General features: G+C 31.4%; 9 protein-coding genes across 19 annotated transcripts; 2 read left to right on the top strand and 7 right to left on the bottom strand.

Annotated features, from left to right (window-relative positions):
* The first annotated feature begins 12,315 nt into the window (after window positions 1–12,315).
* On the top strand, window positions 12,316–15,026 carry LOC105253663 (motile sperm domain-containing protein 1). Of its 5 annotated transcripts, XM_011261827.2 has the most exons (6): window positions 12,734–12,972; window positions 13,259–13,435; window positions 13,511–13,674; window positions 13,749–13,908; window positions 14,606–14,749; window positions 14,826–15,026. In XM_011261827.2, exons 2-6 carry the CDS (start codon window positions 13,291–13,293, stop codon window positions 14,855–14,857), a joined length of 645 nt encoding a protein of 214 aa, XP_011260129.1. In that variant the 5' UTR covers window positions 12,734–12,972; window positions 13,259–13,290; the 3' UTR covers window positions 14,858–15,026. The 5 variants fall into 5 exon arrangements, with proteins under 5 accessions (XP_025265206.1, XP_025265205.1, XP_025265204.1 ...); XM_025409421.1 differs by lacking the exon at window positions 12,734–12,972 and adding an exon at window positions 12,316–12,463 and having other exon boundaries at window positions 14,606–15,026; XM_025409420.1 differs by lacking the exon at window positions 12,734–12,972 and adding an exon at window positions 12,336–12,480 and having other exon boundaries at window positions 14,606–15,026.
* A 706-nt stretch (window positions 15,027–15,732) lies between these two features.
* LOC105253664 (eukaryotic translation initiation factor 4E type 2) lies at window positions 15,733–18,013 on the bottom strand. 2 transcript variants are annotated; one of them, XM_011261829.3, is made up of 6 exons: window positions 17,524–18,013; window positions 16,855–16,936; window positions 16,527–16,772; window positions 16,309–16,461; window positions 16,017–16,224; window positions 15,733–15,914 (listed from the first exon to the last, which is right to left on the bottom strand). In XM_011261829.3, the coding sequence occupies exons 1-5, from the start codon at window positions 17,541–17,543 to the stop codon at window positions 16,069–16,071; spliced, it is 657 nt and encodes a 218-aa protein (XP_011260131.1). In that variant the 5' UTR covers window positions 17,544–18,013; the 3' UTR covers window positions 15,733–15,914; window positions 16,017–16,068. The 2 variants fall into 2 exon arrangements, with proteins under 2 accessions (XP_011260131.1, XP_011260130.1); XM_011261828.3 differs by having other exon boundaries at window positions 16,855–16,945; window positions 17,524–18,012.
* Window positions 18,014–19,080: 1,067 nt separating this feature from the next.
* LOC112638204 lies at window positions 19,081–21,383 on the bottom strand. The gene is made up of 4 exons (XM_025409422.1): window positions 21,165–21,383; window positions 20,363–20,562; window positions 19,720–19,913; window positions 19,081–19,395 (listed from the first exon to the last, which is right to left on the bottom strand). Exons 2-4 carry the CDS (start codon window positions 20,557–20,559, stop codon window positions 19,226–19,228), a joined length of 561 nt encoding a protein of 186 aa, XP_025265207.1. The 5' UTR covers window positions 20,560–20,562; window positions 21,165–21,383; the 3' UTR covers window positions 19,081–19,225.
* A 3,860-nt stretch (window positions 21,384–25,243) lies between these two features.
* Window positions 25,244–34,102, bottom strand: LOC105253667. Of its 2 annotated transcripts, none has more exons than XM_025409425.1 (19): window positions 33,331–34,102; window positions 33,144–33,257; window positions 32,912–33,061; window positions 31,767–31,927; window positions 31,613–31,688; window positions 31,007–31,189; window positions 30,715–30,928; window positions 30,212–30,308; window positions 29,850–30,061; window positions 29,569–29,767; window positions 28,255–28,500; window positions 28,058–28,177; window positions 27,834–27,976; window positions 27,562–27,748; window positions 27,379–27,466; window positions 27,169–27,288; window positions 26,929–27,093; window positions 26,743–26,844; window positions 25,244–25,526 (listed from the first exon to the last, which is right to left on the bottom strand). In XM_025409425.1, exons 1-19 carry the CDS (start codon window positions 33,958–33,960, stop codon window positions 25,359–25,361), a joined length of 3,375 nt encoding a protein of 1,124 aa, XP_025265210.1. In that variant the 5' UTR covers window positions 33,961–34,102; the 3' UTR covers window positions 25,244–25,358. The 2 variants fall into 2 exon arrangements, with proteins under 2 accessions (XP_025265210.1, XP_025265209.1); XM_025409424.1 differs by having other exon boundaries at window positions 30,709–30,928.
* Window positions 34,103–36,485: 2,383 nt separating this feature from the next.
* LOC105253662 (60S ribosomal protein L7) lies at window positions 36,486–38,719 on the bottom strand. Its single transcript, XM_011261826.3, has 6 exons — window positions 38,556–38,719; window positions 37,965–38,079; window positions 37,696–37,871; window positions 37,323–37,570; window positions 36,887–36,984; window positions 36,486–36,636 (listed from the first exon to the last, which is right to left on the bottom strand). The coding sequence occupies exons 1-6, from the start codon at window positions 38,564–38,566 to the stop codon at window positions 36,526–36,528; spliced, it is 759 nt and encodes a 252-aa protein (XP_011260128.1). The 5' UTR covers window positions 38,567–38,719; the 3' UTR covers window positions 36,486–36,525.
* Window positions 38,720–39,945: 1,226 nt separating this feature from the next.
* LOC105253665 (programmed cell death 6-interacting protein) lies at window positions 39,946–50,787 on the top strand. Its single transcript, XM_025409423.1, has 15 exons — window positions 39,946–40,235; window positions 40,861–40,976; window positions 41,257–41,384; window positions 41,467–41,745; window positions 41,820–41,921; window positions 41,988–42,210; window positions 42,297–42,420; window positions 43,479–43,656; window positions 45,156–45,317; window positions 45,416–45,559; window positions 45,635–45,850; window positions 49,711–49,860; window positions 49,943–50,087; window positions 50,166–50,348; window positions 50,424–50,787. The coding sequence occupies exons 1-15, from the start codon at window positions 40,030–40,032 to the stop codon at window positions 50,546–50,548; spliced, it is 2,481 nt and encodes an 826-aa protein (XP_025265208.1). The 5' UTR covers window positions 39,946–40,029; the 3' UTR covers window positions 50,549–50,787.
* A 384-nt stretch (window positions 50,788–51,171) lies between these two features.
* On the bottom strand, window positions 51,172–56,384 carry LOC105253661 (peptidyl-prolyl cis-trans isomerase cyp11). Of its 5 annotated transcripts, none has more exons than XM_011261821.3 (9): window positions 56,166–56,384; window positions 55,167–55,471; window positions 54,975–55,062; window positions 54,186–54,215; window positions 53,932–54,077; window positions 53,426–53,519; window positions 53,024–53,276; window positions 52,758–52,853; window positions 51,172–52,678 (listed from the first exon to the last, which is right to left on the bottom strand). In XM_011261821.3, exons 2-9 carry the CDS (start codon window positions 55,447–55,449, stop codon window positions 51,995–51,997), a joined length of 1,674 nt encoding a protein of 557 aa, XP_011260123.1. In that variant the 5' UTR covers window positions 55,450–55,471; window positions 56,166–56,384; the 3' UTR covers window positions 51,172–51,994. The 5 variants fall into 5 exon arrangements, with proteins under 5 accessions (XP_011260123.1, XP_011260126.1, XP_011260124.1 ...); XM_011261824.3 differs by having other exon boundaries at window positions 55,167–55,316; window positions 56,294–56,379; XM_011261822.3 differs by having other exon boundaries at window positions 56,294–56,373.
* Window positions 56,385–61,928: 5,544 nt separating this feature from the next.
* Window positions 61,929–67,441, bottom strand: LOC112638206. Its single transcript, XM_025409427.1, has 10 exons — window positions 67,348–67,441; window positions 67,126–67,274; window positions 66,551–66,735; window positions 66,319–66,468; window positions 65,474–65,593; window positions 64,779–64,943; window positions 64,640–64,690; window positions 63,875–64,021; window positions 62,222–62,434; window positions 61,929–62,045 (listed from the first exon to the last, which is right to left on the bottom strand). The coding sequence occupies exons 3-9, from the start codon at window positions 66,732–66,734 to the stop codon at window positions 62,364–62,366; spliced, it is 888 nt and encodes a 295-aa protein (XP_025265212.1). The 5' UTR covers window position 66,735; window positions 67,126–67,274; window positions 67,348–67,441; the 3' UTR covers window positions 61,929–62,045; window positions 62,222–62,363.
* A 1,274-nt stretch (window positions 67,442–68,715) lies between these two features.
* On the bottom strand, window positions 68,716–69,932 carry LOC105248831. Its single transcript, XM_011253841.2, has 2 exons — window positions 69,225–69,932; window positions 68,716–68,851 (listed from the first exon to the last, which is right to left on the bottom strand). The coding sequence occupies exon 1, from the start codon at window positions 69,812–69,814 to the stop codon at window positions 69,227–69,229; it is 588 nt and encodes a 195-aa protein (XP_011252143.1). The 5' UTR covers window positions 69,815–69,932; the 3' UTR covers window positions 68,716–68,851; window positions 69,225–69,226.
* Window positions 69,933–70,944: the final 1,012 nt, after the last annotated feature.

A 70,944-nucleotide genomic window follows, 5' to 3' on the forward strand; every position in this document is an offset into this window, starting at 1 on the left:
AACGACATGATTGAATTTGCAGATTGGAAAAAGATTTAAGAAAAGAAGAAAGAAGAAAAGATGAGGACAAAAGTGAGATGAGTGTAGAAGAAGAAGCAACTGATGAAGAAAATGAAAGAAAAGAGAAGGAAAAGAAGAAGAAAAGAGGAGGAACAACATTAAAGGAGAGAAATAAAAAGTATGTATTTTTAAATATATACAGAAAGTTTTAAAATTATTTCTATTTTGTACATTTAATTTAATTTTTTAATTGCTACGTTTTCTATGTATATTAGTTATTATTCAACAAGAGCGAAAAGAGGAGGATGGAGAGGAGGATGGAGAGGAAACTGGAGAAGAGACGGTACAGGAGACTGGAGAGGAGGATGGAGAGGTGGAAGATGGAGAGGAGGAAGAGGAGGATGAAGAGGAGGATGGAGAGGAGGAAGAGGAGGATGGAGAGGACGAGGATCTGAATCTGGATCTGGGCCAGTTTTTATTTTTAATTATTGTTGAGGAAATATAAAAAAATTTTTTTTAAATATATATAATAATAAATAATAATATATATGTATTAAAAAATAATAATATTAATAAAATAACATATGACATCTGACATGAAGATTTTAATATTAATTTTTTTTATTATAATAAATAATATCTTTCCTCTCTTTCCTATATTCTTCCCTATTCCTATTTCTCTTGCTTGCCATTTTTCAAGGATCATTATGTCTAAATATTTCTACGTTACCTACATGGTATCGACATATTACCCACACGTCACCTACATGTCAAAATTCTCATGCAGCGCCTCACTGCTATAAATCGGTAAACTATAAGGCGTGAAAAATGGCCTCGTAAGCGAGAAATGACAGCCCAATTTACGTTGCGTCCCATTTCATAATTATTTGCTTTGTGCTAGTGTTGTGGTGTGCAATGTATTAAGAAAACTTGTAAAAATGGATGGATACTAAGCTGTATAAGGAACAAACTTTAGAAAGTAACATTTTCCTCTCCTTTCGACAGCTGTCAAATCGCGTGTTTTTTCGCATTTTCAAGGCTTCATTTTGGACTCAATTTACGGCTATTTATAAAGTGGAAAAGGAAAAGATTAGTATCCGTCCATTTTTACAGGTGTGCTGAAGAGATTGGTAGTCTTATTTCATTCAAATATGTTTTTATTTAGATGTCAGTCGCAATATAAATCTGGGTGTCCTTTCTCACTTATGACGTCACGATTTCAAGATGGCCGCGGTGACTACTCCGGAGCCTTAACATCTCAAACCATCTCTATTCATTTCGCCAATTTTGATTTGACTATAATTTCAGTTTATAGTAGGGATGGGCGATGTTTAAAAAAAGCATCGACATTCAAATAATCGATTTTCAAAAATAACGGTTTTTTAAAAATCGATTATGTCTAAAAAAATCGATAATAATCGATTATTTCGTATTTTTTAATATTAAATTAATAGCATTTTCGAATATTACGAGCAGTGTAATATAGGTTAATCGCTTTGAAGGAAGAGATATATATATAAATATATATATATATATATATATATATATATATATATATATATAGGTAGGTAGGTTACTAAATATCATTAACCAATCACAGCTATTTCTTTGAAGAATGTTGAAACTGTTCCAGAATACGTTGCAAATGTACATACCGTTTCCAAACCATTGTGATTCAATTAGCGAGAAGCTAAAGGTCTTGGCACACGAAAATACGTAAGCAGTAAAACGTAGTTAGTAACCAAATTGACCAATCACGATCAGGCAGTAAGGTAGCCTTTTTAAAACGTAAGGACGTAAGGACGTAGGCCTGTTCTACAATAAGGGCCCTAGCACACGAAAATACGTAAGCAGTAATGCGGGGTCTACAATGCGAGTTGTAGAGTCGTAAGTCGTAAGAAATTGACCAATCACAGTTGATTATTCTTTTGAACTTTAACTGGGATTGGTCAATTTCTTATGACTTACGACTCTACGACTCGCATTGTAGACCCCACATAAGAAAATTAACAAATCGGAATTCTTCTTTACGTCCTTACGTCCTTACGTTTTAAAATGGCTATCTTACTGCCTGATCGTGATTGGTCAATTTGCTTAGGGCCGTGGCACACAAAAATACGTAAACAGTAAGACGTGAGCAGTAAGGAAATCGATCAATCACGATCGAGCAGTAAGCCAGCCATATTAAGACGTAAGGCCAGTGGCCTTACAAAAGTACGTAAGCAGTAAAACGTAGGCAGTAAGAAAATCAACAAATCGGAATTTTTACGTCTTAATATGGCTGCCTTACTGCTCGATCGTGATTGGTCGATTTCCTTACTGCTCACGTCTTACTACTTACGTATTTTTGTGTGTCACGGCCCTAAGAATTCCGATTTGTTGATTTTCTGACTGCCTACGTTTTACTGCTACAAAATTTTATTACATAATGTACACTTAAGTACAAAATTTTTGTACATAATGTACAACGCGCACATGTATTATTTTCTTTTTTAAAATAATCTCAAACAACGCTTTTTTTTCCTTTTTATTCTCCATCATTTTATAATATTCACCTTTTTTCTTCGCAATATATATATTGGTAATTTGCGAAGTAAGGAGCAAGCAGACAGGTGCACTTAGCTGTTTCCAATTTTCAACTTTTTTTCTAAAAGAAGATAAAAAAAATTTTATACACACACACACATATATATATATATATATATATATATATATATCAATCTCATAAATAATATGTATCAAACAATATTCGTTATATGTAACATAGAAACAAAATCAGCGTATATTTCATGAGCAAAGAAAATGAATAAAAGTGAACAAACAAAATGAATAAAAATAAACGAACGAAATTGTATGCATTGAAATTTTTTTAATTGTTAAAATATGTTTATATATTACATATGTCTTAGTTTCGAGAATGTTTAATCAGAAGATATAAAAAAGTTTGTTATACAATTTTCATTTATGAAACCGTCTCGTACGCACGAATGTGCTCACAATGCAAGAAATACATATAAATATTAAGCTTGCATACATATACAATGCAAGAAATACATATAAATATTAAGCTGCGAACATAGTAATATTAGAATATTAATTTAAAATAAAACTCTCGAATTAATAAGCAGGCGTAGATAATATTATCAAAATAAGTCTGAATTTTTAATTTTATTTAATATTTATGCATATAGTTAAAAAAATAAAGTGGATTTAAAGTTGGATTACCTTCGATTTTAATGTTCTTTTGCGTTTATTCATATATGGCTGCATATGGCTGCATATGGCTGCATATGGCGTCGATGAAAGAGGACCAATATATAAGATAATACCAGAAATTATCTACTTTTAAGGTTGATATTACATTTGTCGTATGACGAATTTTTCAAGTGTATTGATTGGCTATTGGATAAAAAATTTCTCAAGTCCATAGAAAGCAGCCAATCAATACGCTGAGAAAATATGTCGTACGACAAACGTAATACCGGCCTAAAAGCATATAATGGTGCCGTCACATGCGGCGAAACTTGCGTAAGCGCAGAGAGAAGAATGAGAGGTGTCATGGCCCGCTCTTAGGTGATCCCTGAAAGCGATACGCCCTCTGTGGACCTAAAAAAACGTGGACATGAACTACGAAGCTAATGTCCACGAATTTTCTCAGAGGGTATTATCCTCGAACCTACCTTACGAAAAGTTGTTAGTAAAATCTAGTGATAAATTTAGTACCATCGAGAAAAACAAATATCGATATAACAATTAATCGAACATAAAAACATCGGATAAATAATCGATTCCTTAATAAAAAAAGCATCGATATTCAAATAATCGAGTGATTTTTGCCCATCCCTAGTTTATAGATACCCCCTGGGCTCTCTTTCCATGGAGAAATATGATGCTTTGTTCTCCTACTGTCGATCCTTTTCATACGTTATTTTATTGAGTGATTTCAACGCACACCACAGCAAATGGATTAGGGGACCCTCAGATGGTGAGGGCGAATTATTGTTTTCTTCGGCAGTGGAGGCTTCCTTCACTTGCCTGAACGACGGCTCGCCCACTTTTATGACGCGACCAGGACAAAGATCATCAACTCTTGATTTAACCTTTATTTCGTCTTCTATTATAGATCTCTGCGACTGGGCTGTTCTTGGCGATACTTATTTTAGCGATCACTTTCCGACTGCCACTCTTTTTAATCGCCCTCCGGACAGGAGACCTTTTTTTCGCACAGAATCAGGCACTCTAAGCAATTAGATGAGCGATTTGTCGAGAACCTCTGTTCTTCGGTGGATGCGCTCAGGCGAATTCTGGATGACTCGACTTTGGACCCGTCAACACAATATCCCCACAAATATACTGTTTTTACAGACCATCTTCTTTCCCAGTGGCCTTCCTCTTCCGTGGAATCGCCCTCCGCTCGAAGAAGGGGAAAAAGATTGTCCTCCCCAGTGCCTTGGTGGAATGAAACATGCCAGTTAGCCATTGACTCCAGACGTTCTTTTCTCTTGCTCTTTAAAAACCAGCCTTCTTTTCAGAATTATCTCGCATTCAAAAAACAGGAAGCCATTACTAAGAAGGTGTTGAGGGCGGAAAAGAAAAGGGGCTGGAGGGAATTCTGCAGTAGACTCAACTCCAAAACTTCTATTTCTTACTTATGGAAATTCATCAAACGATTTAGATCTCGTCACTTTGAGTCCTGTGTCTTGCCTTCCTCTAATTCCGCTCACTCATCGGCTGTCCAAAACACTATACTCTCTCTGCCCTCCGTCCGTTTTTGGCCGGGCTTATTCCTCTCTCGATGACCTTCCGCTTAATTACTCTTATAACATGTTCGACGATCCTTTTACTATTCAAGAATTAACCTCATCCATACGTAATTTAAAAATTAATTCATCTCCTGGATACGACAAAATTGATAATAAAATAATTTCTCTTCTACCGATGGAATATCTCCAATTTTTACTTGACATTTTTAATTCAATTTTCGATACAGGCTCCTTTCCGGATGCCTGGCGCCACTCTCTTGTATTCTTAATACCTAAATCATCGCCTGGCAAATTCCGACCTATTTCTTTAATCTCGTGTCTCCTCAAAGTCTTTGAGAGGATTATCTTGTACCGGCTCGGTTGGTGGGTAGAGTCGTCTCTTATTCTCCCACCCTTTCAATATGGATTTCGAAAAAGAGCCTCATGCCTTGACATCCTTGGTATACTATGCACGGAAATTCACCAGGGATTCATTCTGAAACAGGCGACGAGTGTATTATTTCTCGATGTACAGGGCGCATTTGATAATGTTAACCCCTCTATTCTGACTTCCCATCTTATCGACATGGGCCTTCCGCCTAAATTTTGCTGGTTTATTTATCAGTTGACTAGTCTCAGAGAGTTGCAATTCGTTGTTAACGGAAGTCTAACGGAGCGTCTTCTTTCATATAGGGGATTCCGCAGGGATCGATCTTGAGCCCAATTGTCTTTAATCTCTATTTATCAAACTGTGGAACCGTCCTGACTCGGAGATGTCATATGGTCCAGTTCGCGGACGACATCGCTCTGTTCGCCCGCTCTGATGAGGTCGCGTCCTCTTTGTCGGCTTTGGAGTGGTCTGCGACGGCGCTCTCGCTTTTTTTATCCGAGAGAGGCCTGAAGGTTTCTCCCTCTAAATCTTCTCTCGTGATTTTCACAAATAAGAGAAGCATCCCGGCGGGCAGCTCTGTCCGCCTGGATGAATTTGATGTTTACGCGGTACCTTCTGTTAGATTTTTGGGGGTTCTGCTTGACGCGCGCCTCACGGGGGCCTTGAATGCTAAGCAAATCATTAATAAATGTAATAAACTCTCTAACGTTATCAAATTCTTGAGAGGAGTTTGGTGGGGATCCGACCCAAGAACGCTATTAGGCATATACAAGGCTTTAATCAGAGGATCTTCGGACTATGCCTCCTTCCTTTTTCCATATCACAAGACTCTAGAGAAACTTCGAAAGAGTATCTCGTAGGGCCTTAAGATATTGTATCGGCCTTAGAAACTCTACTCCTTGTAACATCGTATATGCCGAGTCGGGAGTTGGACCAATCCGATTTAGATCCGATTACTTAGCGCGGAAACTTTTGATCAAGTCTTTCACCGTTAAATATCTTGATCAATAAACTCCAAGACCTGCATTTCCATCACTTCGGATCTGGCTTTCGTACTAACCTTCTCAATAGATTTCCTTTGTACCGAGCCTTTCGGTCTGTGAAGGATTATAGATCTAAGATCGCGTCCTTTACAAGGATTCCGTTGTATCTGTTTTTCTATGAGACTTCAACTTTTATCCCAGAAGTCGACTATACTCCACCTTTTGTCGTGGAGAACATCGCTTCTGCTCCAATTCCTCAGCTTGTTTTTCAATCGCATTATTCGTGTATTATCGAGGACAGATGCACTTTCTTCACAGATACATCCAAATCCAATGCGCTCCCGCACTTAGGCGCTGCTTTTTATTCCCCTGATATGCATATACAGCGAAAATATAAGCTAAATGGCTGCTTTTCAATTTTTTCAGCAGAATGTATTGCCATTATGTACACTTTGGATTGCATCTTGGAAAGAGACATTAAAAAGTCTGTGATATTCACCGACGCCCGCAGTGTTGTGGAGACTCTGTCCAATAATTTGCTGGACAGAGATCTTTCATACCTCATCTTTGCACTGAAAAACAAATTGAGATCAGCCTTCTTGCAGAATTTAGATGTCATCATTATCTGGGTTCCATCTCATTCTGGAATCCTAGGAAACGAAATAGCGGACTTCCTGACTGGCGAAGCTGCTCGAAAAGGTGAGGGAATAGACTATCTCCCTCCCCATACAGACCTTTACTCAATTCTTAAGGAAGACTACTTTTCGGAAACCGAAAAGTATTTGCTTGCTCAGTCAGAAAATAGAGGCACGCAGTATTTTACTCTGTATCCAACGTTTCCGAGAAGACCCTGGTTTCATAAGCTGGATCTTAGTAGAATGGAAATTACCACTATCAGCAGAATCAGATCTAACCATTATAATTTAAATTACAGCCTCCATAGATGTGGCCTCTTCCGGCATCCTCGGTGTTTATGTGGATCGTTTCGCCAAGATATTAACCACGTTTTATGGTCCTGTCCACTGTATGAGTGTCATCACGCCCGTCTGCTACAGTCTCTTGGGAAGGTCCTGGGTTCGCCTCCTCCTTTTGATGTATTTACAATACTAAAAAATCCCACCCTAGAAGTCATCACTCCTATCTTGTCCTTTATCCGCAAAATTGGCCTGTCTATATAGTGTCCACGACTGATTTTTGACTGATGGAATTCTATATACTGCCTTTTGGAATTTTGAAATCAGCATAGTCATCTGGCAGCATGGGCAAGGATCATTATGCCCAGTGCCACTAACTGAAGAAGAAGAAGATTATTCTTTTATCGCAGAAAGAATACTCGACTATGATTTGTCAGTTTTCTTACGATCTTATGATTACGACTAAAATTTTTGTACGTGCAAAGACCTTAAGGAACAATTTCGGTTATGCATGTTCTAGATATTCGTCGGACGAAACCTCCTGCCATTTCAATAATTGCGTTAACAGCAATATTTGCAAATATAAATTATATAAAATTCAATAAAAGTGCACAAACTTAAAAAAGGCGAATTTAAAATAAAACCAATCTTTAGAAATTATATTAACACAAGGTTAGAACACTACATCTTCTTAATATTCACTTTCTATTTCATCGTTTTCATTTTCAAAATTATTAATAGTCAAGTGTAATAGATTTTGTTTTACAAATTCATCATTAATATTATCAATTATAATATTATTAATTAGAATATTGAAATCAGTAAAAGCATCAAAATCCATGTTGTCATAATACTGTAATATGCGATTGGTTGGAAGAAAAAAAAAAAGGGGAAGTGCCTCAAATCCGTTCGTGTCACCGAACGTTGGTGTACATGAACTCATCTGCTGTAACCGCCATCTTACTTGTGACTAATGGTGCGGTCCCATGATACGGAACGTATGCGCAATGCGGAATTGGCGGAACGCTCGTGATTGGTTTAACCTGTTTTACGTCTGTTCCGCCGATTTCTATCCGCAAGTTTCTATTTTATACACATTTTGTGCAGAACTTCGAAATTGTGTGTATGATGAAAAATGTCGAAACAGCAGATATCCGTAAGAATATTATTAAAAAATATTTTAAATAAGAGTGTTACAAGGAATGGTCCAACTAATGCTAATAATGCGTCAAATAATTGAGGTGCCATTCTAAAATAATCCATATATTTTTCTGTGTCTTCATCAGCATTTCCTTTACAAGATTCTCACTTGCTCCTTGTTGGAATCTTCTTTCTAAGCTGAATATAGGTCGCATCCAATATTTTCGTCGTTTTTTAATATTTTCATTTCTTTTTACAATTATATACAATGAATATAATTTTATAATCTTACGGCGTAATTCATTCTTTTTAAATATACACTAACTTTGTTTTAATTTACTTAACAATCCATAAATAATAATAAACAATTTTTCAGAATCCATATTCAATATTAAGTTGTTGTCAGTTTTGAAAGTTATATATGAAATTCATGAATTTTTTGACATATATGTGTGAATCCGATCCGCATAAATTTGTATTTCCTATGTCCCATGCAGCGGAAAATACGGAAGCGTAATTTGCGCGAGCCAATAATGTACGTTGTTCCGATATAGACAACAAAAAAATCTATGGGAAAGAATCTTGTGATTGGCCAACACCAATTGCGCTTCCGCGTTTTCCGCTCCATGGGACATAAGAAAATATATTTCAACGGAACGTAATTGACGGAATGTCTGTGATTGAACGAACTTCGTTCCGCCAATTCCGCATTGCGCATACGTTCCGTATCATGGGACCGCACCATAAGTGCTTTCTGGAGTACATTGGAGCATGCGACGCGAACAAACCTAGGAAGTACTATGTAGTACTATACTTAGGGCCTATCCAGATAAACTTGCATATGCATAACATAAGACCATATGGACCAATGAGCATCGAGTATTATGTTATGTAAGTCACTATGGCGATTTAAGGCCGCAGCACACACTTTTGCATAAGCACATAACCATAAGCATAAGGAAATTGATTGGTTCCCAAATATATGCATAAGAAAATGAACCAATCAATTTGCTTATGCTTATGATTATGCGCTTATGCAAAAGTGTGTGCTGCGGCCTTATATACTTGGTCCATATGGTCTTATGTTATGCATATGCACCTATGCAAGTTTGTCTGGTTAGATCCTTAGGGCCTCCGCACAAGGTGTTCTGTATCGCATTACATTACGTTAGATCGTAAATTTAACTCCGTACGTAAACTTTGGGAGTTTACGACAATTAATCGGATCTTTGATCAGACTTTGAACAGTAGTACCAGAGAGAAACCTGAGAGCGGCCACCTCGCTTTAATGGGCACATTGTCCTAATGCGCCGCCTGACAAAGTGGACGTCAACTACATCCATTACAGTCGATAATAATACATGGTTCGTATCTGAGCTATGGTTCATGTCCGAGCTATGGTTCATATCCGAACTATTCACATGAGATGGACATGAAAGTTAGACAAGAGCCGATAATTTATCGTTCTGCTTTTGTCTCACCAATGATGGCAAATCACGCGGCGGTAGGCATGAGGCGAACGGTGATTTTCTATCGTAAAGCTCATGTCTCCTTCCATCGCTTGTCGGCCCCGTCTCATATTTCACGCGCTACATTTTACATAATTCGGATAGGATTTCGAGACGACTTCGAGCGCCCAATATATAGAGACAAATTTATTTATTTATTATAAAGACATTTATTAAAAATGTTTTTTAATAAAACCTTTTCTTTTTATTTAAAATAATTATATCTGTATTTCATAAATGCTTACAACTCTCATATTATTATAGTAATATTTTATTTTATATATTTTTTAAATAATTAATTAATTAAAAAAATATACATATCAATGCGAATGATATCTTACTTTGATGCATTTGCGTGTTAGTGTTAGACATGAAAAACATAATATAATATAACATCTAGTGTATCGAATGATGTGAATAATTTTCTTGTAAAAAAATAAAGTTTTAATAAGATTGCTCACACATATAGCAGCACAATACAGCATCCAATGCGCTAGATATTGTATTACATTATGTTTTTCATGTTTTTATGATAAATATCATCCTGGCTCACGTCTTGATGAGATCGATAATTCGGATGATTAATTTTATGTAATCATTTTTTATGTAATTATATTTAATTTTGAAAATAATAACAAAAAGATAGATAAATCAGTTTGTGAAACTAATTCTTTGTATGATGATATACAAAATAACTTTACATTAACAATAAACAGATTCTTTAATCTTTTATTAATATATAAAAGAATTACGTTTCACTGTCGTTTCACGGCTATTTGATGCTATGAAACAAGTAATGCGCGACAACACGCTGGAAATAATCAATCAGCGAGCTTTACAAGTGACGTTCGATTCTGCGGTACTTCATTATCTGTGCATAACAGATCTCTTCTATTGTTTTAAATTTATATTTTTTTAACGATCTGTAAGATCTGTGTATTTTGCAACACGTATTATCGTTTCTTTTATATAACACGACACATTATCTGTAAATATTTCTGCGTGTACACGTACGTGCGTGTATGCTTTTATTGTGTTGGTTGTGTAATTTTTTTATTTTTTTATCAAGTGTTGTATTTCTCTTTTATTTCTATTTTTAAGTTTTTTTAATTTTATTTTTATATTTTTTTGTTTTGCATATAAACAATCACTATGTCGAGTCAGTGCCCTATAGATAGTTATTATGATAAGTGCGTGTACAGAAATAAAGTAAAGAATGTAAGAATGGGAGATTTTCGCATAGGAAACGGCTATTCCGATTTCCAATGCAGAAGGATACAAGATGCAATACATGGATAGGCAATACAAGTATGTTTTTGTGCAATAATTGTCATTATTTTATTAATTTTTTGCCTTTTCTGCTCCCAAATTCAATACATATTATTTGTTATTTTATTATTTCATAAAATAAAAATAAAAAAAACGACAGCAGGGAGATTCAAACTCGGGTCAGCGCCGTGACAAGCAGTCATCTTACTTGCACTGCTACGCGCTATTATGAAGTAGCACTTTATCGAATTGATTATAACCAACACGCCTGACATAAAAAATTTTTTTTTACCAAACATTCGGTATACCAATTGCTATGGCAGCTTGAAGTAAGCATGTAATCGTAATTTTCATAATGTGTTGTATTTTTGTTACAGGACATACAAAGTTGGAAAACTTGTCTGCCAATACCCTTAAAAAATTAGGATTATGTGAAGATCATTTCGTTATTACATCATAACGAAGAACGTGAAAGCGCGACGAGAGAAAGGGGAAAGCAAAATCGTAAGCTCGTCGCGTGGCAGTCGCGTGGTCTATCATTGATGAGACAAAGACAGAACGATGAATTATCGATTCTTATCCGACTGTCCATCTCTGAATAATTCGGACATGAACCCATATTATAGACACAAACCATGTTTCGTTACCGAGCGTAATGGACATAGTTCACGTCCACTTTGTCAGACGGCGCGTCAAGCATCGAGAAATGTGCCCGTCGAGGCTGGTGGCCGCTCTCAGGTTTCTCTCTGGTGGTACTCAGCGATAGATAGCTTTCTAAATTTCCCTAGACTAATCCGGATCAATGATGTGTCTCTGAAGTAATCGAATTAGATTAACAACTTATTCTTATTTTATATAAAACATCTTATTCTGGTAAAATACATTTGTTTATTATTATATATTTGATAAATAAAGATATATTAATTAAAAGAATAATAAAGAATAATAAATCTTCTATAATTTCTTATGTTTTTCATCATTTTTTCGATCAGCTCGACCGCAATTTCTTTCGATGACTGTTAATCTAATTCGATTACTTCAGAGACACATTATTGATCCGGATTAGTCTAGGGAAATTTAGGAAGTCTATCGCTGAGTACCACTGCTCAGTCCGATCAAAGATCCGATTAATTGTCGTAAACATCTTTTAACTTCAGTCAACGCACAAAAAAAATCGTAACGTAAAGACATATCTTTATGGCCGGTATTCATAGCCCGGACTTATATTTAAGATCATCTTAAGAACTCATTCAACCAATCAAATAGCTACAATGCTATTGAATCAAATAGCTATTGATTGATGGAATTCTTAAGATGATCTTAAATGTAAGACCGGACTATGAATACCGGCCTACGTTACGATTTTTTCTGTGCGTTGACTGAAGTTTAAGTTTACGTACGAAGTTAAATTTACGATCTATACTTAACGTAACGTAATGCGATACGGAACACCTTGTGCGGAGGCCCTTAGGCTGATGGCAGAGAACTAGATGTCTGTCGTAATCGTGGATGTAACGTAAGGCAGAGAAAAACGTATGTCATACAAGGCCATTGTGACAATGGTCTTGTACGACATACGTTTTTCTCTAGGACTATGAATATCGGCTCTTGTGCGGAGGCCCTTACTATGTCTATGGTTGCAAAGCAGCTTTTTCTGCTGAACGTAGCCTATGACGTATAAGTATCTAGACGCGATCCCGATGTTCGAATTAGAATTGTCAGACAACATTACGCGATGTATCTCGTTGGTAACGATGATCGAAAGAAAATTTAATCATTTGTAAATATTTTTGTAAATATTCTACGTACACACAACCCTGATCTCGCGGCGCGAAGTCTAATTAACGAAATGTCACTTGATTTTATACATTCGAAGTCTCTTTGTATACTACGATTTTGTTCGGACAGCAATTAGCGTTATCTGATATTTGGATTCCTTTCAAGTATAAATCTGGAAAATCAATTGTTCGGTCATTATATAAATCTTGATTGTATTTGTTATTGTCCAAGCACATAAATTCACAGGTATATTATAATATTTTTATACACGATTCTACATAATTTATGTCATACTCTGCTATGCATAATATATAAGCTCCCTATATATATATATATCAGGTTATAGATCCAACATTTTTAAAAATTAATTTGATAAATATATTTCAAATCGTTTTAATATATAATTATACATATATAATTTTCTGCTTAAAGAGATATAAATTTACAAAATTATCTTACTCTTACTGTTAGTACGTAAAAGAAGTGCAAAAGTGTACAAAATACACAATTGTAATTGATATTGTATCTGCAGGTATATGGACAACTCAAGATTGAAGAAATACAATGCCACCACCATTAGTAGCTACACCTCGGAAGTTACCAATCTTTGTGTTTCCACAAAACATTACATTTTATTTAGACGATCAGTCTACACACAAACAAGTGTTAACTTTGTATAATCCATATGATTTTCCTGTAAAATTTAAAGGTATCTTTTTTTCTCTTTCCAACATGAATCTGTAATTTTATGTCTATGTATGTATGTTTAATGTTAATATTTTAGTTTTATGTACTGCACCAAATAAATATCAAGTGGTAGATCCAGAAGGCATAATAAAAGCTAGTTCCTGCGTTGATATTGTTGTCAGGCATACAGCATTGTTGACAAATAACTGTAATATAATTGATAAATTCAGGATACATATGCAAGAATATCCTACTAAACAGGTAATATTTATTATGTTTCAAAACATACTCATTGAAAGTCTATAAAAAAATTAAAATTTTGCAAATCATGTTAGGTGATTGGTAAACGTGATGTTGAAGCTAAACTTCTTCCTGGAACAACAGATACAGCTGGAAGATCAACACCAGATCCAGATATGTTCCAACAGCTTCCAATAAATGAAAATAGGCAACAGCAATCTTATACACTTATAACACGAAACAAGACAATAGATAGTGAGTAAATGTATTACAATTACTTCAACTCAAGTCTAAATTTTTTTATTTGTTTGATATATTTTATATAATAAAAAAAAAACAAAAGAAATTTTATATATATTTCTATATTATAAAATGGTTTTAATGCATATATAAGATTGTTTCTAAGACAAATTCATTTATTGTAATTATAATTATAGAAAATAATTACTTTAAAAACAAAAAAGAGGATAACGGTCCGTGAGATAATAATCAGAATTTGATAAAAGAGAAAGGCTAAGACGTAAGGTATTATTACGTAATTAAAATTAGAATATGAATCTAGGACGGAAACTTTATATATTCTTTAATAATTGATAGTAAAAAAAAGACCTTATCCGTCGAGCAAAAATAATACGAATACAAAAATATCGACAAATGTACGTTTCGATCCAATGCGGATCTTTTTGAAAGACTTTTTGAAAAAGATCCGCATTGGATTGAAACGTACGTTTGTCGATATTTTTGTATTCGTATTATTTTTTCTCGACGGATAATGTCTTTTTTTACTATCAATTATTAAAGAATATATAAAGTTTCCGTCCTAGATTCATGTTCTAATTTTAATTACGTAATAACACCCTTCGCCACGATCCTTAACCTTTCTCTTTCAAATTCTGATAATTACTTTAGCACAAAGTTAAAAAGCAAACTATATATATAAATGATATTTTAGGAGGTACAAATTATGTAGCACTTGTCACAGGAATTATATGCATAATTGGATTGCTTCTACCTACTGAAGGAGAACAAAGTCATAGGGTGCCTGATTATCTCCATCTTTCTGTGAATTTTAAATTGATATTCTCATTTGTATTAGGTAAGCATGAATGTGTATGTGTGTGTGTGTGTGTGTGTGTGTAAAATATTACAATTTTAAATTTATTTTGTTATAGGTATGGTTGCAAATATTGTTTTAGGGTTATAAAATCCTCAGCTTTTTATATAAAAATCTTTGTATACAGGATAAAATCATAGGATAAAAACAATTAATACAAGATTTTTTCATATTGGGCCTTCTTTTTTATGGAATACACCCAATTCTAGTCTAAACTTCGACATTATATCGACCAAGATACCAATATTTCTTTATCATAATTATAATTTTATAAAAATATATATAAATATATTATAATATAATAATTATTTCTATTATATTAAATAGTCCTATTTTAAAAAGTCTGGAAATTTTAGTCTATATGATGACAAACGCGTATTCCGTTTGGTAATTTTCTACCTAAGTCTATTTGAAAGACCAATGCTATTGTATGAATTATGCGTTTATGTGTATATGTGAATATATATATATATATATATATATATATATATATATATATATATATATTTATATATATATAATAATTCTTTATTAACTTATTTGAAAATCTTTATGTTGTATGTGTATAGAATCATTATATTTTTCCACTCATAATTATCATCTATATATTCTGCACCATACGATCTCATGTAAATAAGGGTCTTCCTTTGTATATAAAATTGAAATTAAGTTTTAATTAAATATTAAAAATCTATAACAATGAATGGTTTCTTCTTTTTTTTTCATTTATAACACCTTTGTGCAATGTCTGTGATATAATAAAATTGACTTAAAATAAAATAATCCTATTATTCATAATTATAATGCAAAATAGGAAAATAATGCATATTTAATTTTTGATTTTATATATATGTAAGAGCTTGGAAAAAAAATCAATTTTAGAAAAAGCAATTTTGTATAAGAAATATGTTTATATAAAATTATATGAATAGAGAAAATATAAAAATTATTGTTTATATTATATTTCTTGGAAATAAGGATATTTATTTATTTTTTATCAATGTGAATTCATTATTTACATAAGTTACAACACAGAGACACTTGTGAATAAAGTGTATCGTCAAATGGATGTTTTCAAACTTTCCACGTTTTATTTATTTTCTGTCAAATAAATGTGTAATCTCCTGGGAGGTATGAACCGTTACATCTTTGAAAACCACAACACAATGATTAAAAAGGTTTTTCAAGCATTTTTAATATTGCTTTATATAAATTGTTTATATAATTATTTATATATAATTTATCTTACCTTAGTCTGTCAGATGATTTGGAACAGATCTTTTTTTCAAAATTATATAACTTTAGAGCCGATGTACACTCTTCATACTGTCATTATGAGTTTTGTACTCCATAGAGGCACTAGCTGGAAGATGTAACACTCTTCTTAATGTATCTCTAATTCGTGCTGTTGTTGCTACATCCGATGCTGTTTTATTCCATACACATATTACATCTTCCTATTATACAAAAAAAATTCACTCACTCATTGTTAATAAAAAATCTTTTGTTTCTAAATTAAGAATAAATGTGGAAATATTTACCTGGTATCTTATAGATACAACAGCACCACAAATTTCTTCTCCTACCATAAATTGCTCACCTAACATTGCCAATATAAGATTTTCCCAACATCTAGATACTAAACCCTTTCGTAATCTTACTATCCATTTACCACCTTTTTGATTTGCTTCGTCCTAGAAAAGATAAATAATAAGTTTCACATATATAATATGAATATAGTAGAATAGTATATACTTACCTCCCATATGGGTTTTATACCAACTTTGAAAAGATGAAAATCTGTATGCGCTGTAAGCTCTGATGGTCGTACTAAATGACTATAAAGACCCCAGAATTGTTCTACACTTGCAAACCTACCAACCAACTTTAAATTTTGAACATAACTTTGTATGCTAGTTTGTTTGCTAAGCCCACTACGTCGACTATACCAGAGTGCATAAGCATATTGTAATTTATGCTCATTTGGATTTATTTCTATTGGAGGCTAAACAGATATTAATTATCAGATATTTCTTATCAGTTTTATTTTAACATTCATATATCAATAAGATCTTTGGACTACTCACTGGTGGACCTTTTTCGACTTTTTGATTATCTTTTGATTGAGACTCTTCGTCTTCAATTGTACTATCCTCAGTAGCCTTTAATCTGTAAGTGCTATCATAATTCACAAGGTAAGCCAAAAATATAAAAAAATATACATATATATATATATATATATATATATATATATATATATATTATATATATATATATATATATATATATATATATATTATATTATGTATATTAATAAATATGAAACAAAAAAGGAAACTATTTGCCATATTGTCAAAATTTCATATTAATTCTTCTATATGTTTAAAATATAGTGAAAATATTGGTTTCTTTAATTATTCAAAAAAAAATTGCCACAAAATGTTGACACTGACTATTACTGAAAGATTATCAATACATCACAAATATTAAATAATACTAAGAGAATTGACAATATCGCTGATCCAACTAACTTACTATACCTATGTTCCTTTCATTGCTACGTTAAAAAATCAAATTTTTATCGAGATAAAGACGAATTAAATGGATAGCCTTGTGACAAATGATAATTGTTACGCGACAATGAAAATATTTATCTTGACGTATACATATTTTCACTGTATATTCAAACATATATCTAACCTCGAAAACGCCCGTGGAGAAACACGATGAAATAAAGGGAGAACACTTTCACTTACGTCTCATATTTATTGGACATGTTTTCGGTTGCCGAAATACAAACGTATAAGCGATATCGTACTAAATTGCTATGACTGCAACGAGTATGTCTCTCACGAGAAACTTGAATAAAAATATAAAAGTTTTTTTTTCTTTTCGAAGCACACACTTTCCTCTCGTGACTCGCTCTCACCGTTGAGCTCTTACATCTGCGGTATGTTTTCGATAAACTGTTGATCTTTTCCCAGCACCTTTCCTTCTCTTTTCTTTTTTTCTCTCGTCACTTTGTCATTGCGGAGATTTTATATTCGTACGTTGGTTATACTAGATTAGGTATCGATAGCTGCTAACACAGCGAGTTATACAAAACGGTATTGAGTTTATCGAGGTTTATTTACGAATTTTATTTGATTATTTACTTTAGGGGAGCAATCTCTCATAACCTTGACCTATGTTGTCAAGGTCACTGTCCTGAGTAAAATTCAAAAGATTTTAGTAGTCGCTCGCTTGTTTATTAAAAAGTTATTAACAAAAGAATTTCACCACTTTAATGCTTTTTATCTCTGAAAATATTGATTTGAGAAAAAAAATTTTAAGCCAAAAATAAAGCCGCTGAAAAACTACAAAAAAGGTTATATGCATTTTTTTCATAAACCTACTATTTTAGCTGTTATATAATACAATTTAATACAATTAAAAAATATCTCAAATGTATGTGTACACAGACACACACATACACGCGAGAGACCGTTACCGGCCTTGAATCGGTGCGAACGTGTTTTACGTGTGTGTCCTTCAGACAAGAATTTTTAAGTTTAACCTCTTACGAGACTTTTTGAGTTTAACCTCTTACGAGACTTTAGCCGTAGAGACAAAATTTAAACCAGTTGTTGGCCTGAGTATATTGATCGTTGTTCAGATCAATTACGGCCATAAAAAATTAAAAAAGAAGACATACACGCGGGAAATGAAAAAGGGGCCTTCGGCCTCCCTCCCGCAACCACCCCGCCGATAGGCAAAGTGAATCTCGCTTTATAACTCACAGCATATATCCATTGCGATTCAACTCTTCGCAACTCTTGCGTCCCCTATCGGTGGGGAGGCTGCGGGAGGGGGCCGAAGACCCCCCTTGCATCCCCCGCGTATGTGTGTGTATGTGTGTACACATTCATTTGTGATATTTTTTAATTGTATTAAATTGTATTAAATTCTATATAAATTCAAATTGTATTAAATGTATTTAAAATAATTATTTTTTTATATAACAACTAAAATAGTAGGTTTATGAAAAAAATGCATATAACTTTTTTTATAGAGTTCTTCAGTTTTATTTTTTGCTTAAAATTTTTTTTCTCAAATCAATATTTTCAGAGATAAAAAGCATTAAAATTGTGAAATTCTTTTGTTAATAACTTTTTAATAAACAACAAGCGACTACTAAAATCTTTTGAATGTTACTCAGGACAATGACCTTGACAATATAACTCAATGTCAAGGTCATCAGAGGTTGCTAAAGTAAATAATTACCAAATAATATAAATTCAATATTAACAGGATTTTTTGCAAATTATTATTGTATTGTATTATTATTGTTTAAGAGAAAAAAATGTATATAACTCGTTTAGTTAAAGTAACAATCGCTCATTTTTATGTGAAAAACAATTCTAATGTAAAATAAGTACATGCATATAATCCACCGAAATATTTTTAATATTGTCCTTTCTATTGTTTGAACTCTAATTTGAGTCTCTTCATGATCTCTTCTCGCTGATACATGACCTCCCTATAGCACAAAGGTGAAAATACGATAGGGCACTCGTACTGTACGGTCTCGATACATTTTGTATCCCTCGCTCCATCCGCATCGAATCTGAATTGTGAAATAGACTCCACTGAAAAGCAAATAGCCTTATTTGAATATATACGATTTTCTTCAATTGTAATAATATGGATAAAAATAAATATGTGCTAGGCAGAGTTTTAATATATGTTATCATAGAGTTTTGATTGAACGTAAGATTGAAGATGAAATGTTCGAAAATTAATTATTTAAAATCATCTCTATAAAATATTCATATATATTTAGAAATAATGTCGTTTCTAGCCAAATTTTTTAAATATTTATTCATTCAAAAGTATTATTTTATTTCTATGTTTTTCTCTTGATTTACACAGGACAAAATAAAATTAACGAATCATGAATAGTGCCTACTTACAACAGCCGAAATTGAAAACGAAGCATGTCTGATGCTTGGAACTGATGACGTAGCCATTGTCATCCGGTTTGACAGCATAGTGTCCGTGTGCTACGTTCCGGATCATTGGTAAATGACTTAAATGTTCCGTATACTGTACGGAATATTTCCAATGATCATAATTTCCACTTTCTTCAATCACATTAAAATCCTCTCTGTAATATGAATTCAAACGGATAGTGATTAATAGAAAAAAGATTAAAAAGGTATGTAATATAAAAAAATGTAATGTAAAAAAAATTTCTCATTTTTTAAATTAAAACTGTTATTCTGTTTTTTAAAGAGAAAAAAATACTATAATATACATATACATATACACACACGTACGCACGAACATAAAATATATAAATATATATTTTATTATATATTTTTTTATTATATATTTAATTTATATATATATATATATATATGTATATATATATATATATATATATATATATATATATATATATATGTATACCACTTGTTATGAAAAGAAATAAAAAATTTTTTAAAATATTATATATATATATATATATATATATATATATATTAATTTTTTATTTCTTTTTATAACAAATATATTATTCCTATTCTAAAATATTTAAATTTTATTCCTACTTACATTGTTGGATTCAATTTTTTCATGTTGCTAAAATCAGCCACAAATTCCCACACATGCTTGGGATTTGAATTATTCACGGTGACCTCAAACATCACTTGATGCTTCTTTTTATAAACAAATAGTATGTAAAAAAGCAAAGCGCCTAAAACACCATGCACGAAAGTTCTTGTTTTCCATTTCATGGGATTGAAACTCATTTTCTATATTAATAGAGAAATAATTATTTCAAAACATAAATTAGTTTTCTGTTTCAATAATTAAAAAATCATTCTCGAATGATAAGTATGATGTGAGTAAGTAATGATGATGTATATTTAAAAATTAAATAAGATTATTTCTCTTTATATATATTGTTGCTTTTAATATATCAATTTTAATTAAATTTTAATTTTGATTAAATTTCGAAGAATTTGCTATTGAAATCATAGAAAGTTATTTTTACATTTTCGTGATATAGCAATGCATATATATATATATATATATATATATATATATATATATATATAGTACATATTAATATATAAAATTAATTATTAATATATAAAATTAATTATAAATAAATAAAAATAAAATATAAAATGCAAATATAAAAAGTAAAATGTATATAAATTCTTTTAAAATTTAATCTTAAAATTCTTAAAAATTAATCCTCTAAAAATATGTATTTTCAAAATATGTTTTCGTAAACGCTTCATATATAAAAGATGCAGCATAAATTGCACGCGTTAATTTTTTCTATACTCATGAATTTCGTGAATGAATGATAATAAATTTTTTTAAATTGTTGAAATTTCACACTTACCGCTGTTGTAACAAGGATCGTCCGATTGGTGCGATTCAATGCAAATTTGTAAGTACTTCCGGTTGGGAATATCAGTTCAATTCGAGACAATCTCGCTGATTCAGAAAACTACGATAAGAGCAGCCTTGTTGGCGATAGCGATTCTCAACGTCTCGTGTTCCATCCAGCTATAACCAGCGTTTTTTTTTACCACGTCTCGTCACTACGTCACGATATCTCAGGGCTGGTGGTCATGGCTTGCTTCGAAAATAAAAAATAATTTTTTTTTAAATGCATGGTTTAAATATAAATTTGTAATAGAAGTATACTTTAAATATTTGCATATTTAATTTACCTAAGTTTTATTGGTACTTTGAGAAATAATTTTGCAAAAAAAAATTCATGTCGATGATCATTTCGAATATCGCGATATTTTTCCAAATTACCATTTTTTAATTTGATAATCTATTTCTTTTTTATTTAAATGGATATCATGGATTCCTCCCTTTTCCTCTTTTTTTCTCTTCAAATAAACGATATTCTTTTGCTTGTCACTCAGATGCTGCTGCGTGTCTTGAATCTCTCTTTACTCTTTATTTTAAGAAATGAATACGCGCCTGCACGCGCTATTCGGTATATTTTGAATTACAATAACACATCACCGCGAGATGGCGTCAGAATCTGATACGTAACTATAGTCACTAGGGGTACGTTCCAAAACGTACTCTCCGAGGAAAATTTTATTCGATTGCCGTTCCGAAACTCTTTTAAGCGTTTCCGATTGGTTTGAATCAGCCATCGAGTAAAATTTTCTTCGGTTACTTGCGTTTTGGAACGTAACCTAGATAATAAAAGGTTTGTTCCATTGAATAAAGAATACCAGGAAGGAGCATATGACCGAAAATCCTTTGTTTGCCGTGCGACGGATGTGACGTAATGAAAGTGAACCAAATATCGATAGAATCGAATTTATGACGTCATTGTAATATATAGGCTTTCAAAATTCACTGCCAGTACTGAAAATCTATAGTGTACATCACGTAAACTATAGATTTTCAGTACTGGCAGTGAATTTTGGAACGCAGCCATACTGTGACGTTACCATTGAATTCAATAAACGTCACAGTTATGAGAATTATATAAAGTTTGCAAAAGATAATAAATAAGATTAAAAATGTATTGTCCAATTTAATTTCTGATCTAAAACACGGGTTTCAGATATTAAATTGATTTTATAAGTCGGACAAGTAAATGTCCGGCGAATAAACGAAAATAATTTTTCATTATCTATTTAAGATGTAAAGTGCAATATGCAAGTATAAATTATAAATAAAATTTTTATACAAAATTTTTATATAAAATTTTATATGAAATAGATAAATTATATTATTATTTAGGGATTGAAATATATGTTTCGTTTAAAAATTATGATATAATTTAGTTGTCTTTTAGTCATCTTTTAGTCATTTTTTGGCTTGACAGATTAGTGACTAAATTCGGATCATGAGCCGACTTTTCATCGACTATTGTCTCTAACTATAAGATGTCTTTGACGAAAATATGTCCAGTTTTAGTTATCTTTTAACGTCTTTGTGCCCTGTAGAGTGTAAGAACTGTGTAAGAACTGTGAAATAGACTGAGAATTAAAGAAAAAAAATAAAAAATGGTCAGTTGTTGTTTATGTGGATTTTCTAAAACAAAAGGACGCATAGAAACATTTCATACGTAAGTGATATAATATATTCTATGTAAAATAATAGAGTCAAAATAAAAGTATTACAACTTGTAGGTTAATTTTATTGTATTTTATATCTAACAATAGTTATGTTTAGTAAAGTATTTATTTTCATTACTTTCATATTTTTTGTTTGATGCATTTTTAGTGTGTTTGAAATATACCGCCAGATATGTGATGACGTCATTTATGACGTTTCATGACGTCATAAAACTAACCCAATGTTCCCGCGATATATCGCTACATGCTCCTTCCTACATGGTATTTCTTTATTTAATGGTTTGTTCACGTCGCATGCTCCAATGTACTCCAGAGAGCACTTGGATCACAAGTAAGATGGCGGTTAGAACAGATGAGTTCATGTGCACCAACGTTTGGTGACACGAACGGACTTGAGGCACTTTCCCTTCTTTTTTTGCTTCCAATCAATCGCACATTACTGATAACTTCTTGATGCTTTTACTGATTTCAATATTATAATTATATAATAATATTATAATTGATAATAAATATAATAAATAATTAAAAATATTATAATTGATAATAAATATTAATGATGAATTTGTAGAACAAAATCTATTTTACCCTTGGCTATATTAATAATTTTGAAAATGAAAACGATGACGAAAGTAAGTATTAAGAAGATGTAGCGTTCTAATCTTGTGTTAATATAATTTCTAAAGATTGGTTTTATTTTAAATTCGCCTTTTTTTTAGTTTGTGCATTTTTATTAAATTTTATATAATTTATATTTACAGATATTGCTGTTAACGCAATTACTGAAATGAAGGTTTCGTCCGACGAATACCTAGAACATGCATAACCGACTATGTTGAACATACAGTGCCAATATATACAGATGGAGAATTTGTTATGCATTTTCCTTTAAAGAATTTATCCATCAATTCATATTTTATATATTACGCATGCGCGCACATTTTCCCCAACTGCACTATCATCGGCTGCGTTCCAAAATTCACTGCCAGTACTGAAAATCTATAGTTTACGTGACGTACACTATAGATTTTCAGTACTGGCAGTGAATTTTGGAACCCAGCCATCGAAGGTGAGGCACATGGAACATGCTCCTAATTGCCCCTTAAGGTGCAATTTCATTGACGCTAAAAAGTAGCGTCAACCATTGCTTGAACAATGAAGCAACTATATTTACCTCCTTGTTCAACCAATGGTTGACGCTACTTTTTAGCGTCAATGAGGCCTTTTGTTCATCTTTTAGCGTCAATTGCAGGCATGCTAGTGATTTGTTGAAACGCTGGAGCAGTCAGTAAATCATCTAAATTGCGGAATATTATCAAATATTATCATTATTATCAATATTATCAATATTATCATTATTATCAAATATTATCAATAAAATGTCAGTTAATTATCGTTATCATCAATGGTTATTAGAATGCAGCAGCATTATTAATCATGAATATAAGAAACAAAAAAAAGTTACGTGCACACTCCACACGTTATATCCTATACAAAGAATACATTGTAATAAATAATATTCATGTTGTATTTAGAAAACATATATTTATGCCAATTATTCCTTCTGTTTGGTTATGTTGTAATACGCTACTAATCGCGCAATTCTATAATATATATTGTATAATGATATCTATTATATCTATTATATCTATTATATTTATTATATATTATATATATTAATACATTTTCTATTAAGAATATACAATCTACTTACCTCTACCGTATTTATTAAAATTTTGTTACTAGACATTGTTTTAGCGTTGCGTCAGAGTGCTGTGCAATGGAGGTGCGCACGTGGTGACGGGCCGCTATTAAGGTGCGGCTTCATTGACGCTAAAAAGTAGCGTCAACCATTGGTTGAACAAGGAGGTAAATATAGTTGCTTCATTGTTCAACCAATGGTTGACGCTACTTTTTAGCGTCAATGAGGCCGCATCTTTAGAGTATGTTCTATCACGACGCGAACACCTAGTCGCCATATTAGTTCCGGTGACGCGAACGTATTGGAGCGTAGTGGAGTAAGTAGGAGTATGTTGGGGCATGCGACGCGAACAAACCTCTGATGTCCCATTAAGCGGTAAACGCGTAGCGGAATTATATTTCAACCAATCGTAAAGTAGTTCTACATTTATGTTAAAAATATTTTACAGAAAAAACAAATTTTATTGTTAATTACTTTATATATTATTTTATTTGTATAAAATATTTATTATATCCCAGATATGATCCCAATATTAGTGAGCATTGCAATTTCGAAAGTTGAATTTTTGCAACGTTTTAAGAAATTTTGCCCATTTTAAGAAATTTAATAACAATGTTTCTTAAAATTATGTATTATTTATTAAATTATATAACAATATTATGAGCCGATATTATACAATTTTAATTTTCGAACTAAGAGTGAAAGTGCAATAAAAAATAGTTCTCTATATGTCGTTCACAAAAAATATTCACTTTCTATCAAAAGTGTAGTCACTTTATAGTTATTGAGTTGAAGTATTTCTTTTAGCAAGTACACATTTCACATGCGATGATAGTGAAGTGTTCAAGTCGTGAGACGACATAAATGTTAGATTTAATAATCTCATTAAACCATTTTGATAACCTACCATAAGCCACAAATAACTCCATGCGTTTGGATTCCAAGCCACCTAAAAAATATATTTTGTTCTCTTTTATCAGCTTGTTTCTAATTATGTTCGTTTTTTTTAATATTATAGAAAACGAAATTTTGATTTTTGAAATAATTAGTTTTATAAATATCGGTATGTGTATATATATATATATATATATATATATATATATATATATTTACCAACGGAGTTATTCAGGTGGCCTGTTTTAGATGCCTCACCCTGTATATATATATATATATATATACAGGGTGAGGCATCTAAAACAGGCCACCTGAATAACTCCGTTGGTAAACCGAATACAAAAAAATTGTTCAGACAAAAGTTGTATAGTTTCAAGGGGGACATATGATGGTGTCATTAGTTTAATCTTGAAGAGCCACCCGAAGGTCACGTGAAGGTCAGCTCCAACTTTTTAAATGGGACACCTTATATGCTTTTGCATATTCTTGTAGCTCATCTCAAGAGCTTTCCAAAACACTACAATTATGTTAGTTTTCATTAAATACTTTCCAAGTTATGAGGCTTGAAATCATTTTTTAATTTTACATAAACCGTAAAATATCTTGTAAAATATTCATTTTTCGATTATTTTACCTTAATACTTTTATGTACAAAATAATGAGAAGAATCAATTGGTGTAAAGAAAACACATAATTGCTTCGAACAAAAAAATGTAATTGTTAATTGCAAATTACATTTTTTTGTTCGAAGCAATTATGTGTTTTCTTTACACCAATTGATTCTTCTCATTATTTTGTACATAAAAGTATTAAGGTAAAATAATCGAAAAATGAATATTTTACAAGATATTTTACGGTTTATGTAAAATTAAAACATGATTTCAAGCCTCATAACTTGGAAAATATTTAATGAAAACTAATATAATTGTAGTGTTTTGGAAAGCTCTTGAGATGAGCTACAAGAATATGCAAAAGCATATAAGGTGTTCCATTTAAAAAGTTGGAGCTGACCTTCACGTGACCTTCGGGTGGCTCTTCAAGATTAAACTAATGACACCATCATATGTCTCCTTTGAAACCATACAACTTTTGTCTGAACAATTTTTCTGTATTCGGCTTACCAACGGAGTTATTCAGGTGGCCTGTTTTAGATGCCTCACCCTGTGTATATATATATATATATATATATATATATATATATATATATATATATATATAGTTTATAATTATTCGGTAAAAAAAAAAATAAAAAAGAACTATTATTAATATACCTTGTTTGCAGAAGTAAATGGATATTGTTCAATAGGAATAGATGTCAACACGTTATTATATAGAGTACAATGCTGTTTCTCTTTTACAATCTCTTTCAAACCCTGTATGATTATAATAAAACAAAAAAAATTAATTAATATTATTAAAATATTTCAGATTATATATATAAATTTTAAATCACTCACTGTTAATTTATCATGGAAGATGATGCCAAAACGATCTTTACATTCATTATATGTTTCCGGCATGTAATGATAATCTTTAGAATTTTTTTTGTCATTTTTATTTCCATTGCTGTTTGCATTTTGACTATCTTTTAAAAAATCTACCGTTTTAATGAATGAATTTAACTGAAAGAAAATTATATATAAAATTTATAATTCAAAGAATTACGAATATAAGGATTACGAGATATAACTGCTTACTTGTCTTTTCTTAGATAATATTTTTTCTGTATACAATAATTGATGAGGAAAAATGGTTATTATTTGTCCTGCTAAAGTACCATGTGCGATACTGTTAGCATAATCGGAAACAGTGATGCTCTAAAAATTGAATGTAATATTTAGAAAATTTAAAAATGATCCATTAATTTGAAAAATAGAGAAGCAGCAAAAATAACATATAGTTCTTACATAAGTCGGTGAATTAGTTGGTAAAATTGGGAAGTATTTATATCCATATTCTCTCAATGGTATTATACAGGAATGTGTATATTGGTATCTGAAAAAATAATCACATTAGAAATAATTATATGATTATTACTAGTAATTATTATTGTTAGTAATTGTTAATATTATATAAAGTAACAAACTTACCCGAGCGCATCATCAAAGCTCATAACTGAACATGGCCAATGTGTCATCCATGTGCCATCCAGTATTATACCCTTTTTCGTACAGTGTCGCGGTGTACTTGTATCTTCCAAGTCCCAAAATTTATACGATCTATCTGTACTGCCGGAAGCCAAAAATCGGCTTTTACCATATGGAACTATTGCTATCACTGTGCAGAGTAAAAAAAATAATACAGTAAATTTTTACATGTATTCTATTTTCTTATTTAAAAGGATGAAATAATTTACACTTACTGCTAATTGTGTTGTGATGAGCAAAGAAATGTTGGAATGTGTTTATAAGTTTTGTATTCTTTCGCATATTGACTAACATAGGACAGGTACTCGTGAGATCCCATAATGCAATATAACCATTGGTGAAACCTGCCGCGATGATACTAAAAGATACATTCGTATTATTTTTATAGATTATAATATGCTAATCTTAAGAATAATAATTTAAGTCGAAAATGTATTACTTATGTCCATGTTCCTTTGTCCATGATAGCTTAGTGCATTGCCAATTCTGTTTGTTACTATCATATAATAATTGATTCACGACTAATATTATTACCGGATCAGTCTTGTAAATCGGCAACCTTTGTAAATAAAACCATCATAAGCAACGATTTATCAGCAATGTCAAATTATAATATGAAATCGTAATACGACTCACGAATTATATTCTGTTTTTTCGAATTTAAGTTCATCAGGAAATGGTAATGAATAAATATTTACGCATCCGTCCGAGCATGCGGCCGCAAGCAATCCCATTCGTCTAAGTTTATTTTCTTCCGCTTTATAGTTGCCAAGAACAATATCCTGGTAGCATCCTGATGGACACCACTCCAAGCACCAAATTGTACCATTATTATGTGCAATTGCATAAGCTAAGACGGGTAGTTTATTTGTACTATCGATGCTGAAAGAAAGAGAATATATATATAAAATAATAGTGTTATACACACACACACACACAGGGTGGTCCATTTTAATCCATCCAGTCGAATATCTCGAAAACCAAGCCCAGGAGAGAAAAATGTTTCAGACAAAAGTTGTTTGGTCTCGAGAGGGCCATAAGATGATACCATTGGTTTAATCTTGAAGAGTTATTTGAAGGTCACGTGCAGGTCACCTCAATTTTTTTTAAATGGCACCCCTATTTTTTATTACATATTTTTGTAGCTAACCTCGAGAGCTTTCCAAAACGCTATAATAAAATATTTTTTCATTGAGTACTTTTCAAGTTATGAAACTTGAAATCATTTCTTAATTTTACATAAACTGTAATATATCTAGTAAAATATTCATTTTTCAATTATCTTGCCTTAATACTTTTATGTACAAAATAATGAGATAAATCAATTGGTGTAAAAAAACACATAGTTGTTTTAAAGAAAAAATATGTAATTATTAATTGCAAATTACATATTTTTTCTTAAAAATAACTATGTGTTTTCTTTATACCAATCGATTTCTCACATTATTTTGTGCATAAAAATATTAAGGTAAAATAATCGAAAAATGAATATTTTACTAAATATTTTATGATATATGTAGAATTAAGAAATTATTCAAGCCTCAACTCGAAAAATACTCAACGAAAAAATATTTTATTATAGTGTTTTGGAAAGCTCTCGAGATCAGCTACAAGAATATGTAATAAAAAATAGGGGTGCCATTTAAAAAAAATTGAGGTGACCTTCACGTGACCTTCAAATGACTCTTCAAGATCAAACCAATGGTACCATGTTATGGTCCCCGCGAAACCAAACAACTTTTGTCTGAAACATTTTTCTCTCCCGGGCTTGGTTTTCGAGATATTCGACTGGATGGATTAAAATGGGTCACTCTGTGTATATATATATATATATATATAAATATATAAAAATATATAAAAATATATAAAATATATAAAATAATAGTGTTAATTGAATTTCTTTTTCACATTGCATGCACTGTCTTACTTGTTAGTACTTTTCAGACTTACTTATGATTTAAACTTCCCACATTCCATATTTGTATAATATTTGGTCCGGAATATTTATTTCCTACAGTATACTCCTTTTCCATAGTAGGATGTGTACTAATTGCAACATATTGTGTAGGATTTTTGGTGTATATTGATGATGGAATAGGTAACCACGCTAACGCCCATACAGGACCACCAACAAAAAATGTTGGCACAGCTAAAGCAGCATTATAATTTCATCAATATCTTACTAAATATTTCAAAAAAACAATAGTTTTTAGCAAAGTTTTCAGATTTACTTTCATAAATGTCGCTTTCGAATCTATTTAGATGCTTCCACGTATCATTGTTCGAATTTTCTTCATTTTGTGATGAATTAAGCTTCACATTTTTGATAGCCATTGAAATTGTTAGTTCTGGGAGATATTTTATAGCATTATTATTTTCCAGTAACGTAAAAGCATTTGGCATATTGTCTTCAAATAATGTAAGTTCATAATTTTTCAATTCACTGTTGTAAATAACAAGAAGAGTAAATAAAATATTTTTTAAATTAAATGTTATTAGTTCTGTTAAATTGTGAATTGAAGAGTAGATATATGAAGTACTTCATTTAAATTTTAATAATTAATGTACATAACCTAATTATGTAAGCACTTACAATTCCAGAGTCCAATGTATAGATGGCTTGTAAGGCTTAGTTGATTGTGGATTTTGCATTATTTCTTTATCTAAGAATGTCATTTTGTTATATATTCCTAAAATTTCATAAATAATATATTCATATTTTAAGTTATTATATCATATATTATTTAAGATACTTTGATTAATAATCGGAACTATAATACTAGACCAATTTCAAAACCAGACAGGAGGTATAAAAAGCATGCAAATATATATTGATATATATATTGATAAATATAAATACAAATATGTCTTGATTCAAAAGCTATTATACAAATTGAAAAATTTATACATTCCGATTTATATTCTCTAGAATAATTTTTATTTTAATTAATAAAATTCATAAGATTTGTAAGATTAACATTCTATTAATTTTATAGCAAATTAAATGTACCAATGTCTTCTTTGAAGTACGTATATATTCAAGTAAAATTACTATTGAGATAATATAGTTTATATGTCTATTGAACATACTTGTACCATCAGAGTTTATCTGTGTTTGTTTCGACGAACGATATTTTTTTTTTACATCAAATTTGATTATATCTTCTTCTGATGAATCCTCATCCGCTTCGTCTTTTTCAAAATCAGAATGTTTATCTAAGTCTTCTTTGCCTGAATGAGCTTCTGTTATATGATCTATGATTTTATCTTTAGAATCTGCAAAAAACTTGCAAATTTTACATATAAAATTCTGAAAAAGATAAAAACATTTCTTATTTATGTACTTAATTACTTTGAAATATTGCAAAAACTGTAAAATATGATATACCTCTTGTGGAGTAAAGTTACATTGAGAATAATGTTCACAAATACTTTCATAAGAAGAGCATATATAAGTACATCCTAATTGTTTGCAAGATGTGGTACCTTGTGAAGCTATTTCCTTTTTCCACATACCTTTCCAAACAGTTGGTATCTTTTTTTTAAGTTCTGGCATTTGTATTACATTTTTCTAAATTGATAAATGTATGCATACATATAACTCTATTTTCAGTATTATTCAATTCTTTGACTAATTTGAGATTTTAATGTTTTCTTACACAGAGAAAGATAATTGATTTGCTTTTTTTAAATTGTATTGTATATGTTATATATTTTGTATTGTATATTCTTTGTAAATTATATTGTATATATTTTTATAATTAAATTTTATAAGATATTTTATTACATATAATTCATTTAAATTAATTAAATAATATGATCTTTGTCATTTATTTCTCCTGAATTCTAATTTGTCGAGATTCTTGTTTCTTGCTTAATTTTATTAACACTTTAATTATATATACCTTAAAATTGAGCTGCCTTAAATTAGTCAAAGAATTTATCTCTCATTATATATACTTATATTTGTTAAACAACAATAAATGAAACATACAAATATAGAAGAATCAAGCTCTATTTTCTTTGCTGGCTCTTGCTCTTTCATAGACTCAAATATCTTTGGCATTGCTCTGTAATTACAGAAAATTGTATTTTATAATACATCACTATAATTAATAGGAAATTCTTATTAGCAACATTTCATTTACTTCTCTGCTGCTTTCCGTTTTGTTCGTTGTACTATAATTGATGTTTCTTTATTTTTATTTTGTTCTAATTGTTTATGACTATAACGTTTATGCATTTCCATGGAAGAAGGCATCATAACAGATTTGCAAATTGAGCATGTCACCATTAATGCTTGCTTTTCCTGTAACAAAAAGATAAAGAAGTATAAAGTAACACTAAGTTATAATAACACATTATGTACATACAGACTGTCCCGAAAGTCCCGGACCGGTCGAATATTTCATAAACTATCCACTTTAGAAAGAAATGTTTCAAACAAAAGTTGTATGGCTTGAAGGGGGCCATCAGATAGTGGCAATGATTTGACATGGGAGAATCATTTAAAAGTTACGTGAAGATCACCGTCAATTTCTTAAATGGAACCCCCTATTTTTTATTACATATTCGTGTAGCTTATCTCGAGAGCTTTCCAAAACACTATAATAAAGTATTTTTTCATTGAGTATGTTTCGAGTTATGAGGCTTGAAATCATTTCTTAATTTTGCATAAACCATAAAATATCTAGTAAAATATTCATTTTTCGATTATTTTACCTTAATACTTTTATGCACAAAATAATGTGAGAAATCGATTGTGTAAAGAAAACACATAATAGTTTCTAAAAAAATATGTAATTTGCAATTAACTATTACATATTTTTTCTCAAAAACAACTATGGCTTTTATTTACACTAATTGATTTCTCTCATTATTTTGTACATAAAAATATTAAGGTAAAATAATCGAAAAATGAATATTTTACTAGATATTTTATGGTTTATGCAAAATTAAGGAATGATTTCAAGCCTCATAACTCGAAACATACTCAATGAAAGAATACTTTATTATAGTGTTTTGGAAAGCTCTCGAGAGCTACACGAACATATAATAAAAAATAGGGGGTTCCATTTAAGAAATTGACGGTGATCTTCACGTGACTTTGAAATGACTCTCCCATGTCAAAATCATTGCCACTGTGATGGCCCCCTTCAAGCCATACAACTTTTGTTTGCAACATTTCTTTTTAAAGTGGATAGTTTATGAAATATTCGACCGGTCCGGGACTTTTGGGACAGTCTGTATATAATATATAACTTAACATATATATTATACTTTTTATACTTACTTCTTCTGATTTTCCACAAAACTGCATATGTGATATAAAGCCCTTGACACTCCGTTTTGTATTTTCACACTTTTCACAAGTTAGATGTTTTTTTTTTTTAAGAGCATGAGTTAATACTTTCTCTAATAATTTAATATTATTTTCAAAGTCCTGTAGACAAAGTCGATTTTTATATAAAATTTTAATTAATGAGAGATATAAAATTTTACAATACAACTGAATATATTATTACCAATGGCTCCTCATTTTCCTGCCAAGCCATGTTATTATGTTTATGCAAGTTATGTGAAGACCATTGTCTTTTTGATATTTGTTGATTACATTTAGCACAAGTTACTAATTGTACCTATAAATAAAAATTTCAATTCTATGTTATATGATCAGTAATGTAAATTTTTCTCAAATATATTACAACTTACATTTTTTTCAATATTTGAAGAATTTGAATTTGTTATACTATTTTCAGTAATACAACAATTTGAAACACTGTCTATTGTATTTGTTTTATCTAAATCTAAATTATGTTCCAGTATTTCTAATTTTTCCACTTGAGAATCTCTTCTCGTCATTTTAGGAACATATTCCAAATCTAAAGAATTATATATTATTCCCCTACCACGACCCCGATTACGTCCTCGTCCTCGACCTCGTCCTCGTCCTGTAGTACCAACTGGACGACCACGTTTTTTGACGATAGGCTCATCTTTCACATTAGTAGTATCGCTTTCATCACTTAAATCACTTACATTGGTGGTAACTCTTATTTTATTACTGTTTCTTGTACTGCGCACTGTGTATGTGGATTCTGTAATGATATCGGAGATATCTTGCACAATATTGTCATTCTTTGATGAGTTTGATATATTTTGGTCTATAGAATTATTTTTCACTTTCCTAGGTCTACCCCTTTTTCTTTTGACATTTGATACTATAGATACAGATGACTGGCTTTGTTCATCATGTTTCACAGTCATTTCACTTATTTCATATATATCTTGAGAGAGATGTACTGCATTAGATATATTCTGTAAATCAGTATTTTTATTCATTGTTTCAGATATTGATTTTTGCAAACTCCTCTCACCATGAGAAGTGGAATTTGTTGTCTAATTATAAGTTCATTTTTCTTGTATATTCTTCTTTTAATTTGGATTACTATCTGTATCAACTAAATTTGTTGTTTTAATATCATCTCCTGTAAATAAAAAAAAACAAAATTTTAAAAAATAATAAAAATAGCTGCATTAATACATATTATTCTTGAATTTATTCGTTGATATTCTTGAATTCTTCGTTTGATTTTCACATAGTTAAACATTTATTTTTAGGTAACACTTCAAATATATTTCTTTTACTCATATTTACACAAATCTTTTGCAAAATATAAAAGAAAATTAAGCTAATTGTGACTTATAAGAATTTAAATTTTATTGTGATGCACTCATTAGCTAGAAAAAAATAAAATTATTTTATCCATATAATATAATAAATTATATTTTTAGATTGTTTTATAGTATTCCGATGTATGAAAAATATAAAGGATGCTGTTTAGAGAAAAAAAATGAAATTTCAGAGATTTGAACATGGAATGTATAATATTGCAGGCAAACTTCTTATTTACAACTCCAATAGTACATCGTGTTCGACCCTTTCAATTATAAAGATATATCAGTATTTTTGAGAATAATTTATATTCATAATTTAATAAAAAAATTAAAATTTTTATAATTTGATAATTATTATTAAATAATAGTATTTTGCGAATCTCAACTTTTTATTGAAATGTAAATAGGTTAGATGTGTTATATGTGATTGTCATTTCTACTTTGTTTTATTTTAATTAACATTAATTTTTATATTATATTTTTATATTATATATATTTACCTTTATATATACACATATATATTTTTACTTATTACATTATAATGATTATAATTGATTACGATGAAGCTAGGCTGAAGCGCCTCGGACACACACATGCAGAGTTTCATATTTTAAGCTATGTACACTGCGCAACAACGATTCGTTCCGAGGTCCCTCTCGCGAGGCAAGAGGAGCGTAGCCTCTAACCAATCAGCCATTGCCACGCTGCCAGCTGATTGGTCACTTCTACGCTCCCCTTGCCCCGCGAGAGAGGGGTCATGGAACGACTCATTGTCGCGTAGTGTACACAAGCAATACGTATTTTGCAATACGAAATATTTGGCGTTTTCAAGTAGTCGGGTTTAGTTGCTTCGGGATAGTTTACTATACGCCATTGACCAATCATAGGCCGGTATTATTATAGGTCCGATCTTATATTTAAGATTGTCTTAAGTCTGGTCCGAGGTTGACTTAAGATCTCATTCAACCAATCAAATAGCTGCGTAGCATTTCAAGCTCGAACTTAAGACGATCTCAAATATAAGATCGGACCATGGACGTAAGAAATATAGGACAGAGCATAAAATACTCTTTTAGACGAGGGGAATAAAGCCTAAGGGATAAGGAGTTTATTGTCGCGGCCATCTTAGGCCGGTATTCATAGTCCGATCTTATATTTAAGATCGTCTTAAGTCTGCTTGGAGGTTGACTTAAGACCTCATTCAACCAATCAAATAGCTGCGTAGCATTTCAAGCTCGAACTTAAAACGATCTCAAATATAAGATCAGACTATGAATACCGGCCATTGTGAATATTTGTCAATTACAACCCACAAGCAGGGTTGTCCTTTCCTTTTTGAAGGATAGAATAACTCATTTCAAAATAGGAATAATTGCTAATGAAGAGTGGGTGACCCGTTACATTCATTCTCTTTTCGTACTTCGCGCCAAACAACCTACCACAACCGCACTATCATCGTCGAGACCATAGACATAGTAAGTATAGACCGAGCATCCATTGTATAAGCGTTAAGGCTATAGTACACACTTTCCATAAGACATAACAATAAGATTTCGACCAATCACGTTGCTCAATTTGGTTACGGACGGCCAAATTGAGCAACGCAATTGGTCGAAACCTTACTGTTATGTCTTATGGAAAGTGGGTGCCACCAGCTTTTAAGGCCGCAGCACACACTTTGGCATAAGCGCATAACCATAAGCATAAGGAAATTGATTGGTCCCCAAGTATATGCATAAGAAAATGAACCAATCAATTTTCTTATGCTTATGGTTATGCGCTTATGCAAAAGTGTGTGCTGCGGCCTTATATCCTACTGCCATTGTAAATAACATGTAAAATGTTATTGTAGGCGCCGCAGAATGCGGCCAACGTTTGTACAAGAGATGTACAAATTTGCACACAAACGAATTTGACTTAAAAGTATATAATGCAGATTTGAAAACAAATATATTTATGATATCGAGAATGTATAGCTTCATTTAATATTTTTTTATCAATATAAATATAATTTGATTTTCTAATGAATACCTTTCAACTTCTTTAATTTACATTTCTGTATGTATATAGAGATTAAGACATTGATTTCTATTGATTACAAAAAAAAATATAAATATAAATATAAATATATATATATATATATATATATATATATTCATAACACATTAGGGCAGAACATAAAAAAATAATTTCGATTATAGGACTTTATTTATGAAGACGTTTATAAATTTATACCATTCTTCTGAGAAGTTCATTAATTTTATCCTCTCGATTTCCAAAGTCACCACCTTCTACATAATGGTTGGTTTTCTTACGCCACCCACCATTTGGTGTATTAAGCTAGAAACAATTAGAATGATTTTTAGATACACAATGTTATAATTTATACAATGTATATAAATTAATAAAAGTGTTTGAGTTTATCTTAGATTGTGATATTAAGATATCATATCCATTAGAAAGAAAAACTCTTATTACTTTTCGACATAATAGGAGGTTAATAGAATAAATTATTCTATAACCATGCCTATGTCGTAATGCAAGATATTGATATGCATAAATGTTTTTTAATATTTTGAAAAGCACATACCTTGAAGGGCCACAGAAAATTGCTGGCATATTTAAACTTCGGGCCAACAGTGAATATTTCGTGAATTAAATCTTCAGTGCAAATGATGTTAGATCGACCTAAGTGAAAATAAAAATAAGTTTTTTTATTAATATGTGATAACACACAATTTTATATAATAAAAAAAAAAAAAAAAAAATAAGTTATAACAAATTTTTGTACAAATTTCTCTGTCAATTCTGACCATATAAAAATCATAGTCAAATTTTTCCGAAACTTGCTTTATTAATTTTTGACAAGTTGGAAGGGAGAATGTTTATATTTCCAAGACTCCCATGGATTTGTCAAAAAAATTACTAGTGTAAAAATATAGCATGCATATTAATCATACTTTAATATTTCACTGGTATTTAACATTTGCATATATAGCATATTATGTAGAAAATAATTCACTTACCAAGTTTCTTTTCAATGATGGAATTGCTAGTTATTGGTATACGTTGTCTGTTTATCTTGGCAAATCCACGTTTATAGATCAACTCACGAACTGATTTTAAATTGGGATATCCCCATGTAATGTAAGGCTCGACAATACGTAACATATTAATAGTTGCTTTGTTCAATTTAACAAAGACACCATTATTAATCTGTTTTAGACGAAACAATTGTAATACTTTACGTACTTTTGGAGCAACTTGATTTACACTAAAAGAAATTATAATCATTATTAGATAAATATCATTTATAAATATTATTAAACTTTACGACTTTGAAAAAAACAGTTTTTAATATTAGCAGTATTTAATATTATTTAATGATACAATATTTACCCTCGAATACGGATAACAAATGCAAGTCGTGCTTCACCAGGAATATAATAATTTCCGCGATTTTTAGCTTGTCTAATCAATCTGATTTCATCCCTCTCCTTCCTTCTGTATTCTTTTACATATTTTTCAGCTCTTTTAAATATCTGTTTTCTTTTTTTGTAACGATCTGCACGTTGCTAGAAAATAAAATAATATAAATGAAAGCTGGTCTTTGCATTTTACATAATGTTTCTAAATATATAAATATTTAATGTTACATATGTAATTACCTTAATTGATATTTGTAGACGTGCAGCTTTAATTGTTTCACGGCGTTTTCTTTTTTTCAACACAGATTCCGGTACTGCTGGCAATTTCTTGGTTGGAACATCGCTTTCTTTTTTTCTATATGGAAAAATATATTTATATGTAAGGATATCTTTGCTAAATATACGTTCAAATGTATGTATATTTGAGAAACTAGTTAAATTTTTACTGAAAATTATGATTTAACACGAAACACAAAGAAACAGTGTAAATTTTAGTATATTTTTTTGGCGTAATATTTTCTAACTTTCGTTCATTGTACAAACATCAATAATAAATAATACAATAGATAATCAGATCAATTCGTGATCAAAAATTAAATGTCTTCTCTTATAATAATATAATATCGTAATCAATATTGGAGACAACAAGAGAAAGATGTATTCGCAAATTTTTAGTTTCAACAATCCTGATTGCTTGCTTTTTTAACGTAAAAATATAGATACATTTATATATATGCATAACAATAAATTGTTAATACAATGTCTGTGGAATTACGAAATCATATTATCGATTGATGTAGTTAGATTTTAGAAGCTACTATGATTTCTTACTCGTCTGCCATGTTTCCACGCGGTAGAAGAACTTTTAAGAATCGACAGGAACGATAGAGACTGAAGTGACGGACAAACTCCGAATTGATATTGGAGACCTCATGCGGTGACAATGCGAAACTATGGTTTCAGGGTAAAGATGCGGCCTCATTAACGCTAAAAAGTAGCGTCAACCATTGGTTGAACAATGAAGCAACTATACTTACCTCCTTGTTCAACCAATGATTGACGCTACTTCTTAGCGTCAATGAGGCCGCACCTTAAGGGTCTATCCAGACAAAGTTGCATAAGTGCATATGCTAGAGAACCTCTAGGAGAGAGAATGGACAACTGATCATGTGACATGTGATCAAGCTTTTTCATGATTGGCTGGCAGAAAATGTATCAATTTTAGCTATTGCGACGCCAATGCAAAATATGATGACACACAAATAGGTTAATATATGTGTGTCATGTGTGTCCTATTTGTGTGTCATCATATTTTGCATTGGCGTCGCAATGGCTAAAATTGATACATTTTCTGCCAGCCAATCATGAAAAAGCTTGATCAGTTGTCCATTCTCTCTCCTAGAGGTTCTCTAGCATATGCATAACATAAGATCATATGGACCAATGAGTATTAAGGACCATCGAGTATTAAGTCGCCATATTGACTTATATAACATAATACTCGATGCTCATTGGTCCATGTGGTCTTATGTTATGCATATGCACCTATGCAAGTTTGTCTGGATAGGCCCTAAAGGCCGCAGCACACACTTTTGCATAAACGCATAACCAGAAGCATAAGGAAATTGGTCCCCAAGTATATGCATAAGAAAATGAACCAATCAATTTTCTTATGTTTATGGTTATGCGCTTATGCAAAAGTGTGTGCTGCGGTCTTAGGGCCTATCCAGACAAACTTGCATAGGTGCATATGCATAACATAAGACCACATGGACCAATGAGCATCGAGTATTATGTTATATAAGTCAATATGGCGACTTAATACTCGATGCTCATTGGTCCATATGATCTTATGTTATGCATATGCACTTATGCAACTTTGTCTGGATAGGCCCTTAGGGCCTATCCAGACAAACTTGCATAGGTGCATATGCATAACATAAGATCATATGGACCAATGAGCATCGAGTATTAAGTCGCCATATTGACTTATATAACATAATACTCGATGCTCATTGGTCCATGTGGTCTTATGTTATGCATATGCACCTATGCAAGTTTGTCTGGCCCTTAAAGGCCCTTAAAGGCCGCAGCACACACTTTTGCATAAACGCATAACCATAAACATAAGAAAATTGATTGGTTCATTTTCTTATGCATATACTTGAGGACCAATCAATCTCCTTATGCTTACGGTTATGCGCTTATGCAAAAGTGTGTGCTGCGGCCTTAAGTCGCAACGCACCTTCTGGTACAGCTGTACATCAGCTGTGTCACAGTTGTGTATGTCATATTAAACGTCAAGATGGCTGAACTTATCGCGATTCCATTAAAAAAACCTTCCGACGTTGACATAATAAAACCGCTTACAAATGTTATTAAATCAACTTACAACACCCCAGGAAATCAGAAAGATTATACGGATGCTATCGCTGAATTTAGCAAGCTGAGAAACAACGCTCTTTGGCGAGCCTTTGAGAAGTATGAAAGTTCATTGCAGGTTATTTACAGGTATGAGTCATCTTTAATTATTTCGGTTGACAATTATATTTCGTACGACAATTATCGGTGTTACATGTTATTGTCATGACTTTTGAAATTGTTCGATGAGATATATATTTTGTTTATTGGATACATATACGCAATCGCGATCTGAAATCCACAAATTTACATTAGCGATACAACCAAATCTTACTGATGATAACTAATATTTTTGATTAATTCAGTTATAATTTATCTACTGAATGTCGCCAATCTTATTTTTTTCGGATTTTTTTCACCTGAAAGGAAAGTAGTATATGTTATAAGCAGCATTAAAAATTGTAAGATTTTTATATATATCTTTAGTTTTTAATAATATAGGTTGATGACAATGATTGAATTGCAAATGAATCTTAACAGATTTATCAGAATTTACAATTTGTATTGATACAAAGAAAATTAAAATTATATTTTAAGGAGTTGTTCATGGAATGAAACTCTATTAAATTTTATTCTATTTCTATTAGAGTAATTATCTCTTACACAAATACACATATATATATATATAAGATTAAAAACATTGTTATATATATAAGTTATATATATATATAAGATTAAAAACATTGTCAAGTAAAATATGTAATTTTATTTATAGCTATTATGATCAGTTATGTGCATTGGAAAGAAAAATCCCTGCTCATGAATTACAAATACCATTCAAATGGAAAGATGCCTTTGATCGTACAATTTTTGGTGGAAAACTCAGTTTAAGTAAGTATTAAAAAGAAGGAATATATGTAATTTTGTCACCTTTTATGTGCTTTTTAATTTAAATTTTAACATCTCACTCTCTCAAATATATAAATTATTTATGAATTATGAATTATTTTATTTATGAAATAAATGATAGAAAAAGCATTACATTGTACATAAATAATCTCTAAATTGAGAATATCAGATAAATAGAACGACAGATAAGATAAAGTGATATAGATTACTTTAATGTGTATCAATGAAAATATGATATAACTCATAATATTGTTATGCACAGCCATTAGCACATTGGCATATGAAAAAGTATGTGTACTCTTCAATATTGCTTCTTTACAAAGTTCGATAGCTGCTACACAATCATTAGATAGCGATGAAGGATTGAAACTGTCAGCTAAATTATTTCAGGTTTGCTCTTCCATATTCCTGTATTCTATTAATATTTTTACATATTATTTGAATGCATTAACGAATTAAAATTTTTTTTTAGCAATCAGCTGGGATATTTAATTATCTGAAAGGAAATGTCATGATGGCAATTCAACAAGAACCAACACCCGATATTAGTCCAGAAACACTCGGAGCATTGAGTGCATTAATGCTTGCTCAAGCACAAGAAATATTTGTGCATAAAGCAATCCATGATTCTATGAAAGATGGTATTGTTGCTAGATTGGCAGCACAAGCAGAAGAATTATATGCAGATGCCTTAAAATTATTTCAGAAAGAAATTTTTCGCGCATTTTGGGACAAAGAATGGGTGCCTTTGGTTAGTATATCAAATATAAATAATTTTTTTTAAATATTTATATATATCATTTTATAGATAAGTGTTGTTTACAGATAGCAAGTAAACAAGCTGGTTATCGCGCTATGGCCGAATATTATCAATCACTTGTATGCAAAAATAATAAAGTAATTGGAGAAGAAATTGCTAGATTAGAGGTAATTGTATCACAATTCAGTTATCTATTTTTTAAATTGTTTATAACGACACGTTAACATTTTCAGCATGCTGTGGAGTTGTTCAAAGCTGCCCAACAAAGATCAAATAAGCCAAGCTTATTCCAAGATTATGCCAACAAAGCACAGAGAAATCTAACAGAAGTAAAAAAAGATAATGATTTTATATATCACGAAAGGATTCCAGACATCAAGAATGTGGAAGCTATAGGAAAAGCTACCGTTGCTAAACTACTCCCACTTCCCGAAAAATTCAGTTCTGATTTTAAAGGTTAAAGACAATATTAATAATTTTACAGAGAGAAAATATCTTTTTTCTTTTCTATAAATATTGCACAAGTATTGTCTTATTTATAGATTTGTTTGCTGAACTATTACCTGTCACCATACACAACGCATTGTCAGCCTATGAAAATCGTCGTAATGAGCTTGTTAACTACGAAGTTTCAAATCTTCGAGAAATGACCCAACTTTTAAACAGGTATATATATATATATATATATATATATATATATATATATATATATACATACACACACACACAGTGTCCCAAAAGTCCCGGACCGGTCGAATATTTCATAAACTATGCACTTTAGAAAGAAATGTTTCAGACAAAAGTTGTATGGCTTGAAGGGGGCCATCAGATAGTGGCAATGATTTGACCTTGGAGAGTTATTTGAAGGTGACGTAAAGGTCACCTTCAATTTCTTTAATGGAACTCCCTATTTTTTATTACATATTCGTGTAGCTTATCTCGAGAGCTTTCCAAAACTATAATAAAGTATTTCTTCATTGAGTACTTTTCAAGTTATGAGGCTTGAAATCATTTCTTAATTTTGCATAAACCATAAAATATCTAATAAAATATTCATTTTTCGATTATCTTACCTTAATACTTTTATGTACAAAATAATGAGAGGAATCAATCGGTGTAAAGAAAACACATAGTTGTTTAAAAAAAAAAAATGTAATTGTTAATTGCAAATTACATATTTTTTTCTTAAAAACAATTATGTTCTTTCTTTATCAATTGATTCCTCTCATTATTTTGTACATAAAAGTATTAAGGTAAGATAATCGAAAAATGAATATTTTATTAGATATTTTATGGTTTATGCAAAATTAAGAAATGATTTCAAGCCTCATAACTCGAAAAGTACTCAATGAAGAAATACTTTATTATAGTGTTTTGGAAAGTTCTCGAGATAAGCTACATGAATATGTAATAAAAAATAGGGAGTTCCATTTAAGAAATTGAAAGTGACTTTTACGTCACCTTCAAATGACTCTCCAAAGTCAAATCATTGCCACTATCTCCCCTTCAAGCCATACAACTTTTGTCTGAAACATTTCTTTCTAAAGTGCATAGTTTATGAAATATTCGACCAGTCCGGGACTTTTGGAACACTATGTATATATATATATATATATATATATATATATATATATATACATGTGCATATATATATATATATATATATATATATATATATATATATATATAGAATAATATAGACCTGTAATTAAATTTTATTATAGTGTTTTGGCAAGTTTGAATTTACCAGCAGCTCTAGAAGATACAAGTGGAACAGAAATACCTCAATCGCTATTGGAGAAAGCGCTTTATGTGCGAAATGCAGGAGGAATACAAGCTTTGGAAGTAGCTATGAAAGAACTGCCAGATTTATTGCAACGTAATAAAGAACTTTTAGATGAGGTAAAAAAAAAAAAAATATATATATATATACATATACAGGGTGTCAATTAAGTCCCGGGACGGCTGAATATTTTCTCATGTAAGGTATTTTTGAAAAAGATCAAGGTCATTTCTGAAGTAATTTTCAACGAGGAATTCAACGGTGACCTTCAATTTGACCTTGAGCTTGACCTTCAAGGTTATTTGAAGGTCAAAGTGTTTTTTTTAAATAGGAACCCCTATTTTTGATTGTATATTCTTATAGCTGACCTCGAGAGCTTTCCAAAACACTATAATAAAATATTTTTCCCTCAAGCATTTATCGAGTTATGATGCTTCAAATCATTTCTTAATTTTACATAAACCGTAAAATATCTTGCAAAATATTCACTTTTCGATTATTTTACCTTAATACTTTTATGTACAAAATAATGAGAGGAATCAATTGGCGTAAAGAAAACATATAGTTGTTTTTAAGAAAAAATATGGAATTTGCAATTAACAATTCCATATTTTTTCTTAAAAACAACTGTATGTTTTCTTTAAACCAATTGATTCCTCTCATTATTTTGTACATAAAAGTATTAAGGTAAAATAATCGAAAAGTGAATATTTTACAAGATATTTTACGGTTTATGTAAAATTAAGAAATGATTTGAAGCATCATAACTCGATAAATGCTTGAGGGAAAAATATTTTATTATAGTGTTTTGGAAAGCTCTCGAGGTCAGCTATAAGAATATACAATCAAAAATAGGGGTTCCTATTTAAAAAAAACACTTTGACCTTCAAATAACCTTGAAGGTCAAGCTCAAGGTCAAATTGAAGGTCACCGTTGAATTCCTCGTTGAAAATTACTTCAGAAATGACCTTGACCTTTTTCAAAAATACCTTACATGAGAAAATATTCAGCCGTCCCGGGACTTAATTGACACCCTGTATATATATATATACATACATACATACATACATACATACATACACACACACACATACACACACACACACACACACACCCACCCACCCACCCACACACACACACACACACACACACACACACACACACACACACACACACACAGGGTGTCTCAAAACTCATAATCAATCTTTCAAAGACATATTCTTGGGATCATTTGGAAACGATTTTTGATCAGCGAAAATGTCGATGAAGGCCATCAATTTTTGCATGTTCCCAATTTTTGTCATCATATATCTTTGCAATTAAGCATTAAATTAAAGCTCAACTAAAGTAAACTCTATTTAAAATTAATCGAAGAATGTGGTATTGTTAATATTTTATTTCTACAAAGCTTAGTTTACGAAAAACCCCTTATTTCCAATCACTTATAATTCGAAAATTATTAGTACCTCGACATTTTTTGAGGAAAAATCGTCTTCAGATGATCCCAGGAATCTGTTTTTGAAAGATTGATTATGAGTTTTGGGACACCCTGTATATATTCTCTTATGTATTTTTTAAAGTTTTTTCAAATTTCATATTTTTTTTACATACATTATAGTGTGAGAGAATGTTGCAAGAGGAACGTGAATCTGACAATCAACTAAGAGAACAGTTCAAAGAACGTTGGAAGCGAACACCCAGTATTCGATTAACGGAACAATTTACTAATAATTTACAAAAATATCGTGAAATCATTAATAATGCAGTTTCTGCTGATAAGGTAAAATAATACTTAAAAGTAATAATACTTAAAAAAATATACAACTTTATGTATCTTTGCTTTTATGAATATTTTATTATATGATTATCTATGCACAGGTGGTTCGTGAAAAATACGAAAATCATAAAGAAGGAATGGAAATTTTAAGTTTAGATGAGGATGAACTTACTAGAACTGTTCCACAAGGTTTGGCTGTTCAAGAAAGTAATGTTGTTATACAACTCAGGAAATTAATGGATGATGTAGGTGGCTAATAATACAATAAATAGAATCGTACGTATTGAATACTTGAATTTTTATTAAATATTTTCTTTTAGGTGGAAACATTGAAAGCTGAACGAGATGCTATTGAAAGTGAATTTAAATCTGCTATTAATGATATGAAGAGTACATTCCTTTCAGCATTAGCTAAGGACAGTGTAATCGATGAACCGAATTTATCTGTTGAGAGTTTGGGAAAATATTATGGACCTTTACAAAAACAAGTACGAGAAAGCATAGCGCATCAGGAAAAATTAGTTGCTGAAATTCAGGTATGCCTAAGATTTTTACACACATATAAAAAAAATAATATAAAAGATAAAAAAATACACGTGTGTGTATGTACGTATGTGTACACACACACACACACACACACACACACACACACACACACACACACACACACACACACACACACACACACACACACACACACACACACACACACCACACACACACACACACACACACACACACACACACACACACACACACACACACACACACACACACACACACACACACACACACACACACACACCACACACACACACACACACACACACACACACACACACACACACACACACACACAAACGGGCCACTAAATTTTAAAACAATTTTTTTACAATTTCGAGTAACGATAAATCGGCAAATAATCATCGTATTGAGATGAAATAACGCTCAAATTAAAGCTTTATCATTTTTCTTAAAAACCGAATACTCTTAAAAAACGAAAACCAAATTTGAATTACAAAAAATGTTTTATAAAATGGCGGACGTTGAAGGTGTCCTTCGAAAAATGAGAAACAAATTTTTTTTTAACTGTTGCGTTGTTAAGGAGAATTGACACGCTAATACACAAATATATGAGTTTTAAAGCTCATTTATTTCCTAACAAATCTTAACAAATATTTTAAACAATTTTCTACGATTTTTTTAAATAAAGTTATATCGTTTTGAAGAAAATGTTGCAAAATGGGCCTTTTCACTGTAATGCTTTACAAGAAGAATCAAACAATTTAAAAGGAAGAAATTTGATTAACAATATGTTCCAACAAATCGAAGAATTGATAAATGTGAAAGGAGGCAATACACATTATTAAACACATGCGCGCGCGCGTACACATGGAATCAGATTTCTGCCATGTCCACGTCGTTGACTCTAGAAAATGCCAAGAGTAGGATACACGCCAAGAGTAGGATACATGCATATGCATATGTACGGGAACGCATTCACGCAAGATTTAAATCCAACCATGTGGAGCATCTTGGGTCGAGTTACACTTTAATTTCTTTTATTGAAAAAGTTTTTCTCAATAATTTATTGTTGAATTGCAGATTTTACAAGAAAAGGCCCATTTTGCAACATTTTCTTTAAAACGGTATAATTTTATTTAAAAAAGTAGAAAATTGTTCAAAATATAGATTTATTAGGAAATAAATGAGCTACAAAACTCATTCATTTATGTGTTAGTCCATAGATTCTCCTGAGCAACGCAGCAGTTTTAAAAGTAAAAAAAAAATTTTGTTTCCCATATTTTGAAAGCTATCTTCAATGTCCGCCATTTTATAAAACATTTTTTGTAATTCAAATTTATTTTTGTAATTCAAATTTTTTTTTGTAATTCAAGTTTCCTTGATTTTTAAGAGAAATGTTCGAGCTACAATTTGAACTTTGTTTTATCTCGATACAATGATTTTTAGCTGATTTATCACTATTTGAAAATGTGAAAAAATTGTATTAAAATTTAGTAGCCCGTTTTCTTTTGCGGGTGAGAGAAAGAGAGAGAGAGAGAGAGAGAGAGAGAGAGGGAGAGAGAGAGAGAGAGAGGGAGAGGGAGAGAGAGAGGAGGGGAGAGAGAGAGAGAGAGAGAGAGAGAGAGAGAGAGAGAGAGAGAGAGTGTACAGGGTGTATCAGAGCGACCGTTTCAGGCTGGTATTTCGAAAAATACGCATTTACTTGAAAAATGTTCCGAACAAAAGTTATAGGACTTTAAGGGGCGCATTACATAGCATGGTTAGTGTGACCTTGGATAGTGTTGTTAAGGACACGGAAAAATCAATTAAAAGTTTTTAAATGGAAACTCCTATTTTTGATTGTATATTCTTATAGCTGACCTCGAGAGCTTTCCAAAACACTATAATAAAGTATTTTTTCATTGAGTACTTTTCGAGTTATGAGGCTTGCAATAATTTTTTAATTTTACATAAATCGTAAAATATCTTGTAAAATATTCATTTTTCGATTATCTTACCTTAATACTTTTATGTACAAAATAATGAGAATTGGAATCAATTGGTGTAAAGAAAACACATAGTTGTTTTTAAGAAACAATATGTAATTGTTAATTGCAAATTACATATTTTTTCTTCGAAACAATTATGTGTTTTCTTTACATCAATTGATTCCTCTCATTATTTTGTACATAAAAGTATTACGGTAAGATAATCGAGAAATGAATATTTTACAAGATATTTTACGATTTATATAAAATTAAAAAATTATTGCAAGAATCATAACTCGAAAAGTACTCAATGAAAAAATACTTTATTATAGTGTTTTGGAAAGCTCTCGAGGTCAGCTATAAGAATATACAATCAAAAATAGGGGTTTCCATTTAAAAACTTTTAATTGATTTTTCCGTGTCCTTAACAACACTATCCAAGGTCACACTAACCATGCTATGTAATGCGCCCCTTAAAGTCCTATAACTTTTGTTCGGAACATTTTTCAAGTAAATGCGTATTTTTCGAAATACCAGCCTGATACGGTCGCTCTGATACACCCTGTATATATATATATATATATATATATATATATATATTATATATATATATATATACGTACAGGGTGTCCCAAAAGTCCCGGACCGGTTGAATATTTCATAAACTATGCACTTTAGAAAGAAATGTTTCAGACAAAAGTTGTATGGCTTGAAGGGGGCCATCAGATAGTGGCAATGATTTGACCTTGGAGAGTCATTTGAAGGTGACGTAAAAGTCACCTTCAATTTCTTAAATGGAACTCCCTATTTTTTATTACATATTCGTATAGCTTATCTCGAGAGCTTTCCAAAACACTATAATAAAGTATTCTTCATTGAGTACTTTTCGAGTTATGAGGCTTGAAATCATTTCTTAATTTTGCATAAACCATAAAATATCTAGTAAAATATTCATTTTTCGATTATCTTACCTTAATACTTTTATGTACAAAATAATGAGAGGAATCAATTGGTGTAAAGAAAACACATAGTTGTTTAAAAAAAAAAAATGTAATTGTTAATTGTAAATTACATATTTTTTGTACATAAAATTTTGTACATAAAATTATTAAGGTAAGATAATCGAAAAATGAATATTTCACAAGATATTTTACGGTTTATGTAAAATTAAGAAATGATTTCAAGCCTTATAACTCGAAAAGTACTCAATGAAGAAATACTTTATTATAGTGTTTTGGAAAGCTCTCGAGATAAGCTATACGAATATGTAATAAAAAATAGGGAGTTCCATTTAAGAAATTGAAGGTGACTTTTACGTCACCTTCAAATGACTCTCCAAGGTCAAATCATTGCCACTATCTGATGGTCCTCTTCAAGTCATACAACTTTTGTCTGAAACATTTCTTTCTAAAGTGCATAGTTTAATATTCGACCGGTCCGGGACTTTTGGGACACCCTGTATATATATATATATATATATATATATATATATATACAGAGTGTCCCGAAACTACCGCTTCATATTTTAAGGACAGATTCTCTGGCCAATTTAAAAACGATTTTTCCTTAACGAAAATGTCGAGGCATCAATAGTTTTCGAGTTATAAACGATTGAAAATAAAGAGTTTTTCGCAAACTGAGCCTTATGGGAATAAAATATTAATAAAGTTACATCCTTTAATTAATTTTAGGTAGAGCTTACTTTAATAGAATTTTAATTTAAGGCTTAGTTAGAAAAATACATGATGGCAAAAATTGGGAATATGCAAAAAATAATCTCCCTCGACATTTTCGCTGAGGAAAAATCATTTTTGTAAATTGGCCAGAGAATTTACCTTTAAAATATGAAGCGGTAGTTTTGGGACACCCTGTATATATATAAAAATAAATAAATTTGTTCTTAGACATGCCATGCACAATTTACAAATGAACAAGCTGGTACTGGTAGCGCGCGAGAAATGATGCTCTGTAAACTAGCTTCCGCTTATGATGCATTTAAAGAGCTAAAAAATAACTTAACAGAAGGGACTAAATTTTATAACGATTTGACACAGGTATACATTTATGTCATGACAATTTGTTACTTACTTTCATTATTTTGTCATTGTCTCAATTTATTTTTCTCTATTTGTATAGCTATTGGTAGTCTTCCAAAATAAGATATCTGACTTCTGTTTCGCCCGAAAAACTGAAAAAGAGGAACTATTAAAAGATTTAACAACGAACTTGAGCCATACCGGTCCTGCTACAACGCCAAATATTCCATCTCATCATAGTAGTGGTACGAATCTGATACAATTTATCAGTTTTATATATTTTCTAAAATTAAAAAAAATATATTGTCTCTCTTCTCCAAAAGGGCCAAGTGGAAATCAACCGGAAGTCGGTACAGCACCACCGCAGTTGCCATATCCTATGCAAAATCAAGGTGGTATGCCTATACCTTATGGTGCTTCACCAGCAACACCTTATCCAGCATATGTTCCTCCACCAATGCCGACAACCTACAATCCATATGCTACAATGCCATACCCTACACAAGGTATACACTTTGGTTCCATTATTTGCAGTAAGTATATTTAAAATACGTGTAACGAGAAGTTTTGCTTTTTCTTAGGAGGATATAATTCGTTCCAAAGTACGATGCCTCAAGTTCCATATGGAGGCTATGCGACAATGCCACGTTATGATGGTACTCAACCACCACATGGTCAAAATCCATGGATCCATGGAAATCCATGAATTATACAAACAGTCGTAGTATACACTGTGATTTTACATAAATTGCTTAATATCAATTCCAATAATATTTATGTGTAATATTTTATACAAAATTTGCTTTTAATTAACACTCGAAGCTGATATTGTGTATAATTCAAGAGATTTGATTGCTGCTTGAATTATTACATATTCTGCTATATGGAGATGACTTCTAATTTGCCGTTACAAAAGTTTTGATTTCTTTGATTGACTAATCAAGATAAAAAAAAGCCAAGATTTTTTTTGCTTTGATTAGTTGACAAAATATTTCAAAACTTTTTTAGCATCGAACAGAATGCATCCCCGAGTACTTCCTCTAATACAGATTGATTATTGATATTTGTTAAACTTTAGTACTGCTTATGAATTTGTGTAGAAAGCACATATTATCGATTTATAAATATATTTTGTAAAATAAAAGCCAAACATACATAAATTATTTCTTAGATTTTTTGTGCTGATGTCTCTCCAATTATAACTGCCATAAGAATCGCATAAATATGGATAAGTTATTTATTTATTACAATTTTACATGATATATGTATGTAAATGTAAATATATATATATATATATATATATATATATATATATATATGTGTGTGTGTGTGTGTGTGTATTTTTAAAATCATTTAACTAATTTACATTAAGATTCAATTTTCAAACCAGGAAGGGGGAGAGAGAGAAAGTTATTAAAGTAGGACAATGATTTTTGAACTTTGAAAGAGATTCAGAAAGTTCTAAGAAAGTTTTCATATGGAAATATTTTGAAAATATCGTTTTTTACAAGCAATACAATACATATATTCAATATAAACAGTTTTAATATAGGAAAGAGGTAAAGAAAATTTGAAATATAGATATTCTCTTGTAAGAGAATATACAAACGTATGGTAGATTTTATTGTACACTCCACAGTGAAACACGTGCGTAATAAGTGATCAAAAGAGAAATAAGTTATATAGCTGCGATATTAGTTGCTTTCCATTTACATTTTACATACATAAAAACTCAGATAATTCTCACTTATGATGTCATAACTCAGATGTCACAACAGTTGAATGCACCTTTTGATGTTGGCAAGTGAGATTCAACTAAGTTTTTACTTATAACTTAAACAAACTTGAGGTCGTACAAGTCTAATAGACTAACATTAAAAATAAGATTATGAATCTCATCGCCTGTATTTGCCTGTATTTGTTTATTTCCTTTTATTCACTGAATAATGACGTCGCTAATCTGATATAAAATATATAACTGAATGATTCAGTATTACTTGAGAACAACATGGAAAGCAACTATTATTATTTATATAGCACTTGACCCACAAACTAATAATATTCGTGATTTCTCTTTGACAATATAATTGATATTATTGTTTTTCATATTTGATAGAATAAGTAAAAGAAAAGAAATGACATAACATATAAGTTATGTCTTGGAATGCTGGCTACTTGAACTGCTTGATCGTGAACGACGTTTAAATTTCGGTTGATTCGTATCCATTACGTTATCATTTCTTTTATATTTATTTTTATCATAACGCGAAGTATTATCGTTGTCTTGATAGGAATTAAAGTTATTTGGACGTCTATCGTTACGTCTATCGTAGTGTCTGTAATTATCTCTTCTATTAACTCTGTAAAAATCTCGTCTACGGGGAGAATAATTTCTCCGATTCCTTCTATCACGACTTGCTCTACGATCATAGTTCTTCTCTCTAGACCTTCGACGATCTCTTGACCGAGAACGTCCACGCCTTCTGCTTCTATCTCTCGAATTACGTCGGGAACTCCTGTCATTGTAAGATCGATTGTTATCACGTTTTAATAATTTTTCATTCTTATTTTGTTTAATCTCCTCTTTGTTTTGCATAATGTCATTGTCTTCTGTGTTTCTCTTTGCATTATCTTGCTGATAGGCTATTTTATTCATAGTTACTGTTTCATCTGTCTGATCGTTTTCTTTATTTTCCATCAATTCTGTTGTGCATATATTGTTATCCAGATCTGGCACTTGATTTTCATCAGAATTATCTGCGAATTTTTTAAGTCTGTCAGTTTCACGTAGTTTATCAAACTCTTCTTCTTTCTTGATCCGTTCCTTTTCTATTTTCTGTAATATAAAGTCATAATGAATAAGAAGGGAATAATACCATTTGTATATATTTTAATATATGTATACTAGTATATACTTGAAATTCGTGCAATTTGATAGTACGATTTTGAGCTTGTTTCCAATGAGGTGGAGTTATACTTCTGGAACGACTTCGAGAAGGAGTATGATATCGCTGAAAATTTATTTAAAACACATGCATTTTCGATTGAAATTAATAAATCAGTGAATAAGAAAAATAACGAATGAAATTCGGTATTTTCATTCGTTCAAATACACAATTAATGCATTTTATAACTAGTTATATAATAAATACTAACTTATATAACATTTATAATCACTTACGAATATTCCTCTACCCTTAAAAACACGACCAGTCTTTCTATGCGATCGTACTCGATCTCTTCCATAATGTTGTCTAAATTCCTTCTGATTTGCATTATTGGTAGATCCCGCTCTATATAAAAATTTATTTGCCGGTACTTCTGGAATTTCGTCAGGATCAATTTTAGTAACAGATGCTAACGGATGGGGTTGTCCGTGATCTTCTTCATTCGAATCCCGAATTTCACCGTCTTCTGATTTCGCTTTCTTTTTACTGAAACGCGATATATTGTAATTATTAATATTATATTTTAATAATTTAAAAATTCATATCTTTTTAATGTATTAATAATTGTATTCAAAATAAAATAATTATTGATATTGATTGATTGATTCAAAACATATATTTCCTCTCTTATCTACCTTTTTTTGCTCTTCTTTTTTTTCTTTGCTTTATCAGCATACGAATCAGACTCGGAATCTGCTGAACTACTTTGCTTCGTTTCTCGTTTTTTTGCTGAAATAATGTATAATAACATATATTTATTAGAAAATTATTTAAATCTTATATTATCTGTATTATCTTTTATATCCATATTATAGATAGTGCTCGGAATTAGTTGTCCTTTTCAAGCCGATATTTGAGACAACGTCTACGATCCCCCCACACTGTCCGAGGCTCGACACCGATCGCGTGCGTGACGCTATGCCTCAGGAGCGTTCGCTAAGCCGTTTCGCCAAATCATTATTAAAATTTTTTTTGGTAAATAATTTTCCTTTTTATAAATAATTAAATATCAAAATTTTTATTATTATAATATAATATATTATATATGTATAATCTGTTATACATACATATATGTTATAATAATAAATTTTAAATTTTAAAACTAATTCCGAGCACTTTTATAGATAGATAGCAATTATACCTTTACTCTTGATCTTCAAAACCAATTCCCCACAATTTACAACCTTAGCATCTTGTAATGGACGAGACATGCGGTCTACTGGAAGTCCTTCAATGTGTGTAATGATTTCTTGCCCAGACACTACTTCTCCAAAAACCACATGGACACTGAAATAATGAAATACTTGCATATAGATAAACAGGTTTTTTAAATGAAATGTACACATAATGTGCTATTTTGAAATATATGTATATTAAACATGGATTGATACTTACTTGTCGAGGTGAGGCGCTGGTTGTGTTGTACTACAACAACAAAATATGATTAAGGGGATGAGAGATGAACAGAAAGAGCCAGCTTTCATTGGTCATTGTGTTGTAGTAGTGATGTGCAGACCCTTCCCTCATGACTACACAAAAACATCGCTAAGTTATTCATTCCTCCAGAATTATTTTTATTCCTAAGTTTTTCAATATCCTCTGCGAATTTGCTGCATAAACCATCATGGGAACGAAATTGTATATTCATCTCGAATTGAAATTTGCTGGTTTTTATCATACATTTAAACTTATCATGAATTTAGAAAATAATACTGTTATCACTATCGTTATCACTATTGTCCAACACAATAATTTCATATATTAATTCCGTGTATTTTATTAAGAAATTTTATTGGCTATAACTAATCATGAGAGAGTTCTCTGGCAAATGTGAATAAATATTGACTTTATAAATATTACATTAACTTTACCCCTGATTCACATAAAACACTTAATTATTTTTTAATGGAGAAAAAGTAATTTTAGAAAATTTCTCTCTGAGAGAAAGAGAATTTTCTTTAATTGTAAGAAAGAAAACACATAATAACCATGTTGTATTATCTTGTTAATGTGCCTGTAATATTTTGCTATACACATATAAAACAGATATAATAGTTATATTTCATAATATTTATAATATATTATAAATATATCATAATATATTACAAATTTATAGATTTATAAATTTAAATAACAACGCAATATAAGAAATATCTCTAAATAATATTATTTTCAGATACTTACATGAAGAATTGCGAGCCATTGGTATCTCTACCACAATTTGCCATTGATAACAAAAATGGCTTATTATGCTTCATGATAAAGTTTTCATCTGCAAAAAAAATGATTCTTAAGTGAAGAAACAACTATAAGATTTGATTTTTATCAAATTTATAGTTTGTATTAAGTGCTTATAATAAAAATCTCATATATTACCTGCAAATGTACCACCATAAATTGATTCACCACCTGTTCCATTACCTATTGAAAAATCTCCACCTTGTATCATAAAATCTCTTACAACTCTATGAAAAACGATGCCTTTATAATGCAAAGATTTGCCTGTTGTTTTTCCAAGTCCCTTTTCTCCAGTACATAAAGCACGAAAGTTTTCACATGTTATAGGACAAATATCCGAAAAAAGTTCAAATACTATTCTACCCATAGGCAGTCCACCAACTTCAATGTCAAAGAATACTCTTGTATTAATGTTCATCATGATGAAAGAATCTATGAATTACCTATAAATTTTGAAAATACAAAATAAGCATTTATAAGAAAATTAAAGAAATTAGCACATTATTAAATTTTAAAATGTCATAATTTAGTTATATGAAAAAAAAAATATATATATATATATATATAATTATTAAATATATCTCCTTTTTTCTTCTTTCGCGTACATATTGTACAAGAATTCATATGATATTAATATACTGATGAAATAAGTTATATCGACAGGTTATGTTTCAATAATTACTAATCATGTTCGCGTTCTTCGATGAAATTCGCAATTTCGTTTCGTATAATTAAGAACAGCCTTTTTTCTATGTGAACTTCTATCTTTAAAAATCTTACAACAATAATGTTAACTCGAAGAAACGATAATACATAATCGACAATCACACACACACACTCGTAAAAATTCCGGAAAAGGTTGGACGATAATTAAAAGAAAATTGCGGAAATCATTGCATATGCAAACGATAGTTTCTAGAATTACATATGCATATGGCTACGTGTATGTCAAACTCGTAGTCAACGAATTCCAGGATCAGAATCCTGACCCTCTTCATCAAACGTCCTCATGGACCTTTTCTCATTGCGAGTAAATGAATAAATAAAACGATAGCGTCACAAGTCACAAGAGCCATTTATATATATGTATATAATACCTTCTTTCTTGAAAAAAGAAATTAGACAATAATCTCTTACGTGAATTATGTTAAAGCACGACTGAAATTGTTCTCCGTAGCACTTGATGATGTATTACGATGAAATGATAATGTTTGATTAATATGTTTGACAACTTTCACGAGAAGCGTAATAACGATAATAAATACCAGCACTTGGCACAATTCGTCCTACGACGTTCGCCTTCGCTACCAGCATCGATAGTCGAAAAATCTGGTAATGTTGCCCAACTGTTAAGTTCGCTGAATGCGGCCAATGGTCTAAAGCCCGTGTCACACTACGTATTGCGGACGCGGATTGGATTAGCATTGCGGATCGCGGATCTGAATTCAACCAATCAAGATGAGGCAGCCTCATCTTGATTGATTGAATTCAGATCCGCGATCCGCAATGCTAATCCAATCCGCGTCCGCAATACGTAGTGTGACATGGGCTTAAAGGTTTGTACATTCCGCGGAACTCCAGGAACTTAGCGGGCCAACTTCGATTTTTTCAATTTTTTTTATAGCGAATCGTTTGTTGGTGATTGTTGCCCTAATACAACTACTAACAGCGTTTGTTGGTTTATATTTTTTTGTAAAATAAAGAAACAAAAATCAGCGTAAAGTTACCCAAACAGCACCGAGTCGACTATTAGTCGGCTGTCAGTCGACAAAAGGAGTCTAAAGTCGACTTCAAAGTCAGACTAAATGTCAACTTATTGTCGACTTTTAGTCGACAAATGACCCGAAAATAGTCGACTAAAAGTCAGTATATACAGTCGACTTTAAGTCGACTTCATGGTGACTAGAAGTCGACTTTATGGCGACTATAAGCCGACATTGTTTTTGAGATTATGGCGACTAGGTCGACTTTTAGTCGGCAATAAGTCGACTTGTAATCAATTTGAAATCATCTATACATTTACTACCAAATTTTTATTCTCATAATAACATTTATTAAAAACTTAATTTTATATTTTAAATATATAATATACATTATACATTGAAAGTAATAAAATTAAATTTTTGACAAATGTCATTATGAAAATAAAAATTTGGTAGTAAATGTACAAATGTAAGTGGATATAATAAAATAGTGAAAGAGAGAACAAAAGTTATTTGTTTATAGTATTTAATGTTATTTAGAAAAAATATAAATTATTTTATGTTACATCTTAATATATATTACATAAAATACATAGTTTCGAAATAAAATTCAACGTAACATCAGGTACATATACGTACATACATCTAAATTATATACTTTAATTATGAAAAGTAATACATATATGTTTAAAACATGTTTTCTTATTTTAAACATGCTTTTTAACACAGTTTTAAACATTTTGAAAAATATTTTATAAGGCATGAACGCCAATTGTACATAGACCTAGAAGATATGTTCTAAAGACAGAAGTTATTTAACAAAAAATTTTGTTTTACTATATATATATATATATATATATATATATATATATATATATATATGAAAAGATTATATATATAATCTTTTTATATATTTTTGCCTTCCATATTATTGGCAGTTTTGCATGACAGAAATTTTTATTAAATATAATAATTACATATGATAAAACATAATAACGCTTTGCAAGCAAATAATGCAGTAAGAATTTTTGAAATACATGAAGATTATATATTCAGTTTTAAATAACAATATTTAATCATTACTACATAAAGATAATTATAAATATAATAGCACTTGTATTTAAACGACTGTTTTTATTACACAAAGTACTTCTCTATTTAATGATTTTTAATAATAATATTTTACAGTATAACTAATATTTCTAATAACATATTACTATTTGCATTCAAAACAGTTTATCCATCGTATGGATTACTTTGTCTCTAGAACATATCTACGTAGCGTTTTCTCTAACAATAAATAATATTATTAGTCTCATTATCTCGCATAAATACTTCCACTTATAACAGAGTTACTTGGATGTACGTCAAAGAAATCTAATTATGTATAAATATATGTTTCTGAGCAATGTTGAAAGAGAAAAAATAGAATTTTAAAGACCGAAGAATAAAATATTAGAGAATATTCCTGCTTTGTAGGATATATATAAATAGAATATATATTGTTTTTAAATTATTTTTTTTAGAAAATAATAGTTATATATGCTTGTTAGAATTATAACAAGCATATATAATTATATTTAAATAAATTGCACATAACAGATTTTTTGGATGTGGAAAGTATACAAGAATTAGGTACTTATTACAATCACAAAATCGTCATACTGGTTATATCTCCTTTCGAGTTAATACAACTGTTAATGTTACACAGTTCTCTTTAAATTATATGTACTTGATATGTCATGTCTAGGATGAAAAAAGTATTGCAGTTATGGATAAGTAGTTATCAAACATCAAAGTGAAAGCAAACTTATAATAGACTTGGAAAAATTAATTGCAATGTACAAAGTAGGTACCGAAGGAGTTTGATCTGAAAATCACGTTCTCTGGATGAATTGAGACGTTGGAAAACAACAGAATTGCGAGAATTTTTATTCTACCTTGGACTCTACCTTACTTTTATTGTTTCCAAGTCCAGTTTCGAAGATTAACTTTGGTCGTTGACCAATGCGGACTCTATCCTCTCTCGAGAACAGCCCCAGCACCCATTGATTGAAGCTCGATCAAGAGCGTCAATCAACGCGGACTCTGTTCTCGAAAGAAGACAGTTCCAGCACCCATTGATCGAAGATTAACCTTGGTCGTCGATCAATGCGGACTCTATCCTCTTTCGAGAACAGTCCCAGCACCCATTGATTGAAGCTCGATCAAGAGCGTCAATCAACGCGGACTCTGTTCTCGAAAGAAGACAGTCCCAGCACCCATTGATCGAAGATTAACCTTGGTCGTCGATCAATGCGGACTCTATCCTCTTTCGAGAACAGTCCCAGCACCCATTGATTGAAGCTTGATCAAGAGCGTCAATCAACGCGGACTCTGTTCTCGAAAGAAGACAGTCCCAGCACCCATGGATCGAAGATTAAGTTTTATTCAGTACAAAATATCAATGTTTTATGTTATACAGGGTCTACCAAAAGTGTGGAAACCCCTAAATATCTCGGAAAATATACGTTTTACAGAAAAGTGTTTCCAACAAAAGTTGTAGGGTTTAAGAAGATCTATATACTGATTCTATCAGTTTGACCTTGGATGGCGTCGTCAAGGTCAGGTCAAGGTCACATTGACTTTTTTAAATGACACCCCCTACATTTGATTGCATATTCTTATAGCTTAATTCAAGAGCTTTCCAAAACACTATAATAATGTTCATTTTTATTAAGTACTTTGCGAGTTATGAGGGTTGAATGATAGAGTAGCGCCGGTATTAACATTATCCAAGGTGTACTACATGGAGGTTACTCGCTCGGATTTGCATCTGTTGTGTGTGTGATCCAGCTAACTAAGGCAAGATCGATTCCTCAACATATCCTCATATTTCGCTGAAGTCAAATTGCCAAAAAATTACTCCATAAAACGTATATGAAACGTCTCGTTAGTTCCTTCATTTACCGCTATGTGACGCACTACATGCAGTCTAACTCGCATTTAAAATTCAACTAAGAATGTATAAAGCTATCAAAGAACGAGCACCTTCTAACTTCAGCTTTGAGCAAGCAGAAATTAATTGTTATCGTCCAAATACAACGTACGATTAATTAAAATTAAACGTTTTAAAAATGGCTGGCGACTTGTAGGAACGTGAAAGAATCACTATCCTCATGATGCGTGGATGGGGTGATAACGAAAGATCGTTCTCTGATGTCGTTCGATTATTTAATGACACGTATCCGAACCGTCGAATTAATAAGTCCACTGTGTTAAAAACAATAGAACGTTTTAGACAAACTGGTAGCGTAAGAAATCGCTCTAAGTCAGGAAGACCATTGTCTGCAACCAACGAAGAAAAACAACTTGATGTTCTGCAGACATTTATTGAAGATCCCAATTCTAGTGTTCAGAGAGTCGCTCAAACTCACGATATTGCTCCCATGTCGGTTTGGAGAATTTTAAAGAAGAACAAGTTCCATCCATATAAATTGCAATACGTTCAAGAATTGCAAAACGGAGATGAGGAGCGTCGTATACATTTCTGTGAAAGAATGATGGCACTAATAGATGTCCGGCCCATCTTCCCTTATCAAATTGTTTTCACAGACGAGGCAACTTTTACCTTAACGGGAGAAGTTAATAATCAAAATTTTCGTTTCTGGTCAGATGAGAATCCGAATTGGGTGCGGGAAACTCACACACAACATCCACAAAAAATAAATGTATGGTGCGGAATAATAGATGGCTATTTAATAGGGCCGTTTTTTTTTGAAGAATATTTGAACGCTCAAAGGTATGAGAGATTACTTGTTGATCAAATAATTCCAGCCATACAGAATACTTTTCCAAATAATTTCCAAGAAATATGGTTTCAGCATGATGGAGCTCCTGCTCATTTTGGTGCAGGACCACGTCGTATTTTAAATGAGACTTTTCCGCTACGGTGGATAGGAAGAAGGAACGGAAATGAGGGAGGAGAGGATTGGCCACCTCGGTCACCAGATCTAACTCCTCTTGATTATTATCTATGGGGATATCTGAAGAGTAAGGTTTACAGAACAAAACCTAAAACCATTCACGAATTGATACAGCGAATAAGGGATGAAATGGCTTTGATACCTTTTGAAACGAATCGTAAAGTCATTTCTACATTCTACCAAAGATTAGCATATTGTCAGGAAGTAAATGGCAGCCACTTTCAGCATTTACTTTAACACATTGAAACACATTTGCAATCGTTTGGTGCAACCTAACCTGATCTCTGTATACACGCACCGCACGCACGCACACGCACACATTTCGAACAATTATTATGATAAATGAGCATCCACAAATTTATTTACTGTTTACTATGTCGATTGCTTTCCAGGTCTTTAAATGCTCGATTGTAATTTGGTTGGGTCTTTGCTTTTGCTGACTGGATCCACGACCGATCTTGCCTTAGTTAGCTGGATCACACACACAACAGATGCAAATCCGAGCGAGTAACCTCCATGTAGTACACCTTGGATAATGTTAATACCGGCGCTACTCTATCATTCAACCCTCATAACTCGCAAAGTACTTAATAAAAATGAACATTATTATAGTGTTTTGGAAAGCTCTTGAATTAAGCTATAAGAATATGCAATCAAATGTAGGGGGTGTCATTTAAAAAAGTCAATGTGACCTTGACCTGACCTTGATGACGCCATCCAAGGTCAAACTGATAGAATCAGTATATAGATCTTCTTAAACCCTACAACTTTTGTTGGAAACACTTTTCTGTAAAACGTATATTTTCCGAGATATTTAGGGGTTTCCACACTTTTGGTAGACCCTGTATATTAATATTATATAAAATTAATAGTTTCCAAAGAAAATGACAAATTTAACATATCAGGTACATACAATATATTTACTTGTTTAAGCCTCGCTTTCTGTTGCCGGATCGTCTCAACCACTCTTGAATACATCTTTCCACTTCAGTAATTGTAGTAGTATCCTTTTTCTTCAAAATAATTGCTACAAATATAATAATTGGATCATGTTAAAATACATGTTAACATGACATGAAGTAGTTCTAGAAAAATTCTCATCTGAATTGTATTTAATGTTAAAAAAAAGTTTGTTTAAATACAGTTCAGTGCAACTACAAAGAATGAAGAAAAATGTTAAAATTATATACCAATTATTGTGTCAGCCAGTTTCGTTGTTTTGAATGATAATCTTTTTTTTGGCCTGTCCACGTGTACGCTGCCGCAACTTCATATCCGATAGTTTCCAACATTATATTTTTTACAAGTTTGGCTACGGTATCCCCGCCAAACTGCGCCATTTTTTTCATCTGTAATAAATAAAAACAATATTTTTATATATTTTTATATATTATATAATACATTTATTATTTTATTGCACAATTTCTTCAATTTATTTTTTTTTTCTAAATATTAACATTAGCTTACTGTTATCATAGGCTTTAATTTGTATAATTACAATTAATTAATGTGACAAGATACTTACAAATTGTCGCCGAACATTAATATCTTCCAATCTGTTATTGAACATTTCTGTTTGTTCAACTGTAGTGAGAGGAAAATTTGGTAACAACGACACATCGTCTTGTTCTATTTCATTACGTTATTCGTTACATTATTTTCATTTTCTAGAAAATGAATGATCCGATTGAGTTTCCAATTGTCACAAATTTGACCAAGTAATTTTTGCGGCATTTTTCTATACAACAAAAGAAATATTTAAAAGTAAATAACTAAAAATTAACCTGCAAAAATGCAACTGAAATTTATGTTATTTAATATATTATATTGTGATTTTACATATATCGTTACATATATCAAACTGCGCGCCGAACAAATATTTGGTCTTGATACAGTTATAGGTTGAAAACAAGAAGAATAGTACCAAGAGATTAAATTGATGATTAGATAATAATGATAACAACTATCTAATAAAACCCCTCTTATTTAAAATATTGCAAGTGAAGAATTTTGTTTCAAAAAATAATACCTCCAGTTAAAATCGTGATAATATCGCGATATTGTTCTCATTCTAGTTATAGCTTTTCGAGGATCTCAAATTTATTCGATGTGCAGTTTGATCTTGAAGATGTATATAAAATTGCATAATAAGATATTAGCGCCGAGATCCAGCTATAACCAATTGCCTTTTCTATTTTACTAAGTGTGTAAAATTACTACATTCAATTATTGAATGACATTCATTATTCAATTACTGAATATACAGGGTGTATCAGAGCGACCGTAACAGCAGTTTTTTGAGGAACCTAAGCATTTGAGAGAAAAATGTTTCGTACAAAAGTTGTAGGGCTTAAAATAATCTATTTAACGATCGTATCAGTTTGACTTTGAATAGCACCGTCAAGGTCGCATAAAAAATACTTTGAATTTTTTAAATGGAAACCCCCATTTTTCATTGCATATTCTTGTAGCTTACCTCGAGAGCTTTTCAAAACACTATAATAAAATATTTTTCTCTTAAGTACTTTTCGAGTTATGAGACTTGAAATCACTTCTTAATTTTACATAAACCGTAAAATATCTTGTAAAATATTAATTTTTCGATTATTTTACTTTAATATTTTTATGTACAAAATAATGAGAGGAATCAATTGGTGTAGAGAAAACACATAATTGTTTCGAAAAAAAATTTAATTAATTGCGAATTACATTTTTTTTTCGAATCAATTATGTTTTCTTTACACCAATTGATTCCTCTCATTATTTTGTACATAAAAATATTAAAGTAAAATAATCGAAAAATTAATATTTTACAAGATATTTTATGGTTTATGTAAAATTAAGAAGTGATTTCAAGTCTCATAACTCGAAAAGTACTTAGGAGAAAAATATTTTATTATAGTGTTTTGAAAAGCTCTCGAGGTAAGCTACAAGAATATGCAATAAAAAATGGGGGTTTCCATTTAAAAAATTCAAAGTATTTTTTATGTGACCTTGACGGTGCTATTCAAAGTCAAACTGATACGATCGTTAAATAGATTATTTTAAGCCCTACAACTTTTGTACGAAACATTTTTCTCTCAAATGCTTAGGTTCCTCAAAAAACTGCTGTTACGGTCGCTCTGATACACCCTGTATAATAATTACATATAATAGTACAAAATGAAATAAAACTTACCACAACAAAATGAATGCTCCAATGTCATTGAATTATTTTCAATATTTTCTTTATTTTGTATTATATTTAATACATTAGTGTCATCATTGCTCGTGGAAAGAAGAATAATCAGTTGTGATACAATTGTTGGTCGAGCTGTTACGTTCCCTGTAATTGAAAGAAATATATCGTTTACATTATTGGCATTGCAGTGATACAAATGGAACATTATAGATAAATTATCGGATAAATTTGTGTAGAGCTTTATTTTGGCAATAAAACAAAAGAAAAGAATGAAAAGAGAAATCATTACTACAATTACAATTATTACATTACAATTAATAAATACTTAACAAAAATAGCAGAATAAGAAATAGTTCTATTATGGACTAAAGGGAGGTTTGATAAGGAAAGAAGAAAAAAGATGGGGAATCAAGATAATCTAAGGAGAAATTTATAAAGAAGGCCAAATATTGATAAGCAAAACTAAAGATCAAGGATGGTCAATTTAAAATAATAGCTAACGAGAAAGGAGGATGTTGGACATATGTGGAAGTACATGGAAGTACATTAATAAATATAGGAAAAAGAAATAATAGATGAAAATATTCCTATAAACTGCTGGAAGTAGTTTCATAGAATTATTAAGAAAAACAAGAAAGAGGTATATATTAAATCTGAAGAAAGGAAAAGAGGATTTTTCATTAAGATACAAGAGCAGCAAGAGATACGGAGGGAAGAATAGGATATTTAATAAGATTGATGACATAATAATTTGAAACCTACCTTTTACAACTTTTCGACTTTCTTGCTTCTCGTGTGTCATTTTTTGCATTTCTGAAAAGCAAGAGAAATATAAGATTTTTATTTAAATTGTTCGTATTTTTACTCAATAAACAAAAAAAATGTATAAATATCAATGTACTTGTGTCACTACATGACGACTCATCTTCGTATGAATCTAATGAGTTTACGTCTACAAAATTAGTTTCCAATATTTCATCACTGATCTCAGGTTCATTAATATCGTTGACACTTTTGGTTGGCACGTTGGTTAAAGCCTCGTCGTTTGCTTTAATAGATCCGCATGCTACACATAAATATACATACATGTACAAATGTATACATTTACAACTTTCTAACTGACAATAATAGCGCTTTCGAGTACAGTGGGTTTTAATCCAACCCGAGTCAGAATAATGACGCCACATGTTAGAATTATCCAATGAAAACATAAAATAGAGCATGTAACGTCATTAATCCGTCATGAACCAAGTTAGAATCCATTGCACTCGAAAGCGCTATAAGAGATTTGATCATTTATACAGTGTTCCTAAATTAAACATCAAGATGTCAAGGACATTTAGGGGAAAGATAAAAACAAAAAGTCCTGTAGAGATTTCCTCGCTTTTGCTTTGTTTTGGAAAATAGTAAAAAAGAAAAGGTGTTTAAATAATTTCTTTTTGTTTTAGTAATTTTCTCCAAAACAAAGCAAACACGAGCAAATCTCTACAGAACTTTTTGCATTAGTTTTTCGATCCGCCACACGCTCCCGAAGCCTTAACATTTAATTTGGGAATACTCTGCATGTTGTATTACATGCATACATAAATGACAAACCTAGGTTAGTAATTGTCGATGATTCATTAATCGGCTGGCTTGATAATTGAGAGACACTCTTTCCACTTTCTGGAATGTAATTCGACGGGAATTTTATAATTTTCTTCTTTTTTGGTTCATCTAAAAAATTAACAAAATTATTATATTAACTTGCATTCCGAAACAAAGCAAGAGAATCATTTAGCATTATTAAAAGAATTGACAACAATGAAATATCATACTACTTCATTAAAATTGGGTCCTATTTTCAGTGTATATTTTTTAGGAGGTTACAGAAAGTGTGCTCTATAAAGTTTGAGCATTTGTGGTGAACACTGGAACCCAATCTATAATGTCTAGTCTTTCTTAAGATTAAGTTCCTCTTAAGATTTATATTCACTGCAAGTGCTTAAAGTCTATAGAGCATATTTTTTGTAAACTATTAAAAGATACACTGAAAGTGGAATCCAATCTTAATAAAGTCTCTATAAATATTTTCTATGAACTCTTAGAATAAATGTACTATAAGTGTCACAATCAATCTAAACATAAAAAAATGCTAAGCGTGCACTATTGATGTCGGACGCTCACAGTGTATAATAGAACGCCTAAGATGCGCACAATGGAGGGAATATTACAAACAGGAATCAAATATTTTGCTCATACTTTTTATCAAGTATCGAGTTTGAACTGCGCTAAGTAATGTCGATTGCCTAAAGATCATCCATTAGGCTATTGATATTAGTCGACGCAACTCAAATTCGGCTGATACTTGATAAGAAATACACATGAAATAATGTTTAATTTCTGTCCCAAATATTTCTTCCATTGTGCGCAGCCTAAGAGTAAAAATGTAGCATACATACCTTCATTCGATGTGTCGCCATAAAGTTTTCGGGCTTTAATCAATCTTTTTTTCGCAATATTCTTTGTTTCTTCCTGTAAGACAATATTGTCATCTGATGTAGACATTTGGGCTACTGCTTGTTCAACTGACCGTGCACTTGAGTAGGTATCTGTAACATTTTTGCATTAATATGAATTTTACATTTTAATAAAATATAAATGATAGATATAAATATGAGATAAAAAACGTACCATACGGACCAAAATGTTTATGAAATTTAAATTCGTTCCAATCATCATGTGGTGACAATTGCTTCCGACAAGATTGAGTAAGATTTTTTGTCGCAGGCATTTTAAAAGAAGACTGTTCAAAGTTAATCCAAATTATTGGTACTGTTACACAGTAATTGTTATAAAGCAAAACGTAGAACGTCATTCTGAAATATGACATTAAAAAAACAATACATATATATGAATGTGTATGTGTGTATTTATGTGAGTGCACAAGGTACATTATTAAACCCTTCACCGATATTTCTTTACAGTTTTTTTTAGGGGGGAGGATAGGTTTTCACATTTCGATGCAAGTTAGCATCATTAATTATTAAATTGATTTTCAAATAAATAAAGTGATATTACTATTAATTCAACTTGGAGCTGTTATGATTAAAAACATATTTGGCGTGCAGTTTAGTGAACTCTTAAAAAGGTATATACAATCACACAATAAATATCAACACTAAGACCTAGCAATGACCGTTACGGCACTTTGTTATTTATATTGTGTTTTCAAATTATTTAAATAAAAAATTAGAAATGTAAATTACCTTGATTATGTATCGTACGTGCTGCTTCGCTCAATAGTCAATAATCAAATTCGCCGGCGCTTCGTCTTTCGTACTGCTTCATGCAGATATTTTGTTTCGGCTAACAATAAGACTGCAGAATTAGCACCGCCTCTATTGCACAAGATAAGCTGAAAATAAAAATACTGTTACTAATTACAGATACACGGAAACTCAATAGAGAAGAAAGAGGACGATTCTAACCTCACTTGTACATAATTGTACATATCACGAATTATTACATATAAAATTTACATATGTATATACAATATATCTCTGATATCCTTTAATATTTTATGCTATAATATTAATTATGAAAGAAGGACATTATCTTGATAAATATTGCACAGTTGGAACAAAAAGCCGGCACGCGGGAGGCACAATGGGCACACACACACACAGAGACGATCGAAAGGATGCAGACGCCTTTACATAGCAGCATCAAAGCATCGAGCGTCTGCGCAGATAACCATACCGGTAGATTCAGAATGCGCAATGGTATCGGTATGGTTTTCTGCGCAGACGCTTGACGCTTTGATGCTGCCGTGTAAGGGCACCTTGAAATCGCGGCGATCGCATGTCACGCGCGCACTACGCGCCAACTTTTGACTTTCGAAGTCGGCTAAATGTCGACTTTAACAGCTGACTTAAGTCGACTGAAAAAAGTCTACTATTAGTCGACAAACAGTCATTTGTGCTGTGTGGGAAAGTACAGACATCTGTAAGTTTTGTACTCTCCTGCACCCCGCCAGTAAGGCTGATGGCAGAGAACTAGGCAGAGAAAAACGTATGTCGTACATACCATTGTGACAATGGTCTTGTACGACATACGTTTTTCTCTGTCTTACTTTACGTCCACGACTACGACAGACGTAAGCGCTCACGTCTAGTTCTCTGCCATCAGCTTAAGGGTGCAGTCCCATTAAGCACAGGTCCTCGATTCTCTAACTCACTCGTAACTTTACGTATACGCAACTTACGAATGATTGAAATGCGCATACGTTCTGAAGCCAATCGTCAATGCGTATTCTTTAAGACAATATGCGGTTGTTCGTATTTAGAAACGTATACGTATGTTTTGTGCGAATACAATATGTGGCAACATTGGATTATTTATTGACCATATAAAAAACATCGAATATTTATAAAAGTGTTTAATTTTTAAATACATATTTTGTGTAATTTTGAAAAGATAAAGAAATGGATGCAAGAAAACGCAGTGCAAATGTGACGGAAGAACAAAAAACTTTGTTATTACAGTTTATGGAAGAAAATCAACGCTTAAGTGTTGATTTTCTTCCATAAACTGTAATAACAACGTAATAACTGTAATCAACGCTTAAGCGTTGATTTTCTTCCATAAACTGTAATAACAAAGTTTTTTGTTCTTCCGTCACATTTGCACTGCGTTTTCTTGCATCCATTTCTTTATCTTTTCAAAATTACACAAAATATGTATTTGAAAATTAAGGGGTTATACCTATGTGAAGGCTAAAAAACAAGGGTTTTTTCAGGATTTTTTTTTAATGGATTTTGGGAAAAAGATTTTACAAATAATATACCAATCGATAGGGCAACTCTTCAAGAGTACAAAAAAATTTTTTTATTTGAAATTTAAAACAAAATGGCGGCTCTAGAACATGATAAGTTATGTAGTATTTTAAAAAGATGTTCCGCGGCCGGACACATTACGCAGCCCCATCAGCATCTGGAACAATAAAAAAAAATTTTTCATAATCTACATTCGTTTTGCTAGTGAAGTACACACGATAATAGTTTAATATCAATTTTTCGCAAAATGGCGACCGTTTAAACAAAAAGTTGCATTTTTGACCAAAAAAAATGACTTTAATTGTTTGCAACTTTTTTTTAAAAAAACCAATCGCTAAAATCGTGTATACTTCACTAGATAATCATATCAAGAAGCTACAGTTAAAATTTCAAGTTAATCGGATGAAAACTGAAAGAGTTTCGTTTCCGGTCGATTTCAAAAACACAGTTTCGAGATAAACGCGTTTAAAGTTTCAAAACGTTATAGATTTGTGAAATTTCAAAAATTTACTATGTACAAATTTTTTTACCTTCACTCTGCTATCCCAGCACCATATAGTTGACCTTCCAAGGCCGTAGATTGCTCCTCCTCGTCTTTCCTTGACGCTAGGATTCCGCGTCTCGCCTCTTTTGCGACATTGGAGATCGAGCGCTCGGCAGCCTTGATTCGCTCAGCGTCGGTTTCCAAGCAGAAATCGTAAAAATTTGGTCCCGTTGTCAATCCTAATGTATCATAAATGACGAAAAGGCCCGACATTCCATCATTGAATAAAATAATTGCGATATCCGTTGCGATATCGAGCACAGTCTTGCCGCTCGACACACTTTTCGGCGCGATGGACCACACGACTGCATTGAATGATTCATTCGTATTTTGTGTGTATCCATCCAAGCAGCGCGAAAGAAGGTCATCAGAGCTAAGCTCTTTATAAATTGGTTGTATGGCCTTGAAGACATCCTCATGCATGGCAGGCTTGTGTTCGGAAGTTGCTAGGGAACCCAGCGCTTTACTGCGCTGCCAAGAGCACCAAGAGTCTGCTCCGGCCGGACACTTCTCATGTTGCGGCTTTTCGTCAGTAGAAATTTTATGAAATAAGGTCGCCCAAATTTTATTTCTCATTTTTTCTACTGACCCTGTGTTTCTCCTGATTGCAAGCCCGTAATAAATAGTAAGCTCGTCGATGAGCTTAACTGTCAATTTACCGCGACCGCCGAGACCTTTCGTATTTTTCTTTTGATGATGTTAGAGTAGCGAGGATAAGGGGTGGACGAAATAAGTATTACCACAGATTCATTGAGCTGCAACTTTTAATATCCAGTAACTGTTCGAGTAGAGTCATGAAGTAAGAAAGTATAAAAGAAACGAAACTAGAATTTAGAACGTAGATTACATAGTGTAGAGAGAGATTATACATTGCTCAATCTAACACTCCGCCTCAATGTATGAGCCGTAACATAAATGTAAATATAGCTTAATTTTTGCAAACACCAATATAAGAACGAAGCTTAACAAATTGGTCTCCTGTGAGACTTTTTGTAAGTATATCGGCAGTTTGCTCTTTGGTATTTACGTAATGCACGTTGATTTCTTTGCTTTGGTACATGTTTCTAACAAAATTGTATTTAACATCAACATGTTTTAATCTACGATGTTCCCATCGGCTTAACAGATGAATCACAGATTGATTGTCCTCAAACACTGCAATGGGATAGGCATTATTCACATTAAAGTCCTCTAAAAGTCCTTTTAGCCATATTGCTTCCGTCAAAGCTGTTGCCAAAGCAACATATTCTGCTTCAGTAGACGAGAGGGTGATTCCAGTTTGCTTTTTCGTTGACCAAGCTACCGTAGAGCCGAAGACCTGAAGTAGAAAGCCAGTAGTTGACTTGCGATCATTGTCTGTAGCCCAATTTGCATCTACGTAGACTTGGAGTGGTGTTTCTGGATCTAAGCCTCGTTTGAAGCAGTCCATAGTCGAGAGTGCCTCTAATATATCGAAGAACTCGTTTAAGGCCTTTCCAATGAGTTAATTTCGCATTGTTCTGGAAACGACTGTAATAGTTTACAGTAACACTTATGTCAGGACGTGTGTTGAGCATAAGAAACATCAGACATCCAACGAGCTCTCTGTATGGTTTTATCTCATTTATGACTTCTCCGTCGTCGTTTTCTTGTTTTTCAGGATTTGCTTCCATGGGTGATTTGGAAGAATTGCACTCCGTCATTCCAAAGCGAGTGAGCATTTTTTC

The sequence above is a fragment of the Camponotus floridanus genome, unplaced genomic scaffold (genome assembly GCF_003227725.1).
Source record: "Camponotus floridanus strain SB8 unplaced genomic scaffold, Cflo_v7.5 scaffold263, whole genome shotgun sequence".
NCBI classification, from domain to species: Eukaryota; Metazoa; Arthropoda; class Insecta; order Hymenoptera; family Formicidae; genus Camponotus; species Camponotus floridanus.

Bases quoted from the DNA above. Each gene is read 5' to 3' on its own strand.
- LOC105253663 (XM_025409421.1), top strand. From the start codon at position 13,291: ATGCCACCACCATTAGTAGCTACACCTCGGAAGTTACCAATCTTTGTG. The intron at 13,436-13,510 runs GTATCTTTTTTT...TTAATATTTTAG, and splicing joins TTTTCCTGTAAAATTTAAAG to TTTTATGTACTGCACCAAAT. The intron at 13,675-13,748 runs GTAATATTTATT...AAATCATGTTAG, and splicing joins AAGAATATCCTACTAAACAG to GTGATTGGTAAACGTGATGT.
- LOC105253664 (XM_011261828.3), bottom strand. From the start codon at position 17,543: ATGTCCAATAAATATGAGAC. The intron at 16,946-17,523 runs GTAAGTGAAAGT...GAATTATGATAG, and splicing joins ATGTCCAATAAATATGAGAC to CACTTACAGATTAAAGGCTA. The intron at 16,225-16,308 runs GTAAATATTTCC...TTTGTATAATAG, and splicing joins TTGTATCTATAAGATACCAG to GAAGATGTAATATGTGTATG.
- LOC112638204 (XM_025409422.1), bottom strand. From the start codon at position 20,559: ATGAGTTTCAATCCCATGAAATGGAAAACAAGAACTTTCGTGCATGGT. The intron at 19,914-20,362 runs GTAAGTAGGAAT...TTCATATTACAG, and splicing joins AAAAAATTGAATCCAACAAT to AGAGGATTTTAATGTGATTG. The intron at 19,396-19,719 runs GTAAGTAGGCAC...TTTGCTTTTCAG, and splicing joins CGTTTTCAATTTCGGCTGTT to TGGAGTCTATTTCACAATTC.
- LOC105253667 (XM_025409424.1), bottom strand. From the start codon at position 33,960: ATGAATAAAAATACTGATTTACAGAATATATCTAATGCAGTACATCTC. The intron at 30,062-30,211 runs GTAAGTGCTTAC...TATTTACAACAG, and splicing joins ATACATTGGACTCTGGAATT to TGAATTGAAAAATTATGAAC. The intron at 26,845-26,928 runs GTGAGTGATTTA...ATAATCATACAG, and splicing joins TCTTCCATGATAAATTAACA to GGTTTGAAAGAGATTGTAAA.
- LOC105253662 (XM_011261826.3), bottom strand. The intron at 37,872-37,964 runs GTAATTACATAT...TTTATTTTCTAG, and splicing joins GTCTACAAATATCAATTAAG to CAACGTGCAGATCGTTACAA. The intron at 36,637-36,886 runs GTATGTGCTTTT...AATTGTTTCTAG, and splicing joins ATTTTCTGTGGCCCTTCAAG to CTTAATACACCAAATGGTGG.
- LOC105253665 (XM_025409423.1), top strand. From the start codon at position 40,030: ATGGCTGAACTTATCGCGATTCCATTAAAAAAACCTTCCGACGTTGAC. The intron at 42,421-43,478 runs GTATATATATAT...ATTTTATTATAG, and splicing joins ATGACCCAACTTTTAAACAG to TGTTTTGGCAAGTTTGAATT. The intron at 49,861-49,942 runs GTATACATTTAT...CTATTTGTATAG, and splicing joins TTTATAACGATTTGACACAG to CTATTGGTAGTCTTCCAAAA.
- LOC105253661 (XM_011261821.3), bottom strand. From the start codon at position 55,449: ATGATGAACATTAATACAAGAGTATTCTTTGACATTGAAGTTGGTGGA. The intron at 54,216-54,974 runs GTAAGTATCTGA...TTGTTGTTGTAG, and splicing joins AATGGCTCGCAATTCTTCAT to TACAACACAACCAGCGCCTC. The intron at 53,520-53,931 runs GTATAATTGCTA...ACATTATTTCAG, and splicing joins TTTGAAGATCAAGAGTAAAG to CAAAAAAACGAGAAACGAAG.
- LOC112638206 (XM_025409427.1), bottom strand. From the start codon at position 66,734: ATGACGTTCTACGTTTTGCTTTATAACAATTACTGTGTAACAGTACCA. The intron at 66,469-66,550 runs GTACGTTTTTTA...AAAATGTTACAG, and splicing joins TAAACATTTTGGTCCGTATG to ATACCTACTCAAGTGCACGG. The intron at 62,435-63,874 runs GTAAGTTTTATT...TTTGTTGTATAG, and splicing joins GGAGCATTCATTTTGTTGTG to AAAAATGCCGCAAAAATTAC.
- LOC105248831 (XM_011253841.2), bottom strand. From the start codon at position 69,814: ATGAGAAATAAAATTTGGGCGACCTTATTTCATAAAATTTCTACTGAC.